General features: G+C 35.3%; 10 protein-coding genes and 1 pseudogene across 11 annotated transcripts in view; 9 read left to right on the top strand and 2 right to left on the bottom strand.

Annotated features, from left to right (window-relative positions):
• Positions 1 to 20310: 20310 nt before the first annotated feature.
• On the top strand, positions 20311 to 21284 carry LOC124924709 (GEM-like protein 6). The gene is made up of 4 exons (XM_047464706.1): positions 20311 to 20413; positions 20493 to 20561; positions 20649 to 20923; positions 21023 to 21284. Exons 1-4 carry the CDS (start codon positions 20311 to 20313, stop codon positions 21215 to 21217), a joined length of 642 nt encoding a protein of 213 aa, XP_047320662.1. The 3' UTR covers positions 21218 to 21284.
• Positions 21285 to 23197: 1913 nt separating this feature from the next.
• On the top strand, positions 23198 to 24360 carry LOC124928064 (GEM-like protein 6). Its single transcript, XM_047468597.1, has 3 exons — positions 23198 to 23595; positions 23695 to 23969; positions 24085 to 24360. The coding sequence occupies exons 1-3, from the start codon at positions 23439 to 23441 to the stop codon at positions 24280 to 24282; spliced, it is 630 nt and encodes a 209-aa protein (XP_047324553.1). The 5' UTR covers positions 23198 to 23438; the 3' UTR covers positions 24283 to 24360.
• A 4015-nt stretch (positions 24361 to 28375) lies between these two features.
• Positions 28376 to 29383, top strand: LOC124928004 (GEM-like protein 6). The gene is made up of 4 exons (XM_047468520.1): positions 28376 to 28479; positions 28559 to 28627; positions 28713 to 28987; positions 29087 to 29383. Exons 1-4 carry the CDS (start codon positions 28377 to 28379, stop codon positions 29279 to 29281), a joined length of 642 nt encoding a protein of 213 aa, XP_047324476.1. The 5' UTR covers position 28376; the 3' UTR covers positions 29282 to 29383.
• A 10508-nt stretch (positions 29384 to 39891) lies between these two features.
• LOC124927886 (GEM-like protein 6) lies at positions 39892 to 40913 on the top strand. 2 transcript variants are annotated; one of them, XM_047468380.1, is made up of 3 exons: positions 39892 to 40020; positions 40121 to 40395; positions 40511 to 40913. In XM_047468380.1, the coding sequence occupies exons 1-3, from the start codon at positions 39954 to 39956 to the stop codon at positions 40706 to 40708; spliced, it is 540 nt and encodes a 179-aa protein (XP_047324336.1). In that variant the 5' UTR covers positions 39892 to 39953; the 3' UTR covers positions 40709 to 40913. The 2 variants fall into 2 exon arrangements, with proteins under 2 accessions (XP_047324336.1, XP_047324335.1); XM_047468379.1 differs by having other exon boundaries at positions 39949 to 40395.
• Positions 40914 to 42295: 1382 nt separating this feature from the next.
• LOC124926670 (putative GEM-like protein 8) lies at positions 42296 to 43351 on the top strand. Its single transcript, XM_047466947.1, has 4 exons — positions 42296 to 42424; positions 42531 to 42596; positions 42671 to 42945; positions 43057 to 43351. Exons 1-4 carry the CDS (start codon positions 42298 to 42300, stop codon positions 43252 to 43254), a joined length of 666 nt encoding a protein of 221 aa, XP_047322903.1. The 5' UTR covers positions 42296 to 42297; the 3' UTR covers positions 43255 to 43351.
• A 2207-nt stretch (positions 43352 to 45558) lies between these two features.
• LOC124924708 lies at positions 45559 to 46580 on the top strand (annotated as a pseudogene).
• A 1413-nt stretch (positions 46581 to 47993) lies between these two features.
• On the top strand, positions 47994 to 49020 carry LOC124926672 (putative GEM-like protein 8). Its single transcript, XM_047466949.1, has 3 exons — positions 47994 to 48168; positions 48272 to 48696; positions 48808 to 49020. Exons 2-3 carry the CDS (start codon positions 48388 to 48390, stop codon positions 49003 to 49005), a joined length of 507 nt encoding a protein of 168 aa, XP_047322905.1. The 5' UTR covers positions 47994 to 48168; positions 48272 to 48387; the 3' UTR covers positions 49006 to 49020.
• Positions 49021 to 51291: 2271 nt separating this feature from the next.
• Positions 51292 to 52076, top strand: LOC124924707 (putative GEM-like protein 8). Its single transcript, XM_047464705.1, has 3 exons — positions 51292 to 51408; positions 51495 to 51784; positions 51876 to 52076. Exons 1-3 carry the CDS (start codon positions 51312 to 51314, stop codon positions 52074 to 52076), a joined length of 588 nt encoding a protein of 195 aa, XP_047320661.1. The 5' UTR covers positions 51292 to 51311.
• Positions 52077 to 52941: 865 nt separating this feature from the next.
• On the bottom strand, positions 52942 to 55845 carry LOC124924706. The gene is made up of 7 exons (XM_047464704.1): positions 54931 to 55845; positions 54778 to 54832; positions 54607 to 54729; positions 54233 to 54429; positions 53864 to 54112; positions 53815 to 53817; positions 52942 to 53580 (listed from the first exon to the last, which is right to left on the bottom strand). The coding sequence occupies exons 1-7, from the start codon at positions 55843 to 55845 to the stop codon at positions 52942 to 52944; spliced, it is 2181 nt and encodes a 726-aa protein (XP_047320660.1).
• An 83-nt stretch (positions 55846 to 55928) lies between these two features.
• LOC124924705 (putative GEM-like protein 8) lies at positions 55929 to 57036 on the top strand. The gene is made up of 4 exons (XM_047464703.1): positions 55929 to 55950; positions 56303 to 56368; positions 56455 to 56744; positions 56836 to 57036. Exons 1-4 carry the CDS (start codon positions 55929 to 55931, stop codon positions 57034 to 57036), a joined length of 579 nt encoding a protein of 192 aa, XP_047320659.1.
• An 865-nt stretch (positions 57037 to 57901) lies between these two features.
• The window catches only part of LOC124924704, a 3997-nt gene continuing 950 nt past the window's right edge, over positions 57902 to 60948 (bottom strand). Inside the window, exons 3-9 of the mRNA XM_047464702.1 lie at positions 59891 to 60948; positions 59738 to 59792; positions 59567 to 59689; positions 59193 to 59389; positions 58824 to 59072; positions 58775 to 58777; positions 57902 to 58540 (exon numbers count right to left, since the gene is read on the bottom strand). Coding sequence (XP_047320658.1) covers positions 57902 to 58540; positions 58775 to 58777; positions 58824 to 59072; positions 59193 to 59389; positions 59567 to 59689; positions 59738 to 59792; positions 59891 to 60948 — 2324 coding nt within the window. The remainder of the gene's footprint in view (positions 58541 to 58774; positions 58778 to 58823; positions 59073 to 59192; positions 59390 to 59566; positions 59690 to 59737; positions 59793 to 59890) is intronic.

Genomic DNA, 60948 nt, shown 5'->3' with positions numbered 1-60948 from the left:
ATGAAAGAAATATGAAGAGAATAAATATTCGCCTATAAGACATATTTTCGATGAAGCGAATACATATTCGCCTCAAATTATTGATAATGTAAAGCCACCATCTCATCCATGAGAAGCGGGATGACTTGTCATGTCACTGCACTTACCCCGACATGTAAATACCAGTTTCAACATAAAGATCAATTTCATCAGACAAATATGAGGAGAATAAATATTCGACCGAGATACATGGTTAGGTTCAAGCGAACACATATTCGCCTCAGTATTATGTTTCATTTTCTCAATTTGCAACTAAAAGGATACTTAATATTAGTTGACTTGGGGCGAATAAATATTCGATTGATTTAGGTGTTTGTAATTTTTTAGAAATGAATTAGTGTGGTCATTCATTTGGTATTTCATAAAACTTCGCATGCATACATTCGACCTTATTCTTTGTTTCAAATCCAACGTACATACAATACTATATACATATCAGATTTCACATGAAACTGGAATTCGATAGTTGAGATGACAAAAGAACAGTGAACGGAGTATTGGCGTCCATGCTGAAACTTTCGTCCCATTGTTGAGGAGTTGAGAACTGATGAGTTGTCGTTGGCATTGCACTTGATGGCTGGAAAGGAATATCAAATTTATTTAAAAGTATGTTATTATATGAATATTAATAACACAATTATTAGTAAAGAAGGGTAAGTCAGCAATTTCATACCGGAATATGTGATTCACTAGTTATTCTTGTTGATTTTCGTTTTCTTGAGTTCTTCTCCAGTCCACCTTTCCTTCTCTTACCCGACTTTGTTGGCTTCTTAGTTTTCATTCCTTTTGCTTGAACAGGGGCACCCTCGGCAGAACGTGATAAACCGGTTGGTGGAGTTTGCATATTTATACTCTCCTGCAATTTATTATCCACAAACGTGCACTGGCTCAGCATGATTTCTTTGACATGATTGTAAGTGTCATCTCTTTCGGCTGCCTTGTTAAATAAATGCATGGACAAACCACACAAATCTCTGTATCTTATGTTATGAAGCTCACTCGGATCAACATTAGTACTGTCCACGATTGGATCAGTTCCAAATATTCCATCTTTGGCTGTTCTTGTCCACCTCTTCAATATCAACGCCGGAGGAATCTTCAACACGTCAATCGTTGTGAAAATCTTTAGGATGTGAGCACACAAAATCCCTCCAAATTCAAATTTACAGCAGCTACACTCGATATTCTTATCGTCATTCTTATGAACTGTAACTGTATGAGAGCATCTCCTAGTGTGGGGTGTTACCTTGTATTTTCTGTGTGTGTCGACATCCTCTAACATTTCAACACCACAATCATGCGACATAAACCATTGTTGTTCAAAGCACTTAAAGACCTCTGGGGTGTAAACTTTGCAGGCATCCTTTAAGATCAAAACTGGATAGTTAAGACTTGGTTGGCTGGTAATTGATTTGAAATCAGCCTTCAACACATCATATCTTCTTTCATCGAGTAGTCTTTCAAAGTGTTTGAAAAATTCTAAAAACTTGTGTTTGTAGGAGCAGTACCTTTTCAACATACTGTTCATACTCTCACTTCTCTGTGTTGTCGTCATATCAGCACAAAACATTTGTCGTCCATACACTAATGCCCACTTTCGCCTGATGCTAAACATGCGTTTCAACCAATCGTTGTTTTCAAGCCCGTAGTTTGTCAACATTTGATTCCAAGCTTCAACAAACTCTATCTCTTCTTCAAAATCATATATACACGAAGAAAAATCCTTAGAAAAATCTCTGAAATTATGGAACACCGAGCTAAGATGTATGGCTGCATTTTGAAATATGTGCCAAATACAGAGACGATGATTTGTTTCGGGCCATTGAGACGCCAAGGCCTTAGCCATGGCCGCGTCTTGATCTGTAAGAATGGTTTTTGGTTTTTTCCCATGCATAGCTTTGGTGAAAGTCTCAAACAACCAATCAAAAGTCATCGCAGTTTCATCGTATAATAGAGCTGCTCCAAAAAGAATTGATTGTTTGTGATGATTGACACCTAGAAAAAGCGCAACTGGACGACCTTCATTATTCTTCTTGTATGTGGTGTCAAAACTGACCACGTCTCCGAAGTATGAATAATCGGACCGCATGTTGGAATCACACCAAAAAATATTTGTTATCAAATCGTCCGCATCAAGTTGAAAAGCATTATAAAAACCAGGATCATTGGATTGTTTGTTCTGCAAATACTCTAATACACCCCCTGTTTCCCCAAAATTACACTCTCTGGTTCTTTTCGTGCGCAGGTAATTTTTGTAATCCTCAGGAAGAAAACCTAGATTCTCCCTTCCACCGATTTGTTTAGACATTAGAGCATGTGATGACTTAGGAGGAATTCCCACGTTAGTGGCCATCTCGATATGTAAGCCTGCAACTGCAGAAATATTCCTATGGCATCTATACAGGTGAGTTTTCTTTGGACTTGCAAGAGGATGACTATGATCACTAATAAAATTTACCACTTGGAACTTTCCATTGTCTGCACGCTTTATCCTCAATTTCGCTTCACAACAGAACCGAGTCACAGAACGTCTACGTTTCACATAGACATCACGTTTGTCCTTTCCCCGTTCACCCTGTGCACTACAACAAAAAACTCTATCCAGTATTTTACCCTCCTTGTCTACATGTTTTGAACTGCGCCTTATACCAAATCCTATTAGTTTAGCGTATGCTAAGTAGAATACGTAGCCTTCTTCTTCACTCTCAAATTCTCTACCTAAAAGTGGAATTAAGTTGGATTCGATGTCCTCCAAAGGTTGGCCGTTTCCATCGAAATTCAATTGACGACGACAAGTAGCAGATTCGCTGTTCAGTTTGAACAAGTGGAAAATAAAGGTTTGTAGATTATTGGAAAATGAAAACAATATAAGCGAAGAAAGCTTCACTTCAACAGTATGAAGATTGTAATATTAGGCGAATATAGTTTCGCTTCATAAGATATTATCTCATAATATAGTAGTGAAGAGATCTTCGCTTACATGTGCACTACAAAAAATGGAGAAGTTAAACAATGTTACCTTAAATCAATAATATCATTCTCGTCCATATCATTCTCGCTGATACGTATTCCTTCCTGATAATCAAAAAGAACAGAACATTTCATGTCGAGTATTCAAAAAACATAGAAAAGGTTGGGAAGAAAAGTAAAGGAGGTATAGATGACATTCAAAAACATACCATTTTATAATTTAGGAAGACGGATTGATATTATAAGGAAGTCTCCGGCGAAGGAGAGGTCGATGGTAGACAATGTAGTATAACTCCGGCGAAGAAATGGTCGTACAGTAGAGAGAGAGAAGAGTACAAAGTTGTCTAGCTTAGCAGCATGGCTTGCTGCATGCAGCATTTAATGAAAAGGTGGCAGGTGTTAGGTGGCGGTGAGGTGACTTGTTAAAAAAATTATTTCATTTTAATAATTAAATGACAAAAATTATTATGAAATTAAATTAATAAATCAATCAATCAATCAGTAAGCGAAGATTTCTTCACATTATTGTTTTGACAATTGTTTTACAAATATTATTTTGACAGTAGTTTTAAAAAATATTAATTATTTATCAAATTTATACTTCAAGTTATACAGTATTTGTTAATGTTTCAAGATTTAGTTAAATATAAGGCTGATGTTTAAAAAAAAAAAATTCGAAGAACAAAAAACATAATTCTGAAATCAAATATAACATTGAATTTTCAAGAATGCAAAATATTCAAATATTAAGTAACAAATTAAACCAACACATGTCTATTACAAAAACAAAGGCTGCAAATCACAAGCAGCAATGGATTCTAGCAAGCTTGTGTGAGGAACACCAAACACATCCAAATATGTCTTCAGAGGATTCTCTGCCTCAAATACCCAAACAAGTTCATTAACATCGTGCCTAGACTTGTCGTATACAACTATAGTTTTGTCGTCCTCGGGCTCGACAAATGGATTCTCCATTTCTTTAGTTGTACCTCCTCCAGCAATTACAAACCCCATAAGATCAAGTTTGTAAGCCGGGATGAATTCCCCTGCAAATATGAAGGTGTAACTGTCGAAGAGTTTGGGCAGCTGAAAGAAAATACAATACATTATTAATAATGATGGACAATTGAATATCATATGGAGGAGGGAATAAGACAAAACTTACATTGTTCAAATACCGCATTCTGCCAGCTCTTGGACCGCCCACAGTCCCATGATTATCTCGCTGCACCTCGTATGGTTCCTCGTCCACGTAACAGTTAAATCTGATTGATGATTTTATCCCTGTATAAAAGCAATAGGTGTTTTTAGTTTCATATATGTGAAAATGAATATTGAGTTAACAGTAAAGGGTTAAGAATAACAGAGTCTCACAATCAATGGTAAGGATCCAACTCCCGTTCAATATGCCCTTCAATACTTTGATAGTGCGACCGCATCCACCATTAGAATCGGTGGATGCTATGACGTGGGTAACATCGTCTCGCCACCTCATTGACACCGTGGCACCACATGTGTTAGCATATTGTTGCATCAAGTGCTGTTTAAGAACAATCATAAATATTTCAGTTAAACAGGATGAAAACTTAAACAATATGGAAAAAAAAGGGAGAAATGTAACGAAGAGTACTATCTCTTCACTTGTTAATTGATTTGGGCATAAAATCCAATATTTGCCAAAGTTTTGGACGGATGCTGAGGCAGCCTGCACGTGCATGAAAAAAAAAACGGTCTTTGTGAGTATGTACTAGGGTTTCAGGGAAATAATATCACAAAACACAACACTAGGTAAGTTTTCCTAAATAACATTGATTTACAGTCAAGGTAACATTTTGAGAGTAGGGTTTCCTAAAGATTAAAGAGACAACAACATCACATAACAGAATCTAGTGTAGTAGTTCCATAATCCTAAATATTAAAAGCTACTAGTCAGGAATACGTACCATTGTGGAGTCGTGAAGATGTGGATTCAGGTTCGGTCGACGGGGAGCCGGTTACGAATCGCCGTGAAAAGGAGGCAGGAAGAGAGAGAGATGAATCGGGCGGAAATGATAATAAAATAATCATATTAGGGGGTATATATATTCATGTAACCGGGACGAACATGTCTTCTTTCGAAAAGCGACTATTCATTCCATGTAACATGACACAGGGGCGAATAAGTGTTCTCTCGAGAAGCGACTATTCAATCCATTTTACATGGAACATGGTCTAGGCGAACAAATGTTCTTTTCCAGCGAAAAAATTTAAATAAATAAAAAAAAGTAATGAATTAATTGAAGCAAATATATCTTCGCTCCAGAGAGTCTCGAGGCAAAAAAAAGGAAATAAAAAAAATAGGAAAAAAAAAATAGCCGGTAATTGAGGCGAAGATTTGTTCGGTTGCTGCATGTCATCTTCAATTAATTGAATTAATATTTAATAAACGGAAATATAAAATCCATGTAATTTTGGTCTTCACATAAACGGGTAAGTGTCTTTACATGGTAGTCAAGCGGTCTTCTCATGGGTGGGTAGGGGGGTTTTACATGAGGTTTTTATTAGAATGAATTGAAGCAAATATATCTTCGCTCCAGAGAGTCTCGAGGCAAAAAACTTAAAAAAGGAAATAAAAAAAAATTAGGAAAAAAAAACTAGCCGGTAATTGAGGCGAAGATTTGTTCGGTTGCTGCATGTCATCTTCAATTAATTGAATTAATATTTAATAAACGGAAATATAAAATCCATGTAATTTTGGTCTTCACATAAACGGGTAAGTGTCTTTACATGGTAGTCAAGCGGTCTTCTCATGGGTGGGTAGGGGGGTTTTACATGAGGTTTTTATTAGAATGAATTGAAGCAAATATATCTTCGCTCTAGAGAGTCTCGAGGCAAAAAAAATGAAATAAAAAAAAATAGGAAAAAAAAACTAGCCGGTAATCGAGGCGAAGATTTGTTCGGTTGCTGCATGTCATCTTCAATTAATTGAATTAATATTTAATAAACGGAAATATAAAATCCATGTCATTTTGGTCTTCACATAAACGGGTAAGTGTCTTTACATGGTAGTCAAGCGGTCTTTACATGTGTGGGTAGGGGGGTTTTACATGAGGTTTTTATTAGAATTAATTGAAGCAAATATATCTTCGCTCCAGAGAGTCTCGAGGCAAAAAAAAGGAAATAAAACAAAAAATAGGAAAATATAACTAGCCGGTAATTGAGGCGAAGATTTGTTCGGTTGCTGCATGTCATCTTCAATTAATTGAATTAATATTTAATAAACGGAAATATAAAATCCATGTCATTTTGGTCTTCACATAAACGGGTAAGTGTCTTTACATGGTAGTCAAGCGGTCTTTACATGTGTGGGTAGGGGGGTTTTACATGGGGTTTTTATTAAAATTAATTGAAGCAAATATATCTTCGCTCCAGAGAGTCTCGAGGTAAAAAAAAATTAAATAAAAAACGTAAATATAAAATCCAAGAAAATAAAAGATTGAATTACTTGAAGCGAATATTATATCGCTGCCTGTGTTATTTAATAAATTAAATTAATATTTAATAAACGTAAAGAAAATCTGACTGTCAATTCGGTCTTTACATGGAAGTGTAAGTGTATTTTCACGAACGGCAGGCGTTCTTCTCATGGGTGGGTATGCGGGGTTTACATGAGGGTCATGGCAACGGGCGTGTAGATCAGAGCGAAGATATCTTATCTGGGTATTATCTGAATATTATATTATTTCCTGGCGTTAACGGGCGCTTCCGTTAACGGCGTCTTGTGTGAACCCGGGCCTAAACCCGGATTCCGGATTCTCCCTCCCTCCGTCTCCTGCCCAGATTGATTTATTATTAAATTAATAATGCTGCAATCTGATTGGTCCGCCACAGGGGAACACGGCAATCGGTAGCAGAAGATCTGAACTGCTCAAAATGAAGCGGTAAGAAAGGTTATAAAGGTATGTACTCAACTTGATTGCAATTTGTTATTTCATGAACTGAGATTTATAAAAACTCTTTTTTCTTCCTATCCAGATCTTACAATTATACTTCAAAATGATTGCTGTTGTTTTATCGAATGATGTTTTTACTGCAGTGCGACAACTTGTACATCTGCTATATATTTGGGTTCGGGGAGTAACTGTTTTGAAGACAGTTGAGTTTATTAAATTATTTTTATTTTCAGGCAGATGGTTACATAAAAAGTATATATGCTGACTAACATGGGTCATCATGTGACATTGTCTGGCTTCCCCTGTGGAGATGACGAGCTTCAACATCAGATTTCTTTGACCTACAAGAATAGCCAAAAGAGAAAGAAATAAAGAAAGAAACCATCTTTACAGTCTAGCATTTTCGTTTGATCTGATCTGATAATGACATGAAATGGCACACAATGAAGGTTGTTAGGCTTATCATTCATGAACTACCCTTTTATTTTTTTTTCTAAAAAGACTTGTTATTGTTATTGGTTTAATATTTTTTTTTTGGAAATCTTTAGAAACAGTATAAAAATAGATTATTTTTATATAAATTTAAATGAAAATTAATTCCATATTTATATGAGTAATATTAATAGCAAAGAAATAAATGTCCTTTATTTTAGAAGAAGACAAAACAAAGATGGGAACATGTGATTATTAATTGTGTCAATACACGTTCCAACACTCCTCTTCGAGCTTGACTGTAGATGTTCAGCAAGTCATGTTTGCGACATAAGTCACGAAAGATATGTCTAGGAAACGGTTTAGTTAAGATGTGAGCTACTTGACTTTGAGACAGAATGTATTGTGTTAGGATCAGTGTAATCAACAGAGACGGGGTCTAACTATTGATAATAGTTTATACACTTCAGTTCGGTTTTAACTTTGTTAGAAGTTAAAATCTTTTTCTAATCTTCACAAAATGCGGATGGACTCATGTGAGATTAGCTTGAGATCTTCGAATAATATTTTAATTCACAATCCTTCACCCACTCTATGATCTAATGAGCGCAATTCAGCCTCATCACTATTTTCAAAACACAACATATTGTTTCTTGCTCCGCCAAGTAACAAGCGCCAGACATATGTACACATACTTGAGGTTGATCTCCTATCTGAAATATATCCTTCCCAATCAACATTGATGAAGACTATTATATCTCGACCTAGAGTTCTTCTTGAAAATTAAACCAGTTCCTTGGGCAGTTTTGAGATAGCAAAGAATTCTCATGTTTGCCTCCATGTGAGTGGTTGATGGGTTTCTCATAAATAAGCTCACCATGCTCACAGAAAATCCAATGTCAGGCCGCGTATGTGTAAAATATATGAGCTTCCCAATTAGACTCTGATATTGCCTTTATCTACTGGTGCTTCGGAGGTTCGAACACCCAGTTTCACATTTGGATCTATTGGAACATCCAGTGGTTTGTAGCCAAGCATTCTGTTACAATTCTGGACAGTTAGGGTTGGTTATAGGTCGATTTCAATTTCTGTTATTTTCAAACCACATATTGTTAAATCCATTTTCCCTCTTTGAGCAGTTGTAATTGAATATTTTTGTGGGTTTGCTCATATATAAGTTGAACTCACCCGAATTGCATATAGAAATAAGATTGTGAAAAACTTAGCTTACTGTATTTTGATTTTTCCTCGTGGTCTTCAATTCTCGGACTATTAGACATACTAACAGTATTCTATTCTCATCACCGTTTCATCTTCTTTTTCTAGACCCCCTTAATTTCCTTTTCTCCTAACTCTTCCGCTGCCTTTTGAATAATAGATTTGGTCTTGGTTCTTGAAATCAAGAATTCTTAATCCTAGTTATAGATTTAAGTCGTAACAACTTGGTATCAGAGCTAGAAGGTTCTGGGATGATAGAAACCGACAACAAACTTAGATGGATTCTCTTAAAGCCCTAATTGAAGGTATGACCCAACAATCAGTTTCTATGCAAACTTCCCTATAACCAAACATGACAAATTTGAGTAATAATATGAACATAAGGTTCAATGTCAGATAAGAAAGATTGACATCCATAGAAGGTGGTGAGTCTAATATTGGCCAAGATCCCTGTGCCAGGCCTTATGATGATGCTTCTTACCATGGCCCTTCCCCGAATAGACCCTTCCATCCTAGCCAACAGTATGTTCCTCCAACCAGCTCACCAAGGTTGATTTCCCTTGGTTCGATGGGACCAATATGGAGGACTGACTTATATCTGCTGAGCAGTTCTTTAGGGTAGACAAGACTAATGATGCAACTAAACTGTACATTGATCCTATTCATTTTACTAGTTAAGCAAGATGTGGTATGAGTCATATCTTCAACAACGCAACCATAGAGAAACCATGACGTGGGAGGTGTTTAAGAGAGACATTTTGCTGCAGTTCGGGCATTCCATACATGACACCCCCATGAGAAAATTGATGAACCTGAAATATGTCAGTTCAGTTCAAGAATACAATCTATGATACATGTCAATTTCACAAAACTGTATAGTATGCCGAGAGAGTATGTTATAGAATGTTACCTATCTGAATTGAGAGAGGAAATCGCAAATTATATGCGGTTTCCCGGATCCTTGAATGAAGCAATGTTGATGGACAAGGTCCAAGAAGCGGCATACATGTCCTTGTTGAGCAGTGGGCACTTGTACAACGCTGAACTGCGGCTACTGCCCAAGCCATCAAATGTTAACACGATCTGGCCAAGCACCAACCAGAACTCAACCACATATGTAAATGAAAGTTATTCAAAAATACTTACTATATTGCCAAAAACTCACTCCCAAACCAGTTTTTGATGATCCTACTTTTCAGCCTAATGTAGTGGAAGAACTTGTCATTTCCTTGCATGTATTGACCGATTCTAATAATTTTTAGACACTCTAGATCATCGAAAATATCGGGAACTTGTCGATGGTGATCCTAATTGATACATGAGCACCCATAACTTCATAAATAGTAGGATTATGAATAAAATAAGTCACGATACCATGCCCACCCAAGTGTTGTCAGTTTGAGTGATAGATGACTCCAACATATTACGCTTTAATATTTGTCAAGACTTGAAATGGTCAATGGAAAAGATTACCAAACAGACTTTAAGGTGCTTACCATGACATGGTACGATATGAAGAGTCTGTTAAAGTTACTTCCCCTTCTTGTTTTTATTTCTATGTTCATGCGAACACAAGCTCTTCAATGGTGAGCGTTGATAGATCTTTAGATTACTCTATTACGCACACAATATTTTCGAAATTATCTGTCAATGATCTCAAAATCTTTTCAACAACTTGGTTTGATGAAAGACTCTCACCATTCCAATTCGGCTTATTCACCAGGGTCTCCACCCGAGTAATGAACTTAAATATGCTTTCAGACTCTTTAATCCTCATGTTTTCTAGGTCTCTCCTAAGAGTTTGAAACCGAACTTGCTTCACTCATTCGTCTATTTTGTTTTCTATTTCGAGTTTAACCCATGCTACTTTGGAAGATTTTGCGTTGAATATCTTCTCAAATACAGATTTATCAACGATTTGGTATAATAGATACAAAGTTATCGCCTTGTGTTTAGCTCAAACGGCCTTTAACGCATTCAATTGGGCATTGAATACCCATTTGTGTTCGCTGATTCCATATGCTCAGTCTTGATCACATCCCAATTATCTTGGGAGTCGAAAATGATCTTCATCTACACCTTCCAATTGTCGTAGTTAACATCTTTTCTCAACTTGGGTAGCGGGATGTCATTGGTTAAATCTTCCATTTCTCTTAAGTGTTTACACTCAGCTCACACACCTCACAAAATGCTTAGTCACTCCTTTTACTCTCTCGGCCAGCGCACACTACGACGCTCTCTCTTGAGGATGACATTTATTCTCATGCTCACCTCATGCACAACATAGGCTATAATACCAATTAATTGGTAATAAGAGGACAAAAAATATAATAGTTGGCAATATTTTGTTCTCTTTAACTCACAATATTTCTTCTTCTTCATATCAAATAGATTTTTACTAGTTATTATAAGAAAATATTGACTTTTCATTTGCTTGTTTTTCAAATGCCAAAATAACATATATCTTTTGGTTGTCCCACTCATCCTTAAAACCATTAATATTATTATATAAATATTAAACATCAAAAAACAAAACGTCTTAATTTAAGTTTTTCAATAAGCTTATCAAACTTTTCAGCCTTAAACTAGAAAGATTATGATGATAAGTTGAGATGTGCACTTCATAGAGAATGACAAGTGGAACTGGGCAGAAGTAGATCCAACTCCATATCCTTAAATAAATAAAAAATAGTTGGTGGATGATGAACTAGTGAGGGCACAAGATTGCTCTACAATATATACCAGAGTTACAATGTTATAGTCCTTGAGCCTGTAGATTATTAGGAAGTTGAAAAAATCCAAAATGAAGAGCTATAATGAAAGAGGAAATCATTATGATCGAGAAGAATCATACTTGGAGACTTGTAAAGGGGCCAAGAAATAGAAGGATGATAGGAGTTAAGTGGGTGTTTAAAACCAAGATGAATGCAAATGGATCTATTAATAAGCACAAAGTAAGGCTTGTTGTTAAAGGATTTGCTCTGATCTTTTGTGTTGATTTTTCTGAGACATTTTCTCTTGTAACTAAATTAGATACCATTATATTGTTACTTACTTTGACTGCTTAAAAGGGTTGGAAAGTGTACCAGCTAGTTATTAAATATGCATTTCTAAATGGAGTCCTTGAAAATATAATTTATGTTGAACAACCTGAAGGGTTTATTATGAAAAGGCATTAAGATGAAGTCTACTTGCTCAAAAATATTATATGGATTGAAACAGGCTCTAAAGGCTTAGTATAGTAGAATTTATAAGTAGTTTATGGAGTTGGGGTTCAAAAAACCTAAGTGAATTTTTTTTTATGTCAAAGGTGATGAAATTAGTTTTGTTGTTATCTCTTTATATGTTGATGACATATTAGTTACATGAAACAATTATAATCTTGTTGAAGAGTTTAAAAGGAATACGATTTTGAGAAGACAAATTTAGGAGATATGACATATTTACTTGGGATGGAAATTACGCAGAAAATTGATGAGATCTTCATTTACTAGAAGAAGTATGCCAAGGAGATTTTAAAAAAATTCAAAATGGAGATTGCAAAAGTATAGCTACTCCTATGTGTCAGAAGAAGAAGCTGAGCAAGCGTGATGAAACTGATAAAATTGATGAGGCTCTCTATTAAAAGTTGGTTGGTTGTCTCATTTACTTGACAACAACTAGAGCTAATATACTTCATGTTGTAAGTCTTTTATCAAGATTTACTAACTGTACAACTGAAACTAATCTTATAGAAGCTAAGAGGGTCCTTAGATATGTTATCGGAACAACGAACCTTGGCATTAAGTTCAGTATAGGTCTGAAGTATGTTGAGTTATGAAGCCTACACTTATAATAAACTCTATATTGTTAATTAGAGATTATTGAGTTTATCTTTTTTTGGTTTTGGACTTGGGCCTGACCAAAGTTATTTAGGTTTATTACCTGAATGTTTACCCTATAAATATGTAATTATTAAGGGTTTACATTGGAGAGACAGAATTCAAGAGAGATAAAGTGTGAGGCAAAAAATCTGTATTCCTTCTTCTTCTTCATAGTGAAATCTGGTGGTGGCTGAAGTGAATGTAGCTCAATTTGAGTGAACCACTATAAATCTGTGTGTTCTTGTGTTCTTCTTTCTTGTGTTTTTTACAGATTGTTTCAAGCTGGTTGGATTTGGGAGATACAAATCCTAACAACTGGTATCAGAGAAGTTAGGCTAGATCTGAGCATTGGAAATGATGGCAAGTGAGAACAGTATAGGACATGAGATTGGAAGATTTGATGGGACAGATTATGCCTTCTGGAGAATGCAAATTGAAGATTATCTTTATGGAAAGAAGCTTCATGTTCCTTTGAGTGAGAAACCAGAGAAGATGGATGAAACTGAATGGAAACTCCTTGATAGACAGGTTTTGGGAGTTGTCCGATTGACGCTAGCCAAGACGGTTGCTCATAATGTAGCAAAGGAGAAGACCACCATGGGTCTGATGAAAGCTCTTTCTGATATGTATGAGAAACCATCTGCTAACAATAAGGTACACTTAATGAAAAAACTCTTTTACTTAAGAATGGTTGATGGTACTTCTGTCACTACTCATTTGAATGAATTCAATATTATTGTGAATCAATTGCTATCTGTTGAGATTGATTTTGGGGATAAAATTAGTGCCCTGATTTTGTTAGCATCTCTACCAAATAGCTGGGAACCTATGAGGGCAGCAATTAGTAATTCAGTTGGAAATGCTAAACTGAAATTTGTTGAAGTTAGAGATCGTATTCTTGCTGAAGAGGTTCATAAAATTGATTCTGGTGAAACATTCAAAGATTCTGCTCTGAATGTGGAAAACAGGGGTAGATGTAATGATAGAAATTTCAACCGAGGTAAGAGCAGATCTATGTCAAGGAGTAGGAGAAGTCAGTCCAAGTCTGGGCGGACATTTAAGTGCTGGAATTGTGGTAAACAGGGTCATTTAAAGAGGAACTGCAAAGTACCGAAGAAAAATGGTGATGATAAAAATGATGCAGCCAACATTGTTTCAGAATCTGTCACTGATGCGTTACTTCTGTTTGTTGATAGCCCGATAGATTCATGGGTTTTAGACTCAAGAGCGTCTTTCCACACCATTGCTCACAAAGAATTAATGGAGAATTATGTGGCTGGAAACTGTGGGAAAGTATATCTTGCAGATGGTGAGCCACTGAATATTGTTGGCATGGGGGACATCAAATTGAAGATGGCAAATGGTTCTGTTTGGAAGATTAATAAGGTGAGACACATTCCAGGTTTAATGCGCAATTTGATCTCTGTTACACAACTTGATGAAGAAGGTCACAATTTCAGTTGTGGAAATGGTGCATGGAAGGTGACTAAAGGAGCAATTGTTGTTGCTCGAGGTCACAAAACTGGAACTTTATACACGACTTCAACTTGCAAAGAAACAGTTGCTGCTGTAGTTGATGACTCGAAGAACAGTGAATTGTGGCATTGCAGGTTGGGCCATATGAGCGAAAAAGGGATGAAAATTCTTTTGAAGAATGGACAGATTCCAGAACTGAAGTCTGTTGAACATCAGTTATGTGAAAATTGCATTCTTAGAAAACAGAAACGGGTGAGTTTTTTAAAGATTGGGAAGGAGCTCAAGAAAGAAAAACTAGAGTTGGTACACACTGATGTGTGGGGACCTGCACCTGTTTCTTCTATTGGCGGATCATACTACTATGTGACTTTTATAGATGATTCAACAAGAAAAGTATGGGTTTATTTTATGAAGCACAATTCTGAAGTATTTATTATTTTCAAGAAGTGGAAGGCTTTGGTTAAAAATGAAACAAATCAAAAAGTTAAGTGCTTGAGATCCGACAACGGAGGTGAATATATCAATTCAGATTTCAAAGAGTATTGTATTGTGAATGGGATCAGTATGGTGAAGACTGTTCCCCGAACGCCTCAAGAGAATGGAGTAGCTGAACGAATGAATCAAACATTGAATGAGCGTGCTAGAAGCATGAGATTGCATGCAGGGCTGCCTAAAACCTTCTGGGCAGAAGCTATAAATACTGCTGCCTATTTGATAAACAGGGGACCCTCTGCTCCTCTTGAATTCAGAATTCCTAAAGAAGCCTGGAGCAATAAAAAGGTAAACCTTTCTTATTTGAAAGTGTTTGGTTGTTTATCATATGTTCATATTAATGAATGTGATAGGAGTAAGCTTGATCCAAAGTCTAATAAATGTTTTTTCATTGGTTATGGTGATATCAAGTTTGGTATCGTTTTTGGGATAATCAAAATCGGAAGATCATTCGTAGCAGAAATATTATCTTCAATGAACATGTTCTCTACAAAGATTGTGTTGGGAAGACATCAGATGGTGATTCCAAGTTGAAAGAGACTAGTATAGTCGATTTAAGAGATTTTTAAGCTGAATATATACCGACTGTCGAAGAAGAACAATGTGTTGTTGAAAATGAAATCGTTGAGAACGTGGCTCCAAAGGTAAATCAGCAAACACCGGTTATACAGTTGAGAAGATCGTCAAGAAATCGAAAACCAGTTGAGAGGTGGTCTCCATCTCTGAACTATATCTTGTTGACAGATAGAGGTGAACTTGAATGCTATGAGGAAGCAATACAATCTGATGAATCGGTTAAGTGGGAGTCTGCGATGAAAGATGAGATTGACTCTTTGATGTTGAATCAGACTTAGGAGCTCACTGAGCTACCAAAGGGAAAGAAAGCACTTCACAACAAATGGATCTTCAGGATTAAAGAAGAACATGATAAAACCATGAGGTACAAGGCAAGGCTGGTTGTGAAAGGATTTCAACAGAAAGAAGGTATTGACTACAATGAAATCTTCTCTCCAATAGTTTAATTGATGACAATTAGAACTATTTTGAGTTTGGTTGTGAAAGAAGACCTTCATCTTCAACAAATGGATGTCAAAATTGTTTTTCTTCATGGTGATCTAGATGAAGAAATTTATATGCGACAACCAGAAGGATTTGAAATCAAAGGAAAAGATGAGCTTGTGTGTAAGCTTCAGAAGAGTGTATGGTTTGAAACATGCTCCAAGGCAATGGTACAAGAAGTTTGATAGCTTCATGAAAAGTAACAATTTTTTGAGGTGTGAAGCTGATCATTGCTGCTATATCAAGAGGTTTGATAAATTGCACATTATTCTTCTTCTCTACGTTGATGACATGTTGATTGCTGGAGCAAGCTTGTATGAGATTAATAAGCTTAAGAAATAGTTGTCTGAAAAGTTTGCAATGAAGGATTTGGGTGCTGCAAAACAAATCCTTGGGATGAGAATTTTCAGGGATGAAGAAGTTCTCAAGCTTTCACAAGAAGAATATGTGAAGAAAGTTCCTAGCAGATTCAACTTGTATGATGCAAAACCAGTTACTACCCCCTTAGCTAGTCACTTCAGACTATCTAAAAACTAGTCGTCTTCAACAGAGGAGGAGAAAAATTACATGACAATTGTTCCGTATGCCTCTGCCATTGGTTGTATTATGTATGCGATGGTTTGCACAAGACCAGACATAGCACGTGTGGTGGGAGTTGTTAGCAGATTCATGAGCAATCCGGGTAGACAACATTGGGAAGCAGTAAAGTGGATACTACGATACTTAAGAGGAAGTACGGGTCTTGCTTTGTGTTTTTGAAAGTCTAATATGGGTTTGGAAGGATATGTTGATGCTGACAATGGTGGTGATGTTGATAGTAGGAAGAGCACAACAGGGTACATTTATACTCTGGGAGGTACTGCAATCAGTTGGGTTTCAAAATTGCAAAAGATTGTTGCTCTTTTTAGTTGTGAGGCAAAGTATGTTGCTGTGACAGAAGCTGCTAAGGAGATGATGTGGTTACAACCTTTTTTGCGAGAATTGGGTCAAGACTACGAGGGAAGTGTGTTGCGATGCGACAGTCAGAGTGCCATTCATTTGGCAAAAAATCCTGTTTATCATGGTAAGACGAAGCATATACAGGTTCGTTATCATTTCATCCGGTCAACTTTAGAAGATGGAGTATTAGCTCTTGATAAGATTCTCGGGAGTGAGAATCCAGCTGATATGTTGACGAAAACTGTGACAAATGAGAAACTGAAGTTGTGTGCAACTTCAGTTGGTCTTCTTCGTTAAGAAACCAAATGGAAAGCCACTACCGATCGAGAGATGATGAAGTTAGTCTCCAAGTGGGAGATTGTTGAGTTATGGAGCATACACTTATAATAAACTCTACATTGTTAATTAAAGTTTATTGGGTTTATCTTTTTTGGTTTTGGGCTTGGGCCTGACCAAAGTTATTTAGATTTATTACCTGAATGTTTACCCTATAAATATGTAATTATTAAGGGTTTACATTGGAGAGACAGAATTCTAGATAGATAAAGTGTGAGGCAAAAACTCAGTATTCCTTCTTCTTTTTCATAGTGAAATCTGGTGGTGGCTGAAGTGGATGTAGCTCAATTTGAGTGAACCACTATAAATCTGTGTGTTCTTGTGTTCTTCTTTCTTGTGTTTTTTACAGATTGTTTCAAGCTGGTCGGATTTGGGAGATACAAATCCTAACAAAGTATTCTTTGCAAGGGTATTCAGACAATGATTGGTCTGGATTCGTTGATGATATGAGAAGTATTTTGAGCTATTGTTTTAGTCTTGGTTCAGGAGTGTTCTAATGTTGCTGTAAAAAGTAGGAGATAATTGTACAATCCACAGCAGAAACATAGTCCATTGTTGTTATTGCAGCTACAAATCAAGTTTTATGACAGAGAAAATTGTTAATTGATTTGAGTTTGAGACAAAAAGATTATACAGAGGTGTTTGTTGACAACTAAGCTATAATTTCTATCTCGAACAATCTTGTTTTTCATGGGAATACCAAATATTTCAACATCAAGTTGTTCTTTCTTAGGAAAGTGTAAAAAGAGGGTCTATTAAGCTGAATTACTACAAGACTGAATTTTAGTTAGCAGATATATTCACCGAGACACATCGAGGAGCAAGTGTGAGTTTCTATGGGAGAAACTTGAAATCTATAACAACTCAAACAATGAGGAATGTTGAACTTTGCTTGAAGCTGATATTATTTTTCTTGTTTTTAGCATTTTAGTTTTAGTTTGTGATTAATTAATTATTAATATAATGGTTGGTTTTAGGAGAGTTTATAGGAGATCATGTCCATGTATTTCCCTATTTATTAATTCTACTATCTAGTCATTTGGTTGTATTTAAATAATTTTAGCTTAATAAAAAGTACAAAATTTTTCTTTTCATATTTTCTTCTACTTTAAAATGGTATTCTTAGCTTGAAATAACTAACCAATAAGAATCTATTTTAATGAATAAGTTAATACAAGAGCTTCCAAATTAAAATGATTAATCCATTTGAAAATATATAAAAGATTACACAAGCAATACATAGAAGAATAACTGAAAATATATAAAGGATTACATCCTGTAATATTGCACACAAGACAAATTAAAGAATATATATATATATATATATATATATATATATATATATATATATATATATATATATAATTTCATTCTATTATGACAAGGTCTTGATAGAGATTAAACTGATATTTACATAATTAACCGAAAAAATCCGGTTCACAAAGATACCTAACAGGTAGTTTGGTGAACCTTTCCGGTCCTACCTACATTTTAAACAAATTTTCCCAAACTATCTATGTTTTCATTCTCATTCTCATTCTCAAACTACCCACCTTCCCTCTCTACAATATTAATTAACTCATTAATTAACTCACTCTCTCTCTTTACCCACTAATTAATTCACACTCTCTCTAAACCCATTAATTAACCCTCTCTGTCAACTATTAATTAATATCCTCACTTTTAAACTATTAATTAATTTATTTTATCTCAATCAAATTATTAAAATATATTATATAAATATTAAAATAAAATAACACATATATTTTATTTTTATTTAAATCTATAAATATAATAAATATATATAGTTCAAATTAAATACACTAAATTAAATAATTTAAATAACTATTATAAATTAAAATAAAATAGAATACATAAATGAAACTTGAAATAAAATATATTACATAAACATTACATCACAATAAAATACATAAATATTATAATAAAAGTTTATATAAATCTTAAATATTTGATTGACAAGTCACTATAAATATAAGATTGATAAAAGTTGGATTGACAATTCACTACAAATATAAGATTAAAAAGTTAAATTGAAAAATCAACTTAGAAGTTTATATTAATTATATCAAGAGTATGATTAACAAATCACTATAAATATAATATTGAATTGACAAATCACTATCTCAAAAGTTAGGTGAAAAGCCATTAAGAGATAAGACCAATGTTGTAGAAAAAAATTGAATTATAAAGATAAAATATGCATTTTATTGTATATTGAACGTGATTAATATTTATTATGTATTTTATTTTATTATAATGTTTATGTGTTTTATTGTGATGTAATGTATTTTATTTTAAGTTTTGTTTATGTATTCTATTTTATTTTAATTTATAATAGTTATTTAAATTATTTAATTTAGTGTATTTAATTTGAACTATATATATATATTATATTAATAGATTTAAATAAAAATAAAATATATGTGTTATTTTATTTTAATATTTATATAATATATTTAAAAGTGGGGATATTAATTAATAGTTGAGAGAGAGGGGGTTAATTAATGTGTTTAGAGAGAGAGTGAGTTAATTAGTGGATTAAGAGAGAGAGTGGATTAATTAATGGGTTAATTAATATTATAGAGAGGAGGTGAAGTAGTTTGGGAATGAGAATGAAAATGTGGGTAGTTTGGAAAAATTTGTTTGAAATGTGGGTAGGGCCGAAAAGGGTTCGTAGTTTGGTACCGACCCACCCTAGTTAGACTAGAACTACACGACCCGAAAGGACCGGTAACTTATTTTTCAAATGTTTGTAAATTACATATTTTTATGTTGTTTCTCAAAAGAATAAAATTGAAACATTTAAATTAGAATTATATACAGATTTAGATTAATTGAAACATAATATTCAAAAACATCTTAAAATAATTAAATAAATACATTAAATAAAAATTAAACTCGCCCACTCCCCCATCCTCGATCCGAACCTGGCAGGAATCTCAGTCCACCAACCCGAATCCAGCAGGTGGTACCCATTGTTATCCATAATCTTATAAATATAAAGTGTAATACTTTCTAAAAACATTTCTTGATAGCATGCAAATATTGTAATGCTCTTTCTTATTGTGATAATTTTATTTTATGACCAAATTAATTTGAAGTGGGGACTCACTTTATTTTTTTTTCACCTAATGATGGCATTGGAGAGTCTAAGCCACCTCAAAAGTGATAATGCACACAATAAATCCAATCAGCAAAGTACTTATCACATGTGTGTTTGCCTTTCATTTTTGAGTATTAAATGTTATAAATTAAAGTCCATTAAGCTGGCCTCCCTAGCTTTGGAAAATCTTGCATGAAAAGGAAACAACAGTCATCAATGACCAAAAAAGCTGGATTTTATTCATGTGGATGAGCCAAATATGAGTCATCATTTAACTGAAATCTCATAACCAACTTCCATGCCTTTATAAATTCTTCACCACCACAAGTATATGTATCTTCCCATCTGCCCACTCCAAGACCAAGTCCTTTGTTCATACTTCATTCCAATAATAACTAATCCTACGCGACCACTGAATTAGTTTTCGAAGATGAAGAATCTCATGAAGACTGTTGAAAGTTTCACTAAATTTCCCATCAGCTCAAACAGGTTTTTGCTTGATCATCATGTTGGATCATTGAAGTTCAATCAGAGTAAGTTTTATTTTAAGAATTTCCAGGTTTATTATACTTTTTTCCATTTTCTTGATGTTTCTTTTGACTATATTTGCAGTAGTAATAAATAGAAAGAAAAGACCAACTGAAAGAGCAGCTCATGCAGTAAATAGCATTCTAGATCATGGTAAATACTTTGCCCCCAACAATTCCTTCCATATATTCATTATACAAATCAAGATTCTCATGAAATTTGTTATGTAATTTCTTGCAGTAAAATTAGGATCCAATATAAGTGCAATAGTAAAAGGGAAGTTAAGCTTAGGAGCCAAAATTGTTCAAAATGGTGGAGTGGGGAAAGTCTTCAAGCATAAGTTTAATGTTGAAAATGGAGAGAAAATCTTAAAGGCTTCTCAGTGTTATATCTCTACAACAGCTGGTCCTATAGCTGGTCTTCTCTTTATCACAACCAACAGAATTTCCTTCTGTAGTGAAAGATCAATCAAACTTAAGTCTCCAAATGGAATGTCAGCCAGAGCCCATTACAAGGTGACTTACAAAATTTAATTCTATGAAACAAACAATTCATTTTACTATAAAATTTTGGAGTATTGAATGGTCAATTGATTCCTATATATCTTATTACAGGTATCAATACCTCTAGGAAAGATAAAGGGCGCGATTGTGAGTCAAAACAAGGAGAAACCATCGCAGAAGTATATCGAACTTGCTACTGTGGATAACTGTGATTTCTGGTTTATGGGATTTCTCAATTATCAGAAGACCTACACTAGCATTCTAAAAGCTGTTTCTTTACCTCAATTATATCAACTCACTCAATAGTGATTAGAAGATCATCAATTTTCTTCTTCACAAGAGGATTATATATAGTGTGCAGTACCAAGAATATTTTAGTATCTTCTTTGTAGATGGGTATCATTAACTAATGATAAGCATTCTAAAGTCAAATTTAGACTAATAGAATTTATGGGAGTTTTTGTAATTACTTGTGGTATTAAAACACTTATCCTGAAAAATGACTTGAGAGTTCAACAACTCTATTGTTAAGCTCCTTTACAAAAACATAGATCATTAAGTTTTCACATCAAAAGAACTGTAAATACATTTGTTTTGGTTGTTGAAATTGAAAAACACCATTCATTATAAACTAACTAGTACATGAGCTTCCAAATGATGTTCCCAGAACAAAATTAGACCAGAAAAATAGAGAATGCACCTCAAACACATTTTGGTGAACTTCAAACTTTTCCTTGCTTGAAAATTTCTATTGATTTTTTTAATCATTTGAAAAATTCTAAATAATTGAAATATTTTAGATGATTATTTAGAAAACCTGAAACCGATCTAACCCATTGGCCAATAGGTAATTAATGGCCAATAGGTAATTAAATGGAAAGAGTCAGTGTCTAAAAGACGAATTGTTACTAGTTCAATTCCCAAATAGATCTCCTTAAAAGAAACTGAAATCGACCCAACCCACTTAAAGAATTATGAGTAGGCCTTTATTCGAGTGACTATCATACAATTATGAATTCAACCCAATTAATGTCATCAAAAAGAATTTATATATTAGGCTTATTGAAACATGAATATTGAAATGAAATAAGAAAAATGGTTGTTTAATTAAAATTGTAAAAGTTACAAAAAAAATTAAAAAATAGAAAAATGTCATATTTACAAAATTAATTAAATGAATTCATTTATTTGAATAAATGATAATAAAATAATTAATTTATAAATATAATCACATTTTTTTTCTTCTTAAAATCATATAAAATCGATATTATTTATAAAGTCCTATTGTTTAATTGAATTAAACTAGTTACTCATTTTAGAATAGTAAAATACAAAGAGTTAACTATTAACTCCATATTTAAACTAACATTGACACTTAGAAAAAGAAAAGTTGTATTAATTTTTATTAAAAATAATGCCATATATATTTACACATTACAAATGGGAAGAAAAGGGATCTAATCTTACAAAAAAATCTGGAACATATTTGAAACCAGAAAAAAAAAACAAAAAATAAGAAATTAAACAACATAAAAATATAATATACCAATAAAACCGAAAACACATCACGCCTCTTTTACGGATTAAAGCGAACACGTGTAACATGAATCTTTGAGACTTGTACCCATAATTTTTCCTTCAAAAACATTTATATTCCTTTCTTTTCTAGATCGTTCACCACATTACGAAAGGAAATTAGTTTTCAGTAGTCCGCGATATCAATAGGAAAGTAAATTCTTACTTTTTAGGGTTACATAATTATTTCTTTCATAACTGATCTTTTTCAGTCTGCAAATTAAAATCACATATACATCTTTATTTCAAGCCCCCACCAACCTACCCACCCACCCAAGGCCAAATTAAAGTGGTTTTCTGTGATTGAATATTCTATTTATTCCTTTAAAACCAAAAACCCATATATACCACCTCAAAAGTTATCATTCACACAACATATCCATGTGTTTTGTTGCTTTTTCTGGATTGCATGTTCGAGATCTCATCACCCATTCAGCCTACCTCTTTTTACATGGGATTTCTTTTTAATCTCAATCAGATTGGAATTTGTTTGTGGGTTTAAACAAAAAAAAATTTGGAGAAAAATATATTGTTTGTTGATGATGAAATATAAATTTATTTCAATTTACTCTAAATGAATGACTTCAAACAAGGCTCAAATGATAGTTTTATTTTCAGCAAAACTAAATGTTGTAGGAATAAAGTCTAGTAAGTTGCCTTCTCTAGTTTTGGAAAATCTTAGTAATCAGTTCCAAATATGAAAGGGCACACAAACATTCAAAAATATATCCATTATCTAATCTAAATCTAACTTGAGATAACACTTTTATTCATGTGGATGAGGCAAACATGAGTCATCAAACAACTGAAAGCTCTGAACCAACTGAAACAACTTTTATAAAACTTTGAAAGCCTTATAAATTTGTGCCATTTACATTGATTCGAATCACCCACTGCAACAAGTCCACTGATCATTCCAAAAATTAATTCAAATCAAAGAGGTTTGTTGAACATGAAGAATTTGAAAACTGTTGAGAATTTCACTGGATTTCCCATTATTAGCTCAAACAGGCTTTTGCTTGATCATGGTAGACATAAGCATATGCATGCAGTGATAAATAGAACGAAAAGACCAGAAGAAAAGGAAGCAAATAGTATTCTAGAGCATGGTAAATGCTTTTCTCCCTCAAGAATTCTCATATATTATTATTCGTGGCACAGTTTTCTAATCAAAGGTTATGTCTTTTGGTTGATTTATGTATTTACAGTAAGATTAGGATCCAATATCACTGCAATAGTGAAGGGGAAATGGAGCTTAGGAGCCAAAATTATCCGAAATGGTGGAGTGAGTAAGATCTTCAAGCAAAAGTTTAATGTTGGAAATGGAGAGAAGATCTTAAGGGTTTCTCAATGTTATATATTCACAACTGCCGGTCCAATAGCTGGTTTGCTCTTCATAACAACTCACAGGCTTGCCTTTTATAGTGAAAGATCCATTAAACTCCAGTCCTCAAGTGGAATGTTCGCCAGAGCCCATTATAAGGTAAGTTTACAAACTTCAATCCTGTTAAAACAAATAAGTTTACTATAATTCTCTACATTTTTCATGGAAAAAGTTGGAAGTACTAATGGTCTATGATTCTTCCTATCCTATGCAGGTATCGATACCTTTGGGAAAGATAAAGGGCACGGTCTTGAGCCAAAACGAGAAGAGGCCTTCGCAGAAGTACATTGAACTTGCTACTGTGGATAACTTTGATTTTTGGTTTATGGGATTTCTCAATTATCAGAAGACCTATACCTGCATTCTAAAAGCTATTTCTCTACCTCAATTCTTTCAAATCACCCTGAAGTGATGATCAGAAGATCATTTTTAGTTGTATAGTTTTTCTTTATAAACAAGATTATATTGTACAGTCCCCAGAGAGTTTATATGTGCATTTTGTAAAAGGCTTATCATTAACTAATGATGAGCATTTTATTGGAATTCCCACCAGATCAAACAAACTCTTGCTTGATCATGGTCGCCATAATCATATATCTTTTCCTGTCAATGGATTATTGAAGTTCAATCAAAGTATGTTTTATTCCCCTTTTTACTATTGTTTTTTAAGAATTTGAAGTTTATTATATTTGCTTCAATTAATGTTTCTTTGATTGTAAATGCAGTAATAAGTAAAAAGAGAAACCAACTGAGTGAGCAATTAATGCAGCAAAATAACTTTCTAGAACGAGGTAGATACTTTTCCCAAAACAATTCCTTCCATATATTCATTAAATAAATCATGATTTTTTTTTTCTAATAAATTTTTTTGCTTGTAGTAAAACTTTTTTTCTTTTGAAAATGTTCCATTTAATAAAAAATTGTTTAGACACAATGATAAAAGCATGACATAAAAAAAGTTAGGTACAAATTGATTACATTAGAATAATTAATTGACTCGAAGATCTTCAAAAATGCAATAAGATCTCCACACGAATCCACTAGTTTTCTAGATCTAATTTTCGACATCGTCATGATAATGGCATTGTGAATAATCTTTAACGGCCTACTTTCGTTGTTAAAAGTTCCCCGATTTCTTTCCAACCAGATAATCACTAAAAAATTATAGGAATATAGACCCATCTTATAAGTTTCACATTTTTAGTCGCCCAATCCATGCCTCCAAATAACCACTAACAGCTTCCGGCATAACCCATTATATCCCAGTCAAATTCCACAAAAAACTTCATATATACTTGCAACAACGTGACAATGTAAAAATAGATGAGAAACTGTCTCAACCTCTTTATAGCACATACGACAATGACTCACAATAATCATGTCTTTTTTCATACATCTATCTTCAGTGAGAATTCTACCGTGAATAACACTCCAACCAAAAAATGAGATCTTAGTAGGCATCTTAGACTCCCATAAATTTTCCCAAGAAAGATCAGTCGAGTTAATCTTATTGAACAAAGTGTAACAATGTCCCACATTAAAGTTATTCACATCACGCCACCGCATAGAATCTCGAGAAGACGGGTTTAACCCTTTATTTCTAACATTAACAAAAGTCTATCATTGGACATGCTTTCATCACTGTTCAATCTTCTTCTATATCTGATACGATTAGTAAAACCATTAGACCGAATGTCAAACATATCTTTGACCGATGAATCTCTACAAATAGAGATAGAAGCAAGCTTAGGGAAAACTTTCGCCAAACATATACCACCACACCAAGTGTCGTCCAAAAAAATAATCGAACTCCCATTACCCACAATAAAAATCAAATGCTCCTGATAAACCTTCCACATGGCATAAATACCACCCCAAATGTTGCAACTCATGAGTCTATAAAAAATTTTGGTGAACCAACCAGACATATCTTGGTCATATTTACATTTAATCAATTTAGCCCAAATACTATCTTGCTCAGTTGCAAATCTACCACACTATTTGGATAATAAGGCTTTATTAAAGGAAACAAGATCGCGGATTCCCAACCCCCTAGCTCTTTTATTAATTTAACCTTATCCCAACTCACTAAATGAGAAAATGAAGAATCGAACGATCCTCAGATGAATTTACACATAATTCTCTCCATCTTCACGGCCACAAACTTAGGGATGACAAATAAAGACATTATATAAGTTTGCATTGAAGAAAAAGCGCACTTGATAAGAATTAATCGACCTCCCTTATAAATCATCTTACTTTTCTATATGGGAAACTTCCTCTCCATCTTACTTATGATCGGGTCCCAAAAAGTTTTAGAGCTAGCTTTAGCCCTAGAGGGAGCTCGAGATAATAGACGGAAAAGTTCTAACTTTAAATCTCAGAATACAAGTCAATCTAATCTTTCTTCTAGACGAAACTGAATCAGAGAAGAATATATATCAAACTTACCCAAATTAACACGTAGTCCCGAACACGCTCCAAATAACCAAAGAATATATCACGAAGGTACTTGACATTTCTCTCAGTAGCCTGAATCATGCAAAGAGTGTCATCTACAAATAATAAATGAGACACAAAGAATGTAGATTGTCTCGCACCACACTCCACCCCACGAAACAACCGCATCCTTAACAAACGACAACATTCTAGAAAGGCCTTCAATGACAATAATAAATAATAAAGGGTTTGGGCCTTTATGTATAAGTAATTTAGGATTTCTAGGCTAATTTCAAGACTTTTCCTCTTTAACAAATATTATTTTCCTTCTCTATTTTCTAGAGTTTCATTTTCTTTATAATTGTTCTCAGAAGATCCGATAGTCAGAACCAACAGACCCTTCAACCCAAGGTGGAGATTGTTGATATTGAGTTGATGAGTCATGCCCAATTAAATGAAGTGTCCAAAACTTAAGTTTGTTAAGTTAGTTAAGACAAGTTGCGTATATATAGATAAGTAATTCACACAAGAAAGTTATAGATTTTATATATGTGTGAGTGATATATATAAAGAACAAGAGTGTAATTGAAACGTTTGCTTGTGATAGTGGAATCGAGTTCTTAATAGTGCTCAACGGAGACGTGGACCATTTTTTGTTCGAACTCCGATATCAAATCTTGTGTTGTTGTTACTCTTTATGATTTTTGCTGTTATTTTTCTCAATTTTTTGATTGATCATGAAGGAAATTTCCTACAAAGTAGTAGGACAGTTAAATCTTGTAAGATAGGTAAAATTAGTAAGTTTTAAATGAATCCAAAAAGATCCTCTCAGGGTAGCTCTTGAGAGGTTATTGAATCTTTTTTTAATTATGAATAAGTTAATACAAGAGTTTTCAAATTAAAATGATTTATCCTTTTGAAAATATATAAAAGATTACACAGGCAATACAGAAAAGAATAATTGAAAATATATAAAGGAACCCACAACACAAATTAAAGAATAGAATACACATATATACAATTTAATTATTATGACAGGGTCTTGATAGAGTTTAAACTGATATAAACAGAATTAACCTTATTATGACAGGGTCTTGATAGAGTTTAAACTTATATTTACAAAATTAGCTGAAGAAATATTTCGGGTCACGAAGATACCTATGGATAGTTTGGTACCGACCCACCCCGGTTAGACTGGAACTAACCGACTGAAAGGACCCAGTAACTTATTTTTAAAATGTTTGTAAATTACATATTTGTATGGCTGTATCTCAAAAGAATAAAATTGGAACATTTAAATTAGAATTATATAAAGATTTAAAACAATTTAAACATAATATTCAAAAACATTTGAAAATAAATAAATACATTAAAACAAAAATTAAACTTGGGTTTAGATCAAGGACTGGATTCGCCTACTCTCCATCCTCAATGCGAACCTGGCCAGGCATCTCATTTCTCTACCTTACACCAACCCGAATCGAGTAGGTGCGTACCCATTGTTATCCATAATTTTATAAATATAAAGTGTAACACTTTGTAATTTTTTCCTTGAAAGCATTCAAGTGTTGTAATGATCTTTCTGGTTGTGATAATTTTATTTTATGACCAAATTAATTTGAAGTGGGGACACACTTTATTTTTGTTCACCTAATGATGGCATTGGAGAGTCTAAACCACCTCAAAAGTGATAATGCACACAATAAATCCAATCAGCAAAGTATTTAATACTTATCACATGTGTGTTTGCCTTTTCATTTTTGAGTATTAAATGCTATAAATTAAAGTCCATTAAGCTGGCCTCCCTAGCTTTGGAAAATCTAGCATGAAAAGGAAACAACAGTCATCAGTGACCAAAAAAGATGGATTTTATTCATGTGGATGAGTCAAATATGAGTCATCATTCAACTGAAAGCTCATAACCAACTTCCATGCCTTTTTAAATTCTTCACCACCCCATATAAGTATATGTATCACCCAACTGCCCACCCCAAGAACAAGTCCTTTGTTCAAACTTCATTCCAATAATAACTAATCCTACGCGACCACTGAATTAATTTGTCGAAGATGAAGAATCTCATGAAGACTGTTGAATGTTTCACAGGATTTCCCATCAGATCAAACAGGCTTTTGCTTGATCATCATGTTGGATCATTGAAGTTCAATCAGAGTAAGTTTAATTTTAAGATTGTCTAGGTTTATTATACTTGTTTCCATTTTCTTGATGTTTCTTTTGACTATATTTGCAGTAGTAATAAATAGAAAGAAAAGACCAACTGAAAGAGCAGCTCATGCAGTAAATAGCATTCTAGATCATGGTAAACACTTTGCCCCCAACAATTCCTTCCATATTCATTAAACAAATCAAGATTCTAATGAAATTTGTTATGTAATTTCTTGCAGTAAAATTAGGATCCAATATTAGTGCAATAGTAAAAGGGAAGTTAAGCTTAGGAGCCAAAATTGTTCAAAATGGTGGAGTGGGGAAAGTCTTCAAGCATAAGTTTAATGTTGAAAATGGAGAGAAAATCATAAAGGCTTTTCAGTGTTATATCTCCACAACAGCTGGTCCTATAGCTGGTCTTCTCTTTATCACAACCAACAGAATTTCCTTCTGTAGTGAAAGATCAATCAAACTTAAGTCTCCAAATGGAATGTCAGCCAGAGCCCATTACAAGGTGACTTACAAAATAGAATTCTATGAAAAAAACAATTCATTTTACTATAAAATTTTGGAGTATTGAATGGTCAATTGATTCCTATATATCTTATTACAGGTATCAATACCTCTAGGAAAGATAAAGGGCGCGATAGTGAGTCAAAACAAGGAGAAACCATCGCAGAAGTATATCGAACTTGCAACTGTGGATAACTGTGATTTCTGGTTTATGGGATTTTTCAATTATCAGAAGACCTACACTAGCATTCTAAAAGCTGTTTCTTTACCTCATTTCTTTCAACTCACTCAATAGTAATTAATTAGAAGATCATCAGTTTTCTTTTTTTAGTATCTTCTTTGTAAATGGCTATCATTAACTAATGATAAGCATTCTAAGGACAAATCTAGACAAATATTATTTATTGGAGTTTTTGTAATTAGTTGTAGTATTCATGCACTTATCCTGAAAAAAATCTCCATTACAAAAACTCAGATCATTAAGCTTTCGCATCATAAGAACTGTAACTGCATTTGTTTTGGTTGTTGAAATCGAAAATCATCATTCATTATGAACTAGTTAGTACATGAGCTTCCAAATGATGTTCCCAGAACAAAATTAGACCAGAAAAATAGAGAATTCACCTCAAACACATTATGGTGAGCCTAATTTTTTTTCCTTCTTGAAAATTAGTATAAGTTTTCTTAATCATTTGAAAGATCCTGAATAATTCAAACATTTAGATGATTAAGTAGAAAACCTGAAACCGATCCAACTTGCTTATAGAGATTTTGGGTAGGCCTTTATTCATGTGGATGTCATACAATTGTCAATTGTGAATTCAACCCAACTACCAAACTTTCCTTCCCAACATATGCATGATTTTATCCTTCACAAGAATTTATATATTTATGCATGTTATTGAAACATGAATATTGAAATGAATGAAGTTAAAAGGGCTGGTTTCCTTAATTTCGTACAATTTTATTTCTAAAAATATTAGTTATATATTATTTAGGTATATATAATTAAACATAAAATAAATTAAAACATAATAATAAATAAATGACTAAAATTAATTAAGCAAATTCATATATTTAAATAAATAATATATATATATATATATATATATATATTTTAATTTATAAATACAATTACGTGAGTGTAATACTAGTTCTCTTTAATTAGAAAAAATAAGATATATATATATATATATATATATATATATATATATATATATATATATATATAATTGATCGCATTTTCTCCTTTTATATAAAATTAAAATTATTTATAAACTCGTAAATAATAAAATATTGCGATAAAAAATTTAGAAGGGTAAGAGTTTACCGAAATTAGACTCGTTAGTCTTTTCTAAAATAGTAAAATTGTAAGATTTTAATCGTTAAATTTATTTTTTAACCAGATTTGACACTAAAAAACAAAGTTGTATTATCAATTGTAATGTAAATTCTTATGATTTAGGGTTGTGTAATTTTTTCTTTCATAATTAAGATTTTTCAGTCTGCAAATTAAAATCATATATAAATCCTTATTTCAAGCCCCCACCAAAGGCCAAATTAATGGGAAATTTGAGGAAATGACCCTAAAGAGGGGTCAAATAGCCGATGGTGCGGGCCCATGTTTTTTATAGCGCTGGTGATCCTCAACTGGAGGGTGCGTGACGCACCCGAAGGCATTGTGAAAAGTCCACATTGCCCTTACTATATAATTAAAAAAAATCCAGTTTTTCCATTTCTTTTCATTTCTTTCTTTATTCTTCTCTTTCTTCACTTCCCTTTCTCCTCCTTCTCTTTAAAAAGGACAACCACCGACGAAGGAATCCCAACGAAGACGGCGGAATCCCAACGAAGGAGATGTCTCTTTCTACTACTGGTATTCTTCCTCCTTCCTTTATTTCTCTCTTTCCACGCTTTGTTTGTTAGGGTTTAGTGATTAGGGAATGAGTAGGTGAATGCCACCGTTGCGGCGGAATCCAGGTGCGTCATCCAGTTGCGTAACGCAGTTGTGTCACGTAGTTGCGTTACGCATCTGTGTAACGCACCCCAGACCATTTATAGCTATTACTTGCATTTCATTGTTACGGTGTCTCTCGATTGATACTATCATTTTTTTCAATTGCAGCTGAAATATTTGCTGACGTATTTGTTGTGTACAATGGAGAGTGACAAATTGCAGCCAATGGTACCAAGTCTTTCTCTGCACAATCATGCAAAACTATGGATATACCCCAATGTACTACATTTGCTGAATTAGTTGATATAATCTATGTGACGATTAACGTTCAAAAGTCTGCATATGATTTAGTGATTAAAATCATGTATGATCCTTCTGCAAAACTTCCCCCTGTTGTTATTGAGGGAGATAAAGACGTGGGCATGTATTTATCACGGTTGATATCGGGTCGAAGTTCGTCATCTTCGTCACCACTTTGTGTCTCATTATAAGAGAAGTACCCAAGTCAAGATAGTACACTACCAATCATTACTCAAAAAACTATACCCGACGTTGTTTCTCGAGTTGTTTCTCAACAGATTTTATTTGAAAGTGAAAATGAAGGAGGAGGAGAAGAAGCTGAACGGGCTCATCATGAACTGATTAATCATGAACGGGTTATTGACTTTAATTATGAACGGGTAAGTGACTTCCAAGCTACTACTAGTCCTGCATCAGCAATTACACGCACGCCGCACTAGTCAATACCTACACCAATGGGTACACCATCTAGTGCAAGAGGGTCAATGGGTACACCATCTAATGCAAGAGCGTCAATGGGTACACCATCTAGTGCAAGAGCGTCAATGGGTACACCATCTAGTGCAAGACCATCAATGGGTACACCATCGACAGACCCGACAGACGTATCACCGACAGACGTATCACCGACAGACCCTTCATTTGCATTGGCGTTAACTAGTGAAACCGTATTGGAAGTCGGTACGTTATTTGATACTAAAAAAGAACTTCAACTGACGCTATATAAATATGCGATGACTTGTCATTTTGAATTCAAAGTGAAAAAGTCTCGAAAACATCTTTGGTATGTGAAATGTATGGATGAGACATGCAAGTGGAGCTTACGTGCTATGAAAGGTAAGTTTCCCGAGATGTTTGAGATTTGGAAATTCAATCGACAACACTCATGCTCAGTTTTGTCGAGGTCGGAGAAAAAAAATGCAAACACCGGCATGGGTTATTGGGCAGTGCATGAAGGGTAAATACATGGACCATCACCATAACCACTTGCCTAAGAAAATAATTGAAGACATGCAGTCAGCTTATGGGATGTTTTTGACTTATAATAAGGCTTGGAGGGCAAGGAAAACGACTTTAACGGCGGTGCGAGGAACGGTAGAGGATTCCTATGGAAAATTGTCTTCATACCTATACATGTTGGAGAAGAATAATCTGGGTACCATAACAGATATTCATATAGACGAGCACGGCCACTTCAAGTATATGTTCATGTCTCTAGGCTTCTCAATTAGGGGTTTCAAAGCCTTCTATCGTCCCGTATTGTGTGTTGATGCAAGTTTTCTCAAGCACAAGGTGGGAGGTCAACTATTGGTGGCTGTTGCATTCGGCGTTGTTAATTCAGAGAATAATAACTCGTGGACTTATTTTATGCAAAAACTTAGAGAAGCAATTGGATTAGTTGATGATCTCGTCTTCGTATCCGATAGACACCCAAGCATCGCCAATGCCTTGTGTGCTGTTTTTCCAAAAGCAGACCACGGTGCGTGCACATATCACATAAAGATGAATATTAATGCCAAATTCAAAACTGATAATTGTCATGTCGAGTTTGATTTGGCTTCTCGTGCGTACACTATCCTCCAATTTAATCGGTTTTTTGACAAGATCAGGGTTAAAGATCATAGAATTGCTGCCTATTTGGAAGAAATTGGGTTTCAAAGATGGAGTAGAGCATATTTCCCCGGTAAGCGATACAATCAACTCACAAGAAATTATGCAGAGAGTTTGAATAGTCAGTGCAGGGAAGCTAGAAAGTATCCAATTTCAGCAATGCTTGAGTCTTTAAGAACAACATTACAAGGGTGGTTTAATGATAAAAGAGAAAAAGCGTTCAATCACCAATAATTTTTATCTCCAACGTATGAAAAGTTATTATGTGATGGTTTTGAGAAAGCAAGATTCTATACCGTATCATCCCTTAACCGATTTGAGTTGTATGTGCATGATAATGAGGCACATTTTAAAGTCAATTTGAAGGACAATGACTTCACTTGTAGGGTATTTGAAGTCTCCGGTCTTCCTTGTACACATGCACTGGCTGCTGCCCGTCACAGGAATGTGGTTCCTTACGACTTATGCTCAAGGTATTTAATCGTTTTGAACCTATTTATTTAACCTATTTTTAATCGTTTTATTTTCCTTCTCATAGGTATTATACAACTGTATCTTGGTTGAATGCATATGCGGAGACATGTTATCCGGTTGGTGATGAAGAGAATTGGGATCTTCCCAATATTATCAAACAACGCGTGTGTCTAAAACCACCTGTGAAGGTTAAGAAAGGTCGGCCACAAACTAAACGTAGGACATCCCAAGGTGAGGTCCGTAAGGTCCCGAGACGATGCAGTTCATGTGCAGGTCTAGGACATAATAGAGTAACAAGTAAAGCAGTGATGCCTGCACCGTCTACTGCAAGAGCAATAGCATCATCTCAGCAGCATGAGCCCTCATCATCTCAGCAGCATGTGCCCTCATCATCTCAGCAGAATGAACCATCATCATCTCAATTGTACGAGCCCTCATCATCTCAGCTCTACGAGCCATCATCTCAACTGTACGAACCATCATCTCAATCTTACGAGCCATTAGCTTAGAATGAACTTGTTAGTGTTGTGTTGTGGTGTTAATGTTGTTTTTGTAGACTTATTACCAAGTCAAGTCTTGTGTTGAGGTGTTAATGTTGTTTTTTGTAGACTTATTACCAAGTAAAGTGTATTGTATCAAGGATTTAGTCAATGTTGTCTTTGCATTCAGTGAATGTTGTTTTTTGGTGTTTTTGTAGACTCATTTTCTAGTGTTAGCTGGCTGATGTAATACAGGGACAGGGTGCATTCAGATAACTGCTAAAGGTTTTCACTGCGTGACGCAACTGCGTGACGAAACTGCGTGATGAAACTGTGTAACTTAAGGCATTAAAATAATTGTGTAACATGGTTTACATTAGTGCAGAACCTATTACATTAGACACGGTTTGTATAACTGTGTACTCAAGGCATTAAAATAATTGGTGCACAACCTATTACAATAACATATATAACATCAACAACGTTTGATATCATTAAATCAATCATATTACAAAGGTTTGGGATTAACATTACAAAAATTTGATATCAGTACAAAAGTTTCATAAATAACCTATGGATCTACAAGTCCATGAAATAACCTCACTGCCCACTTTTCTCTCAAAGCTTTCATCTCATTAGAGGTCACTTCTGCTAGATTCAGGTTTGCAGTCAAGTACTCAATATACATTAGTACAAAGACACCACAATCTCCACTCCTAGTTGCTTTGGGGACTTCTGACTCTGGAAGTCTTGTGTATGGCAAAACGGAATCAGGGTTAAGTAGAGGAAATCTTTGTTTATCCTCAAGAGGCAATGCCTTGTCAAATATAACCGGAATCATTTCGCACATCGGTAGCACAAATTCATCAAGATTAACATAACATCCAGGATCGCAGTCATATACGTCTACGCGCCATTGCTGTAGACGGACAACACAAAGTATCCAGTGGACGTCTTTGATGTTCAAAGGAATATATATATGATCGCATACTTTCCAACTATTCATAAAGTTGTTTTCATTGCCCAAGAAGTATTCAAAAAAGTTTTCAATGTCATACTCAATACGACTTTTCTTAAATTCAGGGTAACCAGCAGTGAACCTGGTGTGGAGCCAACAATCTCCAATAAAGAAGTTCTTCTTATATGTCTTTGGATATAGCCAAGATCTTCTTCTCAGAATGAAGCAGCCTGCATTGATTTTCTACACGAGAGAAAAACATTTAAAATACAATCTGCAAATGTGAAATTATTCTAACATGAATATTACTTACATCATCTTGCAGCCAAGTGAACCTTTTTAGCAATCGGCGAAATAATGCCTTATCACCTAACGTAGTTTGGAGCTCAATTTTTGTGTCGTCAGTTTTTGGATCTTTAAGCCATGTTTGCAATTGATGAAGAAGTTGATCGTCATATTTTAGAAGTGGATTGACGGTGATAGGATCTTTTAACTTGGACTGTTTCAGATTAGGGTCGGTGAAATCTGGATCATGCTTCGGCCTCTTATTCCTTCTCGTGACCAATATGTCTTTCTTAGGAAGAGGAGGAGGAGTATTGCATATTTTCAATTCATCTTCATCATTTTCCTCTTTCTTTCTTCCCCACCTTCTTCCCCACCTTCTTCTGAAAAGTCTTTTGTATAGACTTTCTCTTCACTGGCTTCTCCCCTTCTTCTTTCTTCTCCCCTTCTTCTTTCTTCTCCACTTCTTCTTTCTTCTCCCATTCTTCTTTGTTCTCCACTTCTTCTTTCTTCTCCCCTTCTTCTTTGTTCTCCCCTTCTTCTTTGTTCTCCACTTCTTCTTTCTTCTCCCCTTCTTCTTTGTTCTCCCCTTCTTCTTTGTTCTCCACTTCTTCTTTCTTCTCCCCTTCTTCTTTGTTCTCCCCTTCAATAGGATCTTCAACAAGGTTGTCATTCGGATCTTTAACAACCTTCTCATTCTCAACAACTGCCTCTTGAAGAATGTTCTCTATCGGTGGATCCTCAACAACCTTCTCATTCTCGACAACTGACTCATGAAGAATGTTCTCTATCGGCGGATCTTTCTCATTCTCAATCTTCTTCTGCTCCAATTCAACACTGTCCTGCAAAATGGCTCCATTATTAACCTTCTCATTCTCCTTTTGCTCATCTTCTTCATCAAGAATGTCATTCAGACCAATGACATTCTCCTTTTCTTCCTCTTCTTCGTCACGAATGTCATTCTCCTTTTCTTCCTCTTCTTCGTCACGAATGTCATTCTCCTTTTCTTCCTCTTCTTCGTCACGAATGTCATTCAAACCGATGTCATTCTCCTTTTGCTCCTGCTACAAAATTGAAAAGAATTTATATTCAGGATGTGTCAAGCAGCTGCGTCACGCAGGATGCGTCAAGCATCTGCGTCACGCAGGATGCGTCAAGCAGATGCGTCACGCAAAATGCGTCAAGCAGCAACCAAACAGAACCAAACAGAACCAAAAAATAACCAAGATGCGTCAGACATAAAGTAGTAAAAAACAGAAAGCTCAAACAGAATTACATGGTTGGTGACATGGCTAGCGAACTGGTTGCTTAGACTGAGAATCATCTTTTCAAATCGAATAAAGTAGTTTTGTTGATTCAATTTGATGTCTCTTATGTCTCTTTTCATCTCTTCGACATCTTTCTTTATCTCTTCGACATCCTTCTTTATCATTTCGGCATCCTTTATTTGAACAGGAGATATCGGTGCCGGTTCACGTGCAGGTGCCGGTGATGATGGAGGTGTTGAAGTTGCGGATGGGGACTCATGTTACGCAGGCTACGACGCTTGGTGGCTGCTTTGCTGGGGGGATATATCATCATATTCAACCTTCCTCTTCCTCTTGGAAGGTTGGACAGTAGTAGGTTCTTCATCAACATCTTCATCAACATCTTGATCTTCATCTTCATCAGCCTTTCTCTTTTTTTCCCCATCGGTAACTCCCTCAAACAAATCATCGAATGAATTGTCAATTTGTTCAAAATCCTCTCCACTGTACAAACTCGTCTCCGTGGAGGACTCTTCCATCTTAGAAAACACAGCGCTATTAAAGGCAGATTGTACCTCCTAAAATGTATTCTTCCTTTTGGATTGATACAATAGTATCCTTGGGCGAAAAGGGCCATCAACATCTTTCCTTGTGGAAAATTTAGGGACAAAGTTTTGAATGATCTCATAGCTCCACACTTGTAGTGCTAGTACAAACCCATAAACGTTATAAGCAAAAGAATTAGTAACTTCACTCCCTTTCCTGGACATATATACGGACCTGTGGTGTTTCATGTCCTGGTCAAGACCCCTCATGATGAATCTAAAGGACAACTTTCCCCATGGAAATTAGAGGAAATCTTCAACATCTTCAACCATATGGATGATTTTGAGATTTAAAATCCGTTTTGGGTCATATGAGAAGAGGTACTGATTAATCAAGCAGATCAGTCCGATCTTCCATGCGTCTTGCTTATCGGTGCATTTCATAAAAATAGATTCCAACTCCAGCATTCGAATTGTCGTATTCCTTTTCAAATATTTTATCAGCAAAGGTGGACAACCTCGGCATTCATCTTTATATATAGACAATCTGTCGAAGTTGAGGCCTGTAATCAATGCGTACTCTTTCAGACCAAAAGTATATTCCTCCCCATTCAAGTTGAAAATCATCCTATTCAAATTTGGCCTTAACCTTCCGAAGCAGCAACTGATGTAAAATTGTCCCTGAGAACAACAAGTCTGGGACTCCTTTCAATAAATACTAAAATTGGGAATTTAGAGCCCTCTCCATAAGACCCAGCGCTTCAAACCTATCAGATACTTTTTTCAAGGCTATGACAGATTTCAATGAAATCCTACCAGGAAAATCATAAACCGTGAAGTCTGTCATCTATAAAAGGGAAAACAAAAACAACAATGTTTGTGAAAACCTTTCACAACAAATATAAACAAACGAGAAGAAAAGCAACCGTCAAAATAACTAGAAACAACTCTCAACTGCGTTACGCAGCCTGCGTGACGCAACTGCGTCACGAAACTGAGTGACGAAACTGAGTGACGCAGCCCAACCCATAAACCATGCATGAACCATTTGAAAGCAAGAAGCATCCTACCCTAAACCCTAACATAAAACATGCATGAACCATTTGAAAGTAGGAAACAACCTACCTTAAAACCCTAACATAAAACATGCATGAACCATTTGAAAGCAAGAAGCAACCTTAAAACCCTAACATAAAACATGCATGAACCATTTGCAAGCATGAAGCAACCCTAAACCCTAACATAAACCATGAATGAACCATTTGCAAACAAGAAGCAACCAACCCTAAAACCTAACATGAACATAAATCAATGAATGAACAAACCATAACATAAACCAACATAACTAAAACTAACATGATGAAGTCAATGAATGAACGAGAAGACGAAGACGAGCAGGAAGAGACGTCGAGGCAGGTGCGTCGTCGTCGTCGGGTGCGAGAGAGAGAGAGAGAGAGCATGAATAGTGGTCGAGGCTTATTTGGGTTTTTATATAAAATAAAAATAAATGTGACGCATCGTATCCTACTTGACGCATCCGAGTTGACGCATCCTACGTGACGCATCCTACCAAACAAACAACCTGCATTCAACGAATCAGTGAATCAATGAGGAACGTTCTGTAAAAGAAATCTACACGAACTGTATAGGAAATCGAAACAAACAATCACGAAATAAACACAAAATATAAACGAATATAGTGGAATGGTTGAATGAAATGTCAATTTGTTCAAAATCCTCCGCGCTGTGCAAACTCGTCTCCGTTGGAAGTTCTTCGCAGCTATAGGCCATTGAATATGGTGGAATGGTCGACGGTGCCTCTTCGATTGGTTCTTCGGCGATGAAAAAGAAGAGAAAGTCTTCTCCGCCACCATTAGGGTTCACGGCGGAGCGGAGAAGACGGGGAAGAAAGGGGGTGGATGAGAGAGAAAATGAATCGAAAATGAAAAAAAATTATGACTTTATAGGGTTTAGGGTGCGTCACGCATCTGGAGGGTGTGTCACGCATCTGGAGGGTGTGTCACGCATCTGGAGGGTGTGTCACGCATCTGGAGGGTGCGTGACGCAGGGGTATAATGGTCATTAAAAAGTTTGGGGTCACCAGCGCTATAAAAATTATAGGGTTCACGGCGGAGCGGAGAAGACGGGGAAGAAAGGGGGTGGATGAGAGAGAAAATGAATCGAAAATTAAAAAAAAAAAATTATGACTTTATAGGGTTTAGGGTGCGCCACGAATCTGGAGGGTGCATGACGTAGGGGTATAATAGTTATTAAAAAGTTTGGGGGTCACCAGCGCTATAAAAATTATCCCCGCACCATCGGCTATTTGACCCCTCTTTAGGGTCATTTCCTCAAATTTCCCAAATTAATGGGGTTTTCTATAATTGAATATTCTATTTATTCTTTTAAAACCAAAAACCTACATAAAATGCCACCTCAAAAGTTATCATTCACACAACATATCAATGTGTTTTTTTGCTTTATCTGGATTGCATGTTCGAGATCTCATCACCCATTAAGCCTACCTCTTTTAACTTGGGATTTTTTTAGTCATAATCTGATTGGAAGTTGTTTGTGGGTTAAATAAACATTTGTTTTGGAGAAAAAAAATATTTTTTGTTGATGATGAGGTGTAAATTTATTTCAATTTAATCTAAATGAATGACCTCAAACAAGGCTTTAAATGATAGTTTTATTTTCAGTAAAACTAAATGTTGAAGGAATAAAGTCTAGTAAGTTGCCTTCTCTAGTTTTGGAAAATCTTACTGACCAGTTCCAAATATGAAAGGGCACACAGACATCCATTATCTAATCTAAAGCTAACTTGAGAGGACACTTTTATTCATGTGGATGAGGCAAACATGAGTCATCAAACAACTGAAAGCTTTGAACCAACTGAAAAAACTTTTATAAAACTTTGAAAGCCTTAAAAATTTGTGCCATTTACATTGATTCGAATCACCCACTGCAACAAGTCCACTGATCATTCCAAAAATTAATTCAAATCAAAGAGGTTTGTTGAACATGAAGAATTTGAAAACTGTTGAGAATTTCACTCGATTTCCAATTATTAGCTCAAACAGGCTTTTGCTTGATCATGGTAGACATAATCATATGTATGCAGTGATAAATAGAACGAAAAGACCAGCAGAAAAGGAAGCAAATAGCATTATAGAGCATGGTAAATACTTTTTTCCCTCAAGAATTCTCATATATTATTATTCATGACACAATTTTTCTAATCAAAGGTCATGTCTTTTGGTTGATGTATGTATTTACAGTAAGACTAGGATCCAATATCACTGCAATATTGAAGGGGAAATTGAGCTTAGGAGCCAAAATTATCCAAAATGGTGGAATGGGTAAGATCTTCAAGAAAAAGTTTAATGTTGGAAATGGAGAGAAGATCTTAAAGGCTTCTCAATGCTATATCTCCACAACTGTCGGTCCAATAGCTGGTTTGCTCTTCATCACAACTCACAGGATTGCCTTTTATAGTGAAAGATCCATTAAACTCCAGTCCTCAAGTGGAATGTCAGCCAGAGCCCATTATAAGGTAAGCTTACAAACTTCAATTCTCTAAAAAATAAATCAGTTTACTATAATTCACTACATTTTTCTTGGAAAAGTTGGAAGTACTAATGGTCTATCATTCTTCCTATCTTATGCAGGTATCGATACCTTTGGGAAAGATAAGGGGCACGATCTTGAGCCAAAACGAGAAGAGGCCTTCACAGAAGTACATTGAACTTGCTACTGTGGATAACTTTGATTTCTGGTTTATGGGATTTCTCAATTATCAGAAGACCTACACTAGCATTCTAAAAGCTGTTTCTCTACCTCAATTCTTTCAACTCACCCAGCAGTGATGATCAAGAATATCATTTTTTGTTGTAGAGTTTTTCTTTATAAACAAGATTATATTGTACAGTATCAAGAGAGTTTATATGTGCATCTTTGTAAAAAGGCTCATCATTAATTAATGATAAGCATTCTAATGAAAAGTTTAGACAAATTAAATTTTCAGGAATTTTAAGTTACCGCATCATAAATGCAACTGCATTTCTTTTGGTAGTTAGAAATCTTCAATTTGAAATCATCATTCATTAAAAAGTACAACAGTTAAATCTTGTAAGATTATGGGTGAAACACAATCCTTTCAATGCTCGAAATTAGAAAGTTTTCAATGAATCCTAAAAGACCCACTCAGGGTACCTCAAGTGAGGTTAAGGCCTCAAGTTTGATTCCCAGTGAAATCATATTGATCCATCTCCATGAAATAAACCCTAGTCTGATCAAACAGGAAACCAAAAGAATCCAGAAAGGAAAAATTGGTATCCAACCAATTCATAAATTCATAAATCCAGACTACAGATAAGAAGAAAAGATAATGAAGATTTTGACACTAAAAGCTGACCTCCAAGCCCAATTCAGAGAAAGGTATGGGGTAATTTTTACATCCTACTACTCCTTCCAGAGTTAAAAAAAAAAATCCTGAAAATGGACATCTTGGGATGATTAAACTCGATGTTATAAAATCCCATTTATTGCGGCAATGAGTGGAACAAAAGAACATTCCTCGACACATTTTCTTCCATCAAGAAAATGGAAATTCGCAAAGGATGAGATTTCTTTAACTTGATAAAAATCTAGTTAATGTATTTTTTCTTCGTATTCCTGTCTTTTCTTCCCCCATTTTTCTAAAATATCACATTGGTTTTTAATGCAACATTGAACCTTTTACAGAAAGAACAAAACAATCCCGATCTAGTACACCTAAAATATACTCGTCGTGGTATCTCAGTCCGAAGAGACTTAAAAGATCTCAATTTTGATTATTGTTAAAAGCACCAGATTATTGTGCTAGCATCCTCTAAGGGCGAGAATACTGGACTGGTTAAAAAAACATGGTAATGTAAAAAAACAAATAAATAAGAAGTCAATTTCAGATCTTAAATCTTTATTTCAAGATCCCCCATGTACTAATTGAACTTTCAACTTTGGATGAAGTTGAATTATTTATTATTCACACAAGACATCCAATCAGCAAAATATTATCCCATGTGTTTTGTTTACTTTTCTGGATTGAATGTTTAAGATCCCAATCACCCATTCAGCCTACCACTTTTTACCTCCAATGTTAACTTTCAGTATTCCAGATTTCTAACTAATTAACTAGCTGAAGGGCTAAAAGTCTAATAAGCTGGCTTTACTTAGCTCCAGTTAAAATATTGAAGGATACACAGGCAAACAAAAAAATAAGCATTATCTAATCTAAAGCTAACTTGAGAGGACACTTTTATTCATGTGGATGAGGCAAACATGAGTCATCAAACAACTGAAGCTTTAAGCCAATTGTGCTTCCATTCTCCTCCCTCCCCTAACCTTTATAAATATGTTCCATTTAAATTGTTTTGAATCACCCACTGCAAGAATTCCTTTGATCATTCATTTGAACATGAAGAATCTGCAGCCCGTTGAGCATTTTATTGGAATTCCCACCAGATCAAACAGACTCTTGCTTGATCATGGTCGCCATAATCATATATCTTTTCCTGTCAATGGACCATTGAAGTTCAATCAGAGTAAGTTTTACTCCCCATTTTACTATTTGTTTTTTAAGAATTTGAGATTTTATTATATTTGTTTCAATTTTTCATTTTCTTAATGTTTCTTTTATTATAAATGCAGTAATAAAAAACAAGAGAAGACCAACAGAGAGAGCAATAAATGCAGCAAATAACATTCTAGAGCATGGTAGATACTTTCCCCATTCCGTATATTCATTAAATAAATCATGATTTTTTTTCTAATGAAATTTTTGCTTGCAGTAAAACTAGGATCTAATATCAGTGCAATAGTAAAGGGGAAGTTGGGCTTAGGAGCCAAAATCCTCAAAAATGGTGGAGTGGAGAAGGTTTTCAAGCATAAATTTAGTGTTGAAAATAGAGAGAAGATCTTAAAGGCTTCTCAGTGTTATATCTCCACAACAGCTGGTCCCATAGCCGGTCTTCTTTTCATCACAACTAACAGGATTGCCTTCTGTAGTGAAAGATCTATCAAACTCCAGTCACCAAATGGAATGTCAGCCAGAGCCCATTATAAGGTAACACTTACAGACTTTAATTCTTTGAAACAAAACAATCATTTTAGTAAAAAATCATATATATGATCTTTCTGAAGTACTTAATGGTCAAATGATTCCTATCTTGTGCAGATATCGATACCACTAGAAAAGATAAAAGGCGCAATCGTGAGCCAAAACTCGGAGAGGCCATCACAGAAGTACATTGAACTTGCTACTGTGGATAACTTTGATTTTTGGTTCTTGGGATTTCTCAATTATCAAAATACTTACAAATACATTATACAAGCTATTTCTCTACCTCAATACTTTGAACTTTCTACTCATTAAGAAGTAGTGATCAGAAGAACATTTTACTTTGACAATCCTCTTCTTGTCCAAAGGACTATATTGTACAGTAAAAAATCAATGGAAATGAAATTTCTCTTTATTTTTGTAAATGACTATCATTAACTGTGATAAGAATTCTAATGAACAAATTTATACACAGAATACATATGAACTTTCAACTTTTATCTGCTTCCAAAAAATAAAATTGAATAAAGTAAAGTTCCAACATTATAAGATCTCTAAAACCATCAATCACATAATATCCCTCACTGATAAGATTGCAGACAGGTATGGAAGTGAAGAAAGTTATGAAATTGATCTTTGTACAATTTTGCAGAGAAAGAGGATTTCATATATTTTGGATGATTTAAACATTACCAAAGTGGCTGTAGTTAAAAGGAAAATACTATAACATGGAAAATAAATTAAAAAATAAATTTCTAGATAAACATTAACTAGTGTTTTTGAGAAAGCAAACCATCCTCCATACATTTTGAGTAAACTCTTGGGAAGGCAAAGGAACTTTAGGCATAGGCCTATTTGTTTTGAAAAAAAAAAATGACAGTTATCCTCGGAAGATCTCTTGTTTCTTTCATTACATAAATTTCACCAGATTATAGGGATGGTAAACCAATTTCGTCGATTGACTTGGCATAACCCGACTAAGGCTTAGAATACAATCCCACAATTGTTTGACAAATGGGCCGTGCCCAAATCTCTTCGCAAGAAAAGAAATGACAAGATTTGCTCACATTAAGCACATCGTGAATAAAGACTAACACATGGTAAAATACTACATCCACCGAATAAAGACACATGTTGGGTCGGTTTTCATATTTAAGATAAATTTTATTTAATTATCAAAGATGTCAAACTTGGTATTCTTATTAACTCAATTTCAAAGGGTCAGTGGTTTCTAACCAACTCCACAATTCTTGAATCCAGGGCTTGAAGAAAGTAAATTAAGAAAGAATGGAAGAGGGTAAAACATTAAGCATCTTCTATCAAAATATTCACTTCAACTTGTCCTACAAATAGAATCCCAACAAGAGGGAAGGGGGATTTATGCAGACATAAAGTTAGAAAGATAGTGATTTTGCCAATTCTTCTTCCATGTTGGAAAAAGAAGGCCTGAAAGACATTTTGGGAAGTTTTGATGCTTTTCTCACCTTTTACAGCTCAAAATGACGCGGTAAGAAAGGTTATAAAGGTATGTAATCAACTGGATTGCAATTTGTTATTTCATGAACTGAGATTTATCAAAACTCTTTTTCTTCCTATCCAGATCTTAGAATTCTACTTCAAAATGATGGTTGTTGTTTTATAGAATGATGTTTTTTTACTGCAGTGCAACAACTAGTACATCTGTTTATATATTTGGGTTCGGGGAGCGACTGTTTTTAAAATGGTTGAGTTTATTAAATCATTTATATTTTCATGAAGAAAGTGACATAAAAAGTATATATGTTTATGTTGACTGACATGGGTCATCATGTGGCATTGTCTGGCTTCCCCTGTGGAGTTGACGAGCTTCAGCATCAGATTTCTTTGCCCTACAAGAATAGCCAAAAGAGAGAAATAAATAAAGAAACCATCTTTACAGCCTAGCATTTTCCTTTGATCTGATCTGATATGATAATGACATGGAATGGCACACAATGAAGGTTGTTAGGCTTATCATTCATGAACTACCCTTTTCTTTTTTCTCAAAGAAAACTTGTTATTGGTCTAATATATTTGCATGGACACTTTTTTTGTAAACAATGACGCTTCTTTCCATTAAGCTTCATGCTTGAAGAGAAAACCCATCATTTCAGAAAGCATAAATTCCAGCTCATAAAGCTAAATGATGATGAAATAAGTCTATCTTGCTTGTTAAAGAGAATTATAAACAAATAGATGATGGCAGAATCTGGGATCACTAATCTTTCCAAAAGAGACCCAAAACACACCACCACCTCAGCCAAACAACCTTTACAGTTTCAGAAACCGATCTTTACAGTTGTTGACTCAGCAATACTAAAAGTTTCCATTCAACTGACCTTTTAAAGTTAAGTTGCCTTCCCTAGTTTTGGAAAATATGAAAGGGCACACAAATATTTAATAATACATCCATTATCTAATCTAAAGCCAACTTGAGATGACACTTTTATTCATGTGGATGAGGCAAAAATGAGTCATCAAACAACTGAAAGATTTGAAAGCCTTATAAATTAGTGCCAATTACATTGATTCTAATTACCCACTGCAACAAGTCCACTGATCATTCCAAAACTTATTTCAAATCAAAGAGATTTGTTAAACATGAAGAATTTGAAAACTGTTGAGAATTTCACTGGATTTCCCATTATTAGCTCAAACAGGCTTTTGCTTGATCATGGTAGACAGAATCATATATATGCAGTGATAAATAGAACGAAAGACCAGCAGAAAAGGAAGCAAATAGCATTCTAGAGCATGGTAAATACTTTTTATCCTCAAGAATTCTCATATATTTATTCATGACAAAAAAATTAATCAAAGCTTATGTATTTTGGTTGATGTATGTATTTACAGTAAGACTAGGATCCAATATCACTGCAATATTGAAGGGGAAATTGAGCTTAGGAGCCAAAATTATCCAAAATGGTGGAGTGGGTAAGATCTTCAAGCAAAAGTTCAATGTAGGAAATGGAGAGAAGATCTTGAAGGCTTCTCAATGTTATATATCCACAACTGTCGGTCCAATAGCTGGTTTGCTCTTCATCACAACTCACAGGATTTCCTTTTATAGTGAAAGATCCATCAAACTCCAGTCCTCAAGTGGAATGTCAGCCAGAGCCCAGCCAGAACCCATTATAAGGTAAGCTTACAAACTTCAATCCTCTAAAAAATAAATCATTTTACTATAATTCACTACATTTTTCTTGGAAAAGTTGGAAGTACTAATGGTCTATCATTCTTCCTATCTTATGCAGGTATCAATACCTTTGGGAAAGATAAGGGGCACGATCTTGAGCCAAAACGAGAAGAGGCCTTCACAGAAGTACATTGAACTTGCTACTGTTGATAACTTTGATTTCTGGTTTATGGGATTTCTCAATTATCAGAAAACCTACACTTGCATTCTAAAAGCTATTTCTCTAACTCAATTCTTTCAACTCACCCAGAAGTGATGATCAGAAGATCATTTTTAGTTGTAGATTTTTTCTTCTCATAAACAAGATTATAATGTACAGTACCAAGAAAGTTTATATGTGCATCTTTGTAAAAATCTTATCATTAACTAATGATAAGCATTCTAATGAAAAGTTAAGACAAATTAAATTTTCAGGAATTTTAAGTTATAGCATCATAAATGCAACTGCATTTCTTTTTGTAGTTAGAAATCTTCAATTTGAAATCATCATTCATTATGAAGTACAACAGTTAAATCTTGTAATATTATGGGTGAAACTCAATACTTTCAATGCTTGAAATTAGTAAGTTTAATGAATCCAAAAAGACTCACATAGAACTTGAGAGGTTAAGGTCTCAAGTTTGATTCCTAGTGAAACCACCTTGATCCCTTTCCATGAAATAAACCTAGTCTGAAAAAACAAGAATCCAAAATGGAAAAAATGATATTTAACCAATTCAACAACTCATAAATCTAGATTACAGATAAGAAGAAAAAACAATAATGAAAATTTTGACACTAAAAGCTGATCCCCAAGCCAAATTCAGAGAAAGGTATGGGGTAATTTTTACAATCCTACTGAGGCCTGAAAATGGACATCTTGGGATGATTAAACTTGATGTCAATGTTTTTTGGCATACAATCCGATCTATTACAGCAATGAGTGGAACAAAAGAACATTCCAAGGAAAACGTATCGGAAAAGATAGGATGAAGGGCTTCTTCCTACACACGTTCTCTTCCATCAAGAAAATGGAAATTTGCGAAGGATGAGATTTCTTTATCCTGATAGAAATCTAATAACTGTATTTTTTTTCTTCGTTTTCCAGTCTTTTCTTCCCCCATTCTTGTAAAAAATCACATTGGTTGGATACAACTTTGAACCTTTTTCTAAAAGAACAAAACACTCATCAAGGTATCTCAGTCTGAAGAGACTTGAAAGATCTCAATTTAATTTTGATTCACATTAAAACACCAGATTCAAGAGAAAGATCATTTGGGTTATTGTGCTAGAAGGAATACTGGCCTGGTTAAAAAGACATGGTAATGTAAAAAAAGTAAATAAATCCAAAGTCAAGTTTATTTCAAAATCCCCAAATGCTAATTGAACTTTCAACTTTGGTTGAAGTTGAATTATTTATTTAATTATTTTTACTTCCTGCTTTTAAACCATAAAGACATAGTGCCACCTCAAAAAGTTATTATACACACAACTTATCCAATCAGCAAAATATTATCCCATGTGTTTTGTTACTTTTCTGGATTAAATGTTCAAGATCCCCATCACCCATTCAGCCAACCACTTTTTACTTCCAATGTTAAGTTTCAGTACACCAGATTTCTAACTAATTAACTAACTGAAGGGCTAAAAGTCTAGTAAGCTGGCTTTACTTAGATTAAAATATGGAAGGATACACAGGCAAACAAAAAAATAAGCATTATCTAATCTAAAGCTAACTTGAGAGGACACTTTATTCATGTGGATGAGGCAAACATGAGTCATCAAACAACTGAAGCTTTAAGCCAATTGTGCTTCCATTCTCCTCCCTCCCCTAACCTTTATAAATATGTTCCATTTAAATTGTTTTGAATCACCCATTGCAAAAATTCCTTTGATCATTCATTTGAACATGAAGAATCTGCAGCCCGTTGAGCATTTTATTGGAATTCCCACCAGATCAAACAGACTCTTGCTTGATCATGGTCTCCATAATCATATATCTTTTCCTGTCAATGGATCATTGAAGTTCAATCAGAGTAAGTTTTACTCCCCATTTTACTATTTTATTTTAAGAATTTGAGGTTTATTATATTTTTTCAAATTTTCATTTTCTTAATGTTTCTTTTATTGTAAATGCAGTAATAAATAAAAAGAGAAGACCAACAGAGAGAGCAATTAATGCAGCAAATAACATTCTAGAGCATGGTAGATACTTTTCCCCAAACAATTCCTTCCATATATTCATTAAATAAATCATGATTTGTTTTCTAATGAAATTCTTGCTTGCAGTAAAACTAGGATCTAATATCAGTGCAATAGTAAAGGGGAAGTTGGGCTTAGGAGCCAAAATCCTCAAAAATGGTGGAGTGGAGAAGGTTTTCAAGCATAAGTTTAGTGTTGAAAATGGAGAGAAGATCTTAAAGGCTTCTCAGTGTTATATCTCCACAACAGCTGGTCCCATAGCCGGTCTTCTTTTCATCACAACTAACAGGATTGCCTTCTGTAGTGAAAGATCTATCAAACTCCAGTCCCCAAATGGAATGTCAGCCAGAGCCCATTATAAGGTAACACTTACAGACTTTAATTCTTTGAAACAAAACAATCATTTTAGTAAAAAATCATATTTATGATCTTTCTGAAGTACTTAATGGTCAAATGATTCCTATCTTGTGCAGATATCGATACCACTAGGAAAGATAAAAGGCGCAATCGTGAGCCAAAACTCGGAGAGGCCATCACAGAAGTACATTGAACTTGCTACTGTGGATAACTTTGATTTTTGGTTCATGGGATTTCTCAATTATCAAAATACTTACAAATACATTATACAAGCTATTTCTCTACCTCAATACTTTGAACTTTCTACTCACTAAGAGGTAGTGATCAGAAGAACATTTTACTTTGACAATACTCTTCTTGTCCAAAGGACTATATTGTACAGTAATAAATCAATGGAAATGAAATTTCTCTTTATTTTTGTAAATGACTATCATTAACTGTGATAAGAACTCTAATGAACAAATTTAGACACAGAATACATATGAACTTTCAACTTTTATCTGCTTCCAAAAAATAAAATTCAATAAAGTAAAGTTCCAACATTATAAGATCTCTAAAACCATCAATCATATAATATCCCTCACTGATAAGATTGCAGATACCTGTCGATGGAAGTGAAGAAATTTATGAAATTGATCTTTGTAGAAATTTGCAGAGAAAGAGAATTTCATATATTTTGGATGATTTAAACATCACCAAAGTGGCTGTAGTTAAAAGGAAAATAAATTACAAAATAATTTTCGAGATAAACAAACATTAACAAGTGTTTTTGAGAAAGCAAGCCATCCTCCAATCATTTTGAGTAAATTCTTGGGAAGGCAAAGGAAGTTTAAGAATAGGCCTATATGTTTTGAAAAGAAAAAAAAATGTCAGTTATCCCGAAAGATCTCATGTTCCTTTCATTACATAAAATTCACCACATTATAGGGATGGTAAACCAATTTTTTTTAAGGCGAATCTCCCTTATTACAATCAGTCCAAACTTACCAAAATCCGTCGATTGACTTTGGCATAACCCGACTAGGACTGAGAATACAATCCCACAATTATTTCTCTTCTAGCCTAGCGGCAATAATAGGTGGATACTAACCCTAATATCTTGGATTCGAGCCCGTCAGGCGACAAATTCTGCGTTTGGTTAAATGTGCTTGCGGGCTACATACTTAATCCGTTATCCTATTTACAATCCTACAATTATTTGACAAATGGGCCGTGCCCAAATCTTTTCGTAAGAAAAAAATGCCATCATATGCTCACATTAAGCACCTCATGAGTATAGACTTACCATATGGTAAAATACTACATCCACCCAAAGAAAGACAAATGTTGGGTCGATTTTCATATTCAAGATAAATTTTATTTAATTATCAAAGATGTCAAACTTGGTATTCTTATTAACTCAATTTCAAAGGGTCCGTGATTCCTAACCAATTCCACAATACTTGATCCAGAGCTTGAAGAAAATAAATTAAGAAAGAATGGAAGAGGGTAAAACATTAAGCATCTTCTGTCAGAATATTCACTTCAACTTGTCCTACAAATAGAATCCCAGCAAGAGGGAAATTTGATGGGGCAATTATGCAGACATAATGTTAGAAAGGTAGTGATTTTGCCAATTCTTCTTCCATGTTGGAAAAAGAAGGCCTGAAAGATAGACATTTTGGGAAGTTTTGATGCTTTTCTCACCTTTCACAGCTCAAAATGACGCGGTAAGAAAGGTTATAAAGGTATGTAATCAACTGGATTGCAATTTGTTATTTCATGAACTGAGATTTATCAAAACTCTTTTTCTTCCTATCCAGATCTTAAAATTCTACTTCGAAACTGATTGTTGTTGTTATATAGAATGATGTTTTTTACTGCAGTGCGACAACTAGTACATCTGCTATATATTTGGTTTGGGGGAGCAACTGTTTTGAAGACAGTTGAATTTATTAAATCATTTTTATTTTCAGGCAGATAGTTACATAAAAAATATAAGCCGACTAACATGGGTCATCATGTGGCATTGTCTGGCTTCCCCTGTGGAGTTGACGAGCTTCAACACCAGATTTCTTTGCCCTACAAGAATAGCCAAAAGAGAAATAAAGAAATAAAGAAACCATCTTTACAGTCTAGCATTTTCCTTTGATCTGATATGATATGATAATGACATGGAATGGCACACATTGAAGGTTGCTAGGCTTATCATTCATGAACTACCCTTTTCTTTCTTCTCGAAGAAAACTTGTTATTGGTCTAATATATTTGCATGGACACTTTTTTTGTAAGCAATGACGCTTCTTTCCATTCAGCTTCATGCTTGAAGAGAAAACCCATCATTTCAGAAAGCATAAATTCCAGCTCATAAAGCTAAATGATGATGAAATAAGTCTATCTTGCTTGTTAAAGAGAATTATAAACAAATAGATGATGGCAGAATCTGGGATCACTAATCTTTCCAAAAAGAGACCCAAAACACACCACCACCTCAGCCAAACAACCTTTACAATTTCAGAAACCGATCAATACAGTTGTTGACTCAGCAATCCTAACTCCGTTCAACTGACCTTATAAGTACATTTGCAGAAGATCTGGTCTCATTCATCTTCTCATCTTGATCAGTCTCAATCTTCTAAACATGAATATCCTTTCTCAGCAACAATTTTACAGAAACCCATTGACCACATTGGAGAAAGGTTTTAGTCGTTCTATCAATGCAATTGAGTGGAAACACAGTAAGTGTTCAACCTTCTTCTCAATACGCATTAATTTTGTTTTCAACTGTTCAAACTTTAACCATGACTTCTTGGATGATGCGCAGCTCAAGTGGGTTTGAAAGGACTGGGGTTTAACTTGTCAACAGCAGTGAAGAGAAAATTGAGCTTGGGAGCTACAATTCTTCAAAATGGTGGATTGGAGAAAGTATTCAAAAGAAATTTCCAAGTCAGACAAGGAGAGATGCTTGTAACTGCTTCCCAATGTTATTTATCTACAACAGCCGGTCCCATCGCGGGTCTTCTCTTCATCTCTTCCGAAAAGATTGCATTCCTAAGCGAAAGATGTATCAAATTATGCTCTCAAAACGGACAGTTTGTTAGAGCACAATACAAGGTGAGATCTTCTTTAACCAAACCCTTTTCTGATTCATGGTTTCCACATCTTTTCAACGTGTTTGAACTGACGCATACTATATTATATGCAGGTGACGATACCTCTGGCAAAAATAAGCGAGGCCATTGAAAACAAGAACATCACAAGACCTAAAGAGAAATACATCGAGATTGTGACGGTGGATAATTTTGATTTCTGGTTTTTGGGTTTCTCAAATTATCGAAGAACTTATATGAATCTTCAAAAGGAAATCTCCGAATCTAAAATATCAAAGAACTGCAATGTAATGTGAAAGCATTTAATTTAAAATAATGTATATAAGTTATTTTTTCACTGATTAAATCTGATAATCAAACTTTCAAAAACAAGTTCTTCACTAAACGTAGATCATCACAAGGTGAGGTTCGTAAAGAACGGAGACGGTGCGGCTCATGTGGCGGTCTAGGTCATAACAAAGCAACATGCTCAGCAGTGATGCCTGCACCATCTACTGCAATACCTTCACAATCAAGTGCTCAATCTACACAACCTTCACAATCAAGTGCCCAATCTTTGGCATGAAACTGTTTTAGGGTTTTGATCAAACCGTTTTTGTATGTACATCAAACTGTTTTAGGGTTTTGATCAAACTGTTTTTGGGGTAGAGTTTTGATCAAACTGTTTTTGGGGTAGGGTTTTGATCAAACTGTTTTTGGGGTAGGGTTTTGATCAAACTGTTTTTGGGGTAAGGTTTTGATCATCTGTTTTTGGGGTAAGGTTTTGATCAAAATGTTATATTGGGTTTGGATCATCTGTTTAAGTGTTGTCATCTGTTGTGTTGTCAAAGAGAAATAGCAGGATTGATTTCAGGAATGCAGGAATGCATCTGTCGCAGGACAAATAGAAGTAGCAGGAATGCATCTGTCGCAGGCGACGGTGCATCTATCGCAGGCGACGATGCATCTGTCGCAGGCGGGAAATGCATCTGGCGACAGATGCATCGTCGCCTGCGATAGATGCACCGTCGCATGCGAGAAATGCATTTCATTTATGTTTTGTGCTTAATTATATATATACTACATTATATTTGAATTCAAAATAGCAAACTAAATTACATTCAAAAATAAATACATATGGTTTACATTCAAAAATATACATAACTAAATTATGTCCATTTTCTATGGGTCTATTATATGGTGGAACAACCTAACTGCCCATTTTTGTCTCCAAAAAACCATGTTCTCTGATGTCACAGCTGATATATCCAATTTGGCAGTAAGGTACTCCAAATACATGATTGTAAAAAGACCACAGTCTCCACTCTTCGTGCACTTGGGGACTCTTGGGTGTGGTATTACAACATATGACATTCCTTCCAAACTGAACTTAGGATACTTGATCCTGTCAAACTCGGTCGTTCCAAATAGAAAGATATATGGAATCATTTCACATAGTGGTTTCATGAACTTGTCATAGTAATTCTTTTTGATAAATCCTTGTTCGCAGTCATAAACATTGATGCACCAATCATGTAGTTGCACCTCACAAAGGACCCAATGCTTCATATTCAGATTCATAGGGAAATATAACTTATCTACAATCATCCAAGAAGTCATCAATTTTCCTTCATCACCCCTGAAATATTCCATCAAGTCATCGTCGAATTGGTATGTTTGTGGATTTTTGGAGAACTTTGAATAACGTAACGACAACCTCGTAGAGACATTACAGTCACGTATTGAGAAATCCATCGGTTGATAAGTCTTGGGAAAATTGGCAACCCTTTTTTTAAGAATGTAACATGCTGCATCTATCTCCTGCGACAGATTCGAGAAAATGAAGTAAGCACAGAGCATCGAATGAATTAAGCACAGAACATGAAAAGAAATAGCAGGAATTGCATCTGTCGCAGGCGACGGTGCATCTGTCGCAGACGACGATGCATCTGTCGCATGCACCAGATGCATCGTCGTCTGCGACAGATGCACTGTCGCCTGCGACAGATGCACTGTCGCCTGCGCCAGATGCAATTCCTGCTATTTCTCTTTAACCTGCTGTTAATACAATACCCAAAAAACAGTTTCAACAACAAAAACTTACCTGATCATGTAGCCAATTCTGAGGCCTCAACATTCTGTTAAACAATTCTCGACCAGCATGGAAAAGAACCAGATTTATCTTGTCTTCATCCTCCAGCTTCAGCCATTGTTTCAACTCATCCAACAGTTCACTATCATAATCTAAAAGAGGATTTACAGTTACTGGATCAATGAGTTTAAAGGATTTTCCATTAGGATCTGTGTAGTTCCCCAATTGTGTGGACCTCTTCTTTCTCCGAAAACTCTGTCCCTGAAATCTTGTTGGAGTCAATACCAATACATCATCATCCTTCTTCTTTCCCAACTCAGCCTCTTCATCCTTCTTTTTTCCCAACTCAGCCTCTTCATCATTCTTCTTTCCCAAGTCAGCCTCTTCATCATTCTTCTTTCCCATGTCAGCCTCTTCATCATTCATCTTTCCCATGTCAGCCTTTTCATTCATCTTCCTTTTCTTGCCCAACTGTTGCAACCTATTTTTGGCCAAAACCACCTTCCTCTTCTTCTTCGTGGCCAATTCTTTCTTTCCCAACTCAGCATTCTTATCAACAACTGCTGCAGCCTCTTCATCTTTGTTTTCATTCTGCTCGGCTTCTTTGTTGATCTCCAAACCATCAACAGCCTCTTCATCTTTGTTTTCATTCTGCTCGGCTTCATTGTTGATCTCCAAACCATCAACAGCCTCTTCATCAACAGCCTCTTCATCTTTGTTTTCATTCTGCTCGGCTTCATTGTTGATCTCCAAACCATCAACAGCCTCTTCATCAGCAGCAGCTTCAACAACAACAGTTTCAGCAGCAACATCTTTGTTTTGATCATCATCAACAACAGCTTCTTTGTTCATCTCTAAACCATCAACAGCAGAAGCATCTTTGTTTTGATCATCATCAACAACAGCTTCTTTGTTGATCTCCAAACCATCAACAGCAGAAGAATCTTTGTCATCATCAACAACAGCAGCATTGTTTATCATCTCCAACCCATCAGCAGCATCTTCTTTCTCATTCAACCGATCAACAACATCATTCATATCAGCAGCATCTTTTTTTTTTCATTCAGAAGATCATCAACATCATCATTCTCATCAGCAATATCTTTGTTGATTTCCAAATCCTTCTCCACTAAATCATCAGCAGCAGAAACATCATTCTTTTGTTGTTTTATTTCACCCAATAATTGGATTATGTGATTGAACATAACCCGTTGATCCTCTTTCATTACCTTCATTTCAGTTTTCAGCTCCTTCACATCCCTTGTCAACTCCTTCACATCCTTTGTAAGCTCATCAAACTTGTCATCATTCTGGGCTTTAGTCACCGGATTGTCAAACTTGTCATCAAACTTGTCTTGCCTAGTAGGAGAACTGTCTTCTTTCTTTTGAGGACTCGTTGCTGAATGGACATGGCTTGATTCACGAGTAGTAGACCGAGAGCTGTCTTCGCTAGATTCATCACTAGACTCGTTCCTCTTAATTGCTGTCCTTTTAATTGTTCTCCTCTTGGGCATTTGTTTGGGAGTACCATCTTCATTCTTTCTCTTCCTACCATCCACCTCAAATAAATCATCATAAATGTAATCTCCCATTTCTTCAAAGTCATCCCCACAGTAGTTCCTCTTCTCTTCCTCAGACTCATGAATCTTGTTAAAGACATTGCATTTGAAAAGGGCATTGGATACCTCTTGGCTAGTGTTGGTGTTGCTTCTGGAGGCTGTAAAAAGTAATATCCTTGGGCATGTATGTTTTTCCTCGATCATATCCGCAAATTTGGGGACAAATGTCTTCATAACCAAATATGTCCAAACTTGGAAGGCTATGGCGAAGCCACTAATAGTATAAGCAACATCACAGTTCCCCTTGCAAGTTTCCTTCTTCTCTACATATAGCTGCCGAAGATGTTTCATGTCCTTGTCAATACCCTTCAAAGTTGAATTGAATGACACCTTTCCCCATGGAAATTGAAGGAACATTTCCATATCCTCCACCATGCTGAAGATCTTCAAACATACCCTCTTCCTATTATCAGATCCAAAGAGACACTGGTAAATAAGGTTGATGAGCCCAAGCTTCCATGCATCCTCCTTCTCAGAGCAGTTGAGAAAAACACTTTGAACTTCTGTCACTTTAACAACTGTTTTGCCACCAAAGTATTTATGGACTAGGGGTGGACATTCTTCAGCGTGTCAGTTTTCAATCACAAGAAATCTTCCAAAATTTAGGCCTGTTACCAAGGCATATTCCTTCATGCCCCAGTAAAGCTGCTGACCATTGACTAAGAAACTTATTCCCTTCGAATTGGAGCTGCTTTTCCTGATCAACATCTGGTGGATTATTGTTCCTGAGAAAATGACAGTCGGGGCTTTCAATAGATACTGAAATTGACTCTTCATAGCCCTTTCCATAAGACCAGAGTGATTAAACTTGTCCTTGGTCTTTAACAAGCAGGTGCAAGTAGATTTCCATTGGAGAAAGGTTTTAGTCGTTCTATCAATGCAATTGAGTGGAAACACAGTAAGTGTTCAACCTTCTTCTCAATACGCATTAATTTTGTTTTCAACTGTTCAAACTTTAACCATGACTTCTTGGATGATGCGCAGCTCAAGTGGGTTTGAAAGGACTGGGGTTTAACTTGTCAACAGCAGTGAAGAGAAAATTGAGCTTGGGAGCTACAATTCTTCAAAATGGTGGATTGGAGAAAGTATTCAAAAGAAATTTCCAAGTCAGACAAGGAGAGATGCTTGTAACTGCTTCCCAATGTTATTTATCTACAACAGCCGGTCCCATCGCGGGTCTTCTCTTCATCTCTTCCGAAAAGATTGCATTCCTAAGCGAAAGATGTATCAAATTATGCTCTCAAAACGGACAGTTTGTTAGAGCACAATACAAGGTGAGATCTTCTTTAACCAAACCCTTTTCTGATTCATGGTTTCCACATCTTTTCAACGTGTTTGAACTGACGCATACTATATTATATGCAGGTGACGATACCTCTGGCAAAAATAAGCGAGGCCATTGAAAACAAGAACATCACAAGACCTAAAGAGAAATACATCGAGATTGTGACGGTGGATAATTTTGATTTCTGGTTTTTGGGTTTCTCAAATTATCGAAGAACTTATATGAATCTTCAAAAGGAAATCTCCGAATCTAAAATATCAAAGAACTGCAATGTAATGTGAAAGCATTCAATTTAAAATAATGTATATAAGTTATTTTTTCACTGATTAAATCTGATAATCAAACTTTCAAAAACAAGTTCTTCACTAAACGTAGATCATCACAAGGTGAGGTTCGTAAAGAATGGAGACGGTGCGGCTCATGTGGCGGTCTAGGTCATAACAAAGCAACATGCTCAGCAGTGATGCCTGCACCATCTACTGCAAGACCTTCACAATCAAGTGCTCAATCTACACAACCTTCACAATCAAGTGCCCAATCTTTGGCATGAAACTGTTTTAGGGTTTTGATCAAACCGTTTTTGTATGTACATCAAACTGTTTTAGGGTTTTGATCAAACTGTTTTTGGGGTAGAGTTTTGATCAAACTGTTTTTGGGGTAGGGTTTTGATCAAACTGTTTTTGGGGTAGGGTTTTGATCAAACTGTTTTTGGGGTAAGGTTTTGATCATCTGTTTTTGGGGTAAGGTTTTGATCAAAATGTTATATTGGGTTTGGATCATCTGTTTAAGTGTTGTCATCTGTTGTGTTGTCAAAGAGAAATAGCAGGATTGATTTCAGGAATGCAGGAATGCATCTGTCGCAGGACAAATAGAAGTAGCAGGAATGCATCTGTCGCAGGCGACGGTGCATCTATCGCAGGCGACGATGCATCTGTCGCAGGCGGGAAATGCATCTGGCGACAGATGCATCGTCGCCTGCGATAGATGCACCGTCGCATGCGAGAAATGCATTTCATTTATGTTTTGTGCTTAATTATATATATACTACATTATATTTGAATTCAAAATAGCAAACTAAATTACATTCAAAAATAAATACATATGGTTTACATTCAAAAATATACATAACTAAATTATGTCCATTTTCTATGGGTCTATTATATGGTGGAACAACCTAACTGCCCATTTTTGTCTCCAAAAAACCATGTTCTCTGATGTCACAGCTGATATATCCAATTTGGCAGTAAGGTACTCCAAATACATGATTGTAAAAAGACCACAGTCTCCACTCTTCGTGCACTTGGGGACTCTTGGGTGTGGTATTACAACATATGACATTCCTTCCAAACTGAACTTAGGATACTTGATCCTGTCAAACTCGGTCGTTCCAAATAGAAAGATATATGGAATCATTTCACATAGTGGTTTCATGAACTTGTCATAGTAATTCTTTTTGATAAATCCTTGTTCGCAGTCATAAACATTGATGCACCAATCATGTAGTTGCACCTCACAAAGGACCCAATGCTTCATATTCAGATTCATAGGGAAATATAACTTATCTACAATCATCCAAGAAGTCATCAATTTTCCTTCATCACCCCTGAAATATTCCATCAAGTCATCGTCGAATTGGTATGTTTGTGGATTTTTGGAGAACTTTGAATAACGTAACGACAACCTCGTAGAGACATTACAGTCACGTATTGAGAAATCCATCGGTTGATAAGTCTTGGGAAAATTGGCAACCCTTTTTTTAAGAATGTAACATGCTGCATCTATCTCCTGCGACAGATTCGAGAAAATGAAGTAAGCACAGAGCATCGAATGAATTAAGCACAGAACATGAAAAGAAATAGCAGGAATTGCATCTGTCGCAGGCGACGGTGCATCTGTCGCAGACGACGATGCATCTGTCGCATGCACCAGATGCATCGTCGTCTGCGACAGATGCACTGTCGCCTGCGACAGATGCACTGTCGCCTGCGCCAGATGCAATTCCTGCTATTTCTCTTTAACCTGCTGTTAATACAATACCCAAAAAACAGTTTCAACAACAAAAACTTACCTGATCATGTAGCCAATTCTGAGGCCTCAACATTCTGTTAAACAATTCTCGACCAGCATGGAAAAGAACCAGATTTATCTTGTCTTCATCCTCCAGCTTCAGCCATTGTTTCAACTCATCCAACAGTTCACTATCATAATCTAAAAGAGGATTTACAGTTACTGGATCAATGAGTTTAAAGGATTTTCCATTAGGATCTGTGTAGTTCCCCAATTGTGTGGACCTCTTCTTTCTCCGAAAACTCTGTCCCTGAAATCTTGTTGGAGTCAATACCAATACATCATCATCCTTCTTCTTTCCCAACTCAGCCTCTTCATCCTTCTTTTTTCCCAACTCAGCCTCTTCATCATTCTTCTTTCCCAAGTCAGCCTCTTCATCATTCTTCTTTCCCATGTCAGCCTCTTCATCATTCATCTTTCCCATGTCAGCCTTTTCATTCATCTTCCTTTTCTTGCCCAACTGTTGCAACCTATTTTTGGCCAAAACCACCTTCCTCTTCTTCTTCGTGGCCAATTCTTTCTTTCCCAACTCAGCATTCTTATCAACAACTGCTGCAGCCTCTTCATCTTTGTTTTCATTCTGCTCGGCTTCTTTGTTGATCTCCAAACCATCAACAGCCTCTTCATCTTTGTTTTCATTCTGCTCGGCTTCATTGTTGATCTCCAAACCATCAACAGCCTCTTCATCAACAGCCTCTTCATCTTTGTTTTCATTCTGCTCGGCTTCATTGTTGATCTCCAAACCATCAACAGCCTCTTCATCAGCAGCAGCTTCAACAACAACAGTTTCAGCAGCAACATCTTTGTTTTGATCATCATCAACAACAGCTTCTTTGTTCATCTCTAAACCATCAACAGCAGAAGCATCTTTGTTTTGATCATCATCAACAACAGCTTCTTTGTTGATCTCCAAACCATCAACAGCAGAAGAATCTTTGTCATCATCAACAACAGCAGCATTGTTTATCATCTCCAACCCATCAGCAGCATCTTCTTTCTCATTCAACCGATCAACAACATCATTCATATCAGCAGCATCTTTTTTTTTTCATTCAGAAGATCATCAACATCATCATTCTCATCAGCAATATCTTTGTTGATTTCCAAATCCTTCTCCACTAAATCATCAGCAGCAGAAACATCATTCTTTTGTTGTTTTATTTCACCCAATAATTGGATTATGTGATTGAACATAACCCATTGATCCTCTTTCATTACCTTCATTTCAGTTTTCAGCTCCTTCACATCCCTTGTCAACTCCTTCACATCCTTTGTAAGCTCATCAAACTTGTCATCATTCTGGGCTTTAGTCACCGGATTGTCAAACTTGTCATCAAACTTGTCTTGCCTAGTAGGAGAACTGTCTTCTTTCTTTTGAGGACTCGTTGCTGAATGGACATGGCTTGATTCACGAGTAGTAGACCGAGAGCTGTCTTCGCTAGATTCATCACTAGACTCGTTCCTCTTAATTGCTGTCCTTTTAATTGTTCTCCTCTTGGGCATTTGTTTGGGAGTACCATCTTCATTCTTTCTCTTCCTACCATCCACCTCAAATAAATCATCATAAATGTAATCTCCCATTTCTTCAAAGTCATCCCCACAGTAGTTCCTCTTCTCTTCCTCAGACTCATGAATCTTGTTAAAGACATTGCATTTGAAAAGGGCATTGGATACCTCTTGGCTAGTGTTGGTGTTGCTTCTGGAGGCTGTAAAAAGTAATATCCTTGGGCATGTATGTTTTTCCTCGATCATATCCGCAAATTTGGGGACAAATGTCTTCATAACCAAATATGTCCAAACTTGGAAGGCTATGGCGAAGCCACTAATAGTATAAGCAACATCACAGTTCCCCTTGCAAGTTTCCTTCTTCTCTACATATAGCTGCCGAAGATGTTTCATGTCCTTGTCAATACCCTTCAAAGTTGAATTGAATGACACCTTTCCCCATGGAAATTGAAGGAACATTTCCATATCCTCCACCATGCTGAAGATCTTCAAACATACCCTCTTCCTATTATCAGATCCAAAGAGACACTGGTAAATAAGGTTGATGAGCCCAAGCTTCCATGCATCCTCCTTCTCAGAGCAGTTGAGAAAAACACTTTGAACTTCTGTCACTTTAACAA

Source organism: Impatiens glandulifera, chromosome 2 (assembly GCF_907164915.1).
Source record: "Impatiens glandulifera chromosome 2, dImpGla2.1, whole genome shotgun sequence".
Taxonomy (NCBI): Eukaryota; Viridiplantae; Streptophyta; class Magnoliopsida; order Ericales; family Balsaminaceae; genus Impatiens; species Impatiens glandulifera.
This window is presented reverse-complemented; position numbering and strand designations above follow the sequence as displayed.

Coding starts and splice junctions, on each gene's coding strand:
- LOC124924709 (XM_047464706.1), top strand. CDS start 20,311: ATGAAGAATCTCATGAAGACTGTTGAAAGTTTCACTAAATTTCCCATC. Junction 20,414..20,492: donor ATCATTGAAGTTCAATCAGA/GTAAGTTTTATT, acceptor CTATATTTGCAG/TAGTAATAAATAGAAAGAAA. Junction 20,924..21,022: donor CAGCCAGAGCCCATTACAAG/GTGACTTACAAA, acceptor ATCTTATTACAG/GTATCAATACCTCTAGGAAA.
- LOC124928064 (XM_047468597.1), top strand. CDS start 23,439: ATGAAGAATTTGAAAACTGTTGAGAATTTCACTGGATTTCCCATTATT. Junction 23,596..23,694: donor AAATAGTATTCTAGAGCATG/GTAAATGCTTTT, acceptor ATGTATTTACAG/TAAGATTAGGATCCAATATC. Junction 23,970..24,084: donor TCGCCAGAGCCCATTATAAG/GTAAGTTTACAA, acceptor TATCCTATGCAG/GTATCGATACCTTTGGGAAA.
- LOC124928004 (XM_047468520.1), top strand. CDS start 28,377: ATGAAGAATCTCATGAAGACTGTTGAATGTTTCACAGGATTTCCCATC. Junction 28,628..28,712: donor AAATAGCATTCTAGATCATG/GTAAACACTTTG, acceptor AATTTCTTGCAG/TAAAATTAGGATCCAATATT. Junction 28,988..29,086: donor CAGCCAGAGCCCATTACAAG/GTGACTTACAAA, acceptor ATCTTATTACAG/GTATCAATACCTCTAGGAAA.
- LOC124927886 (XM_047468379.1), top strand. CDS start 40,018: ATGGTAAATACTTTTTTCCCTCAAGAATTCTCATATATTATTATTCAT. Junction 40,396..40,510: donor CAGCCAGAGCCCATTATAAG/GTAAGCTTACAA, acceptor TATCTTATGCAG/GTATCGATACCTTTGGGAAA.
- LOC124926670 (XM_047466947.1), top strand. CDS start 42,298: ATGAAGAATCTGCAGCCCGTTGAGCATTTTATTGGAATTCCCACCAGA. Junction 42,597..42,670: donor AAATAACATTCTAGAGCATG/GTAGATACTTTC, acceptor TTTTGCTTGCAG/TAAAACTAGGATCTAATATC. Junction 42,946..43,056: donor CAGCCAGAGCCCATTATAAG/GTAACACTTACA, acceptor TATCTTGTGCAG/ATATCGATACCACTAGAAAA.
- LOC124926672 (XM_047466949.1), top strand. CDS start 48,388: ATGATTTGTTTTCTAATGAAATTCTTGCTTGCAGTAAAACTAGGATCT. Junction 48,697..48,807: donor CAGCCAGAGCCCATTATAAG/GTAACACTTACA, acceptor TATCTTGTGCAG/ATATCGATACCACTAGGAAA.
- LOC124924707 (XM_047464705.1), top strand. CDS start 51,312: ATGAATATCCTTTCTCAGCAACAATTTTACAGAAACCCATTGACCACA. Junction 51,409..51,494: donor TGCAATTGAGTGGAAACACA/GTAAGTGTTCAA, acceptor GATGATGCGCAG/CTCAAGTGGGTTTGAAAGGA. Junction 51,785..51,875: donor TTGTTAGAGCACAATACAAG/GTGAGATCTTCT, acceptor TATTATATGCAG/GTGACGATACCTCTGGCAAA.
- LOC124924706 (XM_047464704.1), bottom strand. CDS start 55,845: ATGGTGGAGGATATGGAAATGTTCCTTCAATTTCCATGGGGAAAGGTG. Junction 54,833..54,930: donor TTGCTGATGAGAATGATGAT/GTTGATGATCTT, acceptor GATGGGTTGGAG/ATGATAAACAATGCTGCTGT. Junction 54,113..54,232: donor GAAAGAAGAATGATGAAGAG/GCTGACTTGGGA, acceptor ACAAGATTTCAG/GGACAGAGTTTTCGGAGAAA.
- LOC124924705 (XM_047464703.1), top strand. CDS start 55,929: ATGCATCCTCCTTCTCAGAGCA. Junction 55,951..56,302: donor GCATCCTCCTTCTCAGAGCA/GTTGAGAAAAAC, acceptor TTTAACAAGCAG/GTGCAAGTAGATTTCCATTG. Junction 56,369..56,454: donor TGCAATTGAGTGGAAACACA/GTAAGTGTTCAA, acceptor GATGATGCGCAG/CTCAAGTGGGTTTGAAAGGA.